This window comes from Phyllobates terribilis, unplaced genomic scaffold, assembly GCF_046119375.1.
Source record: "Phyllobates terribilis strain yellow unplaced genomic scaffold, ASM4611937v1 Scaffold_11__3_contigs__length_659146591, whole genome shotgun sequence".
In the NCBI taxonomy this organism is placed as follows: Eukaryota; Metazoa; Chordata; class Amphibia; order Anura; family Dendrobatidae; genus Phyllobates; species Phyllobates terribilis.
Window position 1 is genome coordinate 309,700,528 of NW_027362771.1, and position 66,502 is coordinate 309,767,029.

At 41.9% G+C, this 66,502-nt stretch overlaps 1 protein-coding gene across 11 annotated transcripts; it reads left to right on the top strand.

Annotated features, from left to right (window-relative positions):
• Positions 1-7,041: 7,041 nt before the first annotated feature.
• Positions 7,042-54,917, top strand: LOC141166143 (NACHT, LRR and PYD domains-containing protein 1 homolog). Of its 11 annotated transcripts, XM_073652530.1 has the most exons (13): positions 7,325-7,458; positions 9,253-9,390; positions 9,562-9,602; positions 15,758-15,807; positions 18,240-18,330; positions 20,213-20,291; positions 23,355-23,705; positions 25,955-26,113; positions 28,362-28,394; positions 43,019-44,561; positions 46,005-46,091; positions 46,383-46,550; positions 54,027-54,917. In XM_073652530.1, the coding sequence occupies exons 5-13, from the start codon at positions 18,262-18,264 to the stop codon at positions 54,340-54,342; spliced, it is 2,805 nt and encodes a 934-aa protein (XP_073508631.1). In that variant the 5' UTR covers positions 7,325-7,458; positions 9,253-9,390; positions 9,562-9,602; positions 15,758-15,807; positions 18,240-18,261; the 3' UTR covers positions 54,343-54,917. The 11 variants fall into 11 exon arrangements, with proteins under 11 accessions (XP_073508635.1, XP_073508638.1, XP_073508631.1 ...); XM_073652534.1 differs by lacking the exons at positions 7,325-7,458; positions 9,562-9,602 and adding an exon at positions 7,042-7,126; XM_073652537.1 differs by lacking the exons at positions 7,325-7,458; positions 9,562-9,602 and adding an exon at positions 7,044-7,126 and having other exon boundaries at positions 9,253-9,329.
• Positions 54,918-66,502: the final 11,585 nt, after the last annotated feature.

A 66,502-nucleotide genomic window follows, 5' to 3' on the forward strand; every position in this document is an offset into this window, starting at 1 on the left:
ATCATGTCTCGCTCCATCCACCAACGTCACACTGCACCACAGACTGTCCAGGAGTTGGCGGATGCTTTAGTCCAGGTCTGGGAGGAGATCCCACAGGAGACCATCCGCAACCTCATCAGGAGCATGCCCAGGCGTTGTAGGGAGGTCATACAGGCACGTGGAGGCCACACACAATACTGAGCCTCATTTTGACTTGTTTTAAGAACATTACATCAAAGTTGGATCAGCCTGTAGTGTGTTTTTCCACTTTAATTTTGGGGGTGACTCCAAATCCAGGCCTCTATTGGTTAATAAATTTGATTTCCATTGATGATTTTTGTGTGATTTTGTTGTCAGCACATTCAACTTTGTACAGAACAAAGTATTCAATGAGAATATTTCATTCATTCAGATCTAGGATGTGTTATTTGAGTATTCCCTTTATTTTTTTGAGCAGTGTATATATCTTACATAGTCTCCTTTATTATGTATATTCCCGCCCCTTATTACTCAGTGCTCTCTCTTGTTATGTACAGCACCGTCCCTTACATATCGGATAATATAGCATCCTGGTTTTTATTACATGCCATCCTCTCTTGTTAGATATATAATGTAATGACGGCTGATGGAGCATGTGAAAGTCTCTTTTCTGATGGAGGAGACTGATAGTCTGGTCTTCAGGTCACCGCCTGCTACATCAGCAGTCATTTTATATCTAACAAGAGATGACTATGTAATAAAAGAGGGCACTGTGACTGACAAAAATAACAAGAATATGCTATGTAAGGGACAACACTGCACATAACAGCAGAGGAAGCTATGCAATAAGAGGTGTCACCATATATAACTAGACAGGATGGTACATAATAAGAGAGGGTGTTATGCATAATAAAAGAGGAAACTATGTAACTAAGGATAGCGATGTACACTATATACTAAGGGACTGTTCTATACATAATAAGGCTACATTCCTGTATCCGTGTGCAGTGTCTGTGTGCTGTCTGCTTTTACAAACGCATTGAGCATTTTCTATTCTGATCCTCAAAATCGGATCAGGACAGAACATTCTCTGACCCTCATGGATCCCATTCTCAGATCTGTGATTTCCACGAATGTGTGAATGGACCTAGAAAACTATACGAGTCTGTGTGCCATTCGATAAAAGCATCTGCCAGCACACGGACATTTCACACAAATGTGAGAATGCAGCCTAAGGGATTTTACAGATAAAATTATCACTCCAAGTCACACAGTACAGATACAGAATAATATTTATATCCAGGCACTTACCGCTGACTTCTGATCTGATTAGAGTCGGTTTCTGCTGCTTCTTCGCCAGCTGGTCAGACCTTCATGTCGACATCTCCCTGCCACGACTCATATTGTCACGATGATCACCGCAGCCCTGAAAATTACAAGGTCACATATATTGTATACATACAGTACATGTGTCTCCCCTGCACTGCGCCCCTTAATAGATATGTACCCCACCATTAATATATTATTAGCCACTCACCAATCAAAATATATCCATCATTGTCCTCTACCCCACCTCTATCATTGTCCTCTCCCCCACCTCCATCATTGTTCTCTCCTTCACCTCCATCATTGTCCACTCCCCCACCTCCATCATGGTTCTCTCCCCCACCTCCATCATTGTCCTCTCCCCCACCTCCATCAATGTCATCTCCCCCACCTCCATCATTGTTTTCTCCCCCACCCCATCATTGTCCTCTCCCCCATCCACATCATTATTCTCCCCCACCTCCATCATTGTCATCTCCCCCACCTCCATCAGTCATCTCCCCCACCTCCATCATTGTCCTTTCTCCCACACGCATCATTGTCATCTCACCCACCTCCATCTTTGCTCTCCCCGTCACTGCCATCTCCCCCACCTCCATCATTGCTCTCCCCACCTCCATCATTGCCATCTCCCCCACCTCCATCATTGTCATCTCCCCCACCTCTATCATTGCTCTCCCCCACTTCTACTATTGTCATCTCCCCACCTCCATTATTACTCTCCCCATTCCCATCATTGTCATCTCCCCCACCTCCATCATTGTCATGTCCCCAAGATCGCAAGATGGCAGCGACGTGTGATCTGAGGTGGAGAAGTTCAGCCCATCGTGGGAGTGGATGGCACCCGAGGATGTGAAAAGGTGCTCCGCCCATTGGAGGTTTGTCCCAGAAGAGTGGATGTGCACAGTACTCCCACAGATATGGGCTGCAGAGTACACACAGAGGCTTTTTGGCACAGTTCTCCCACTGAGTCAAGTGCAGTGTACACACATTGAATTTGTGGCAGAGTGCTCTACCTAACACTGTCCCTCACTCCAGCTGCATCCTGTCCCTACACTAAGCAGAGCAGAATGGCGACAGCAGTTGTGATGCGGATTTATAGAGGCCGGGTCACATGGTGCGCCAGCTAATCACAGCCATGTCAATTCTTGGCATTGCGGTGAGGTCTGTGCTGCAGCCTTTTAACAAGCTTTAGTAGTCTGGTGAACCCGAACAGGAAACTGGACATACAGTAAAAAGTTTGTGTTCGGTATCGGACATTAGGCATCTGGTACAGACCCCGAACTTTGCTGTTCAGGGTCGCTCATCCTTAATTCTAATAGTGGTAACGCAGTTAATAAATGAATTAATGTGAAATATTTTGGATTCTGAACTTTTGATTATACTATTTTTTTTCCACAAATTTTCACCTTCCCTTTTGGCTACTGGAGGACTATACACTGTGTTCCAAATTATTATGCAAATAATATTTTCTCAGATTTTCCCAAATTACCTATATGAATTGCAGTCATTGTAATTTTCCAGTCAAATAACTATTAGAGTACAATTGAAAGGTTTTTGTACAAACTGCCTATGATAACAGTATATTTTTAAAAAAATAAAAAACTCAAACTGCACTCAAAATGCATGTTCCAAATTATTATGCACAGTAGAGTTTTAAACCTTTTCATTTTAATAAAGAACAAAAAAATTGTCATTTTTGAAATTATAACAGCTTTAGCAGGTTATTACAAACTGAAATCAAACAGTTTTCAACTCAAAACTTTATTCTAGGTGATGTTACATTTGCACATAGGACCCCTTGTTCGAAAGGAGCTTCTGAACTCTCTCGTCCATTGAATTTGTCAGGTTTTGGATGGTTTCTGCTTTAATTGTTTTGCATGAGGACAGAATACCCTCCCAGAGCTGTTGCTTAGATGTGAACTGCCTCCCACCATCATAGACACTCCTTTTGATGATGCTCCAGAGGTTCTCAATGGGGTTGAGGCCACGTATACCAGGATTGGGGGATTGAGGAAGCCACACATACCAGGATTGGGGGATTGAGGAGGTCACACATACCAGGATTGGGGGATTGAGGAGGCCACACATGCCAAAACAGTCATCAGAGTGTGCAAAACAGTCATCAAAGCAAAAGGTGGCTACTTTGAAGAACCTAGAATATAAGACATATTTTCAGTTGTTTCACACTTTTTTGCTAGGTATATAATTCCACATGTGTTAATTCATAGTTTTGATGCCATCAGTGTGAATGTACAATTTTCATAGTCATGAAAATACAGAAAAATCTTTAAATGAGAAGGTGTGTCCAAACTTTTGGTCTGTACTGTACACAGCAGGACCTGGTCAATGATCTGAAGAGAGCTGGGACCACAGTCTCAAACACTACCGTTAGTAACACACTATGCCGTCATGGATTAAAATCCTGCAGTGCACGCAAGATCCCCCAGCTCACACCAGCACATGTCCAGGCCTGTTTGAAGTTCATTAATGACCATTTGGATGATCCAGAGGAGGCCTGGGAGAAGGTCATATGTTCAGATGAGACCAAAATAGAACTTTTTGCAATCAACTCCAAGAAGGATGAGTACAACCCCAAGAACACTGTTCCTATTGTGAAACATGGTGGGAGAAGAGGGTGCCCCAGCAGCGGGGGGTTGCGGCGGTGGTCCCTCGCTCAGGAACCTTGCAGCGGCAAAAGCAGTGCGATGCTGCGGGCCTGGTACCAGCAGTCAGGCAGAGCTTTTCCGAAGGCCATTTTCCTGAAGCCATTGGCCGCATACGCAGACTGGAATGTCAGCCCAGCCGAGATCTCAACCACGCATGGCCTCAGGGAAATGGCAGCCGAAATTCCAGTCTGTGCATGCGCCGGCCCGGGCGGCCATTTCCCTGTAGACCACGGCTTCAGGAAGATGGCCGCCAGAAAAGCAATTCACTCCACTCTGCCTCACCACAGACACCGGCCCCACAGCATCACACTGCTTCTGCCACTGCCAGGTTCCTGAGTGAGGGACCACCGCCGCAACCCCCCTGCTTCCTGCAATCCCGCTCCATCACCACCGCAACTCCCCGGTAAGTTACATTCGGAGCATAAGTCGCATCCCCCATTTTCTTCCCAAATTTGGGGGACAAAATGTGCGTTTTATGGTCCGAAAAATATGGTACATAATTTTGGGCTGTGTCTTGTAGATAGAGGTACAGCTTATGAACAGGGAAATACGAGTTCAAGTCCTTGGGAGTCCTGATGTAGGAAATGTGAATAATATAATTTAATTTATGCATTGAACAGAGAGAAGCGGCCCCGCCCCAGAGGAGGAGGAGCTACAGAGTGATGAAGACATCGGAGAGAGGTGAGTATTTAGAAGTCGTGATAAAAGCTCTGACGTGCCGGGATAGTCCTGAATCTGGGACAGTTGGGAGCTATGCTTTCAACTGTATTTGCATCCTGGATGCAGATACAGTTTAAAGCAATGATGGAATGGGAGCCGTCAGCTCCCTCCTCCATCATTATTCATGTGTGCCTGAGCTCTGACGTCTCAGTGTAGCGGGCGTAATGAAATCACTACATTGCGCATGCTGTGCAGAGATTCAGGCCACATGCTGCGGGGGAACAGGGAGAGGTGAGTATTTTTTTTTTCAAATCAATGAGTACACTGTGGGGGGCCATTATACAGTTTAGAGGGCTATGTGGGTGCCATTATACTAAATCAGACAATTTTGCATACGCTCAATTAAACTCAGCCTAATAAACCAAATGCAGTTCTTATTTACTTCTGAAGATTATATACAAGCAATTCTTTTTAAATTCTTTTCTATAGCTAACCAATAAATCTGAATATTTGAGTACCTGTCATTTACCAGGTTCCATCTTTGCTAGATTAAAGGAAACCTGTCAAGCAATTCATATTACCCAAATGTGATATGCAGAAGTAGTGCTGTTGCTTCAAAAGCATCCAGCAACTATTAGAAATAACACAAGCACAGGAGACAGGAAGTGTTGTGCTTCAGAAGCATCCAGCAACTAGAGGGGTTAGCACAGTCACAGGGGGCAGGGAGTGTTTTAGCAGAGCCCCAGGGGGATTGTGGGGAAATTGTTATTGTTAGTCTGGCTGAAGCCAAAGAGAGAGGTGGTGTGTTATCTGTATCTGACAGGATTCAGATCAGGAGAGAAACTAAACACAGGTCAGATAAACTGCCTGTACTAACAATGCAGAGTATTATCGGGCAGGAAGATAATGACTGGAAGGAATTGTGTCACAGGGATCATCTCCCTCATCAAACCCTCCCCCCCTCCATCTCCATGCAGGATAAAGAATGCTGTGTACTATTGTGTCCTTGTTAAGGAAAAGCCTGTGGTTGTGTATGCATAGAAGTGTGCTGCTAAGAGATATAATCTATGCTGAATTATGCTATTGAAGAGACTGTAATACTGTGCCTTGTGAAGAAACTACTGTATTGTTACTGGAGCCGGTTGCTCAAGAAACTCAGACTGTACTGTAATGAAGATTGTTTCTGTAATATCCCTGAATTGCACTGGCCGTGCTTCAGATTAAATTCCACTTTTAAGCTGTTGAAAAAGACTCTTGTCAGATGTGTCTGGTCAGCAATTGAATCTATCGTGTGCCTGTGAGAAGCTGCAGCCTATGGTCGACCTGAGTAACAGTTCCCCCAGGATTCCAAGGAACTCATGAAACCCGTCTCGCCCTATCTCAACCTAGCGGCGTGCGTGTAACACAAACCACGGGCAACATAAATCGCAGCCAGGCTGCACGATTGCAGTTAGCTATTTTATACTCTGAAACACTCCTGCCTATACTTTGAAACTCCAGCCTGGGTCCATATCTGGGGAACAGACTAGTCCAGACTAGTCCAGCCAGCTCTTCCTAGCACCACAGCAACTATACGTGTGCGAGAGACCTGTCAATCAGCTCCTGTAGCCCTAATAAGAGCAGTTGGGGGCGGAGCCAGACTAGATACCAGTCTATGGTACCAGATGGATCTTCAAAGTATATATCATCCCTGTAATACCAGAGCGTTTCAGAGAATATATACCTGACTGCAATCGTGTAGCTAGAATGTGATTCAGGGTATGTGCCGAATCAGTATTTGCAGCATTTTGGACACAGCTCACTTGCGCTGAGTCCAAAACACTGAGTTGTACAGTAGAAGCAGAGTGGATGGGATTTATAGAAATCCCATACCCACTGTGCTTTTATTTAACGCCGCGTAAACTCACCGGCGGTGCGGCTTTACTAGCCGCAGTATGTCAATTTCTGTTGGTCTCCGCAACAGAAATTTCTCCAATAGAACGTATAGGGTGCAGTAACTCCGCATGTGTTCAATGACCACATGTGGATTTACCTGCGTGATTGGAAGCAGCGCTTTGGACGCAATGAAAATACGCAGCGTCCAAAGCATTGCTATAGACTGATCGTGGGGACGTAGCCTTATGCTTCATGAGATTGGGCAGCATGAATCGCCTGAAAGGTTCCTTTTAAAGGGAACCTGTCACGTCATTTCAGGAATCTAAACTGTCCCCAGTACGTTGTTAGTAATGCAATGTGCATCACTAACATGTTATTTTCATTAAAAACGGCGCTGTAATAATGTATAAAAACCACTTTATATAGTTATATGGTACCTGATCGTTTAGTCATAGGGGTGTGCTTCATTTTCATTCAGTCACGGACGTCACCTCACACTCAATTTGATTGACATCCCTGATTGCGCCAACGTCACTAGATTCTAGTGACGTCAGTACAACCAGGGAAGTCATTGAGTGGGCGGCGATGACTGTGACTGAACAGAAAATGAATCACACCCCCTATGACTAAATGAGCAGGTACGTTATAAGTATATAAAGTGCTTTTTATACATCATTACAACACCATTTTCAATTAAAATAATGTGTTAGTAATGCACATTGCATCACCAACAACGCACTGGGGACAGTTTAGATTTTAGCAATGAGGTGACAGGTTCCCTTAAGAATTTTATTGTACTACTGTCTATGCCTTTATCTGTGAAAGTGTTCAAGATCTCTCCTGACATCTAGTGGCTAAAGGAGGATTTACAATTTGTTTACTGCGTGAAAAGTGAACCTACTGTAGATTGTTCTCAAAATGAAACTAAAACAGTCAAAGGTAATACTCACGAAGTTGTGCAATGCTAGTGGTGAGTAATATCGTTATTAGTCTATAATTATATGCTTAGAAATAGCACAACACTATGGCGATGCTATGAGCGACATCCACTAGTGAGCTGTCCTGCAAAAAGTGAGGATAACGGAAGACATGTTTATGTGGTAGTTTATTTTCCATCGGCCGTGACTGTCGTCTCACCACCGCCCTCCCGTCTGCTCGGGGTTATGGTTGTATATGTGTGTGTCCTGTAAATCCTCCTCGGCAGTATTTAGTGTCAAATTGGCTAAAGTTAAGTTGTTAAGGGGGGATGCAGCCGTATGCTTGCCGCAGGGGTCTGCCAGATTGCCTGCTGCCTTCTATTACCTCACACTAACTGGTGGGCAATAAAATCTCACAATATTAGGAAAGTTGGCTACCCACCAGCTCATCCAGACGTGAATGATTTTCATCAGTGTTTTGGATACGATTTTCATGACAGTTTTTACCATCAGGGTATGTGCACACGGTGCGGATTTGCTGCGGTTTTGACGCTGCATTTCTATGCAGCATAAAAACCGCAGCGGCCAGATGTTACAGCTTAGTGGATGGGATTTGTAGAAACCCCATGCCCACTATGGGTTTTTGTGCACCCCCTTAAACTGACATGAGGCGCGTTTTTCCAGAACGCAGCATGTCAATTTCTCTCGGAAACGCATGCGGATTTTCCCATAGACTTGCATTAGATGAGGAAAATCCGCATGTGTGTTTCAATAGCGATTCCGCAGCGGAAACGCACACAAAAACGCTACATGATGATCAACAAAGTTTGTTTAAAAAAATAAACTATTCTCTGAAACTCTGCAAATTTCAATATGAAGACATGAAAAACGGATGCATCAAAAAACGCATACGGCAAAACCGCATGTAAAAACCGCACCAAAAACTGCAAGTAACCTAATTTGCATATTAGGTGCGGAAATGGTGCAGAAATTCTGCCTCGTCAAAACCGCAGCAAATCCGGATCATGTGCAACCCCTCCACTCCCCAAAAACTAGGTTTCTCAAGCTTTTTCTACCAGTCAGGAGAAAATAGACTGTACATGGATGGCACTCAAGTGCTGTTCAATTTTTTAAGGATTCATAGACTTGCATTGGCGAGTTTGATCCGGGTCTTGGATCACAATCGGATATGTCTCTGTATTAGGTGTGGACTGCTCAATCCACAAAATTGCACGGCCCGTGAAAAACCCCATAGACTAAAAAAGAGACGAGTTTTATCCGTGGAAAACACAGATAAAACTTTTGCCTGAAAAACTGACATCTGAATGAGACCTAAGAAGTTCTTACTACTATTTCTCAAGGCGTTTTCACACTTCCGTATATTTCCGGTACTGGAAAAGCGCCGGACACTTTTGCGGACCGTGCATCTTCAAAAAAACGGACATGTCAGCGTGTGGAGCACACAAACACACGGTCCGTGGAAACACACTGAGATGTGCACAGACCCATAGATTTGAATGGGTCTGCGTGTGTCAGTGTCTCCAGTACGTGTGGAAACTGTCACCACACGTACCGGACACACGGACGTGTGAAAGAGCCCTTAAAGGGTTGACAACATTGATTTTTTTGTCTGAGAATTTCTTAAAATCTCACAGTGACAAAATTTTGACCAAAATGAATGATGACGCTGATAAGTTCTACACGTCTATAGCTTTGTATACTATGTGAATACTTTAGCAGAAATTACTGTGACCAGAAAAATGGGAATTACAATTGTCATAATCTGTACAAGTGTTTATTTCTAGCTTCAAATACTTTAATATCTGCATCTGTTTTTTTTTTAATAGGGACATTGGAAAGAAGTCGCCTATTATACAGACTGTCCAGGAATTAGAGCACAGTCGGAAACCTGGCTGTTCCCCAAGTGATTGTGTTTTCACATATGTTTTGTTTAGCAACTGTGGGATTGAGAACGAGCAAAGCAGGTTGAGCCACATACAAAGCCATTCATGCAATCAAATTCTCTCTGTCCTTGAAATTTCTTCTGTCACCTGCATTGATCACATTACACATATCGTATGCAATTTTTTTTCCAACGAAGGATTCGTGCAATATTATGTTATTTTTTTGTGATGCCACAATGTATGTACTTTCAGAAAGAAGAATCCTATGTGAAAAGAAAGTAGTACAGAAAATTGTATGTAAAATCACAATGCAATATTATTCACAGGATTTTTCTGAAATGTGATATTGCATAAAATTGATCTTAACTTATTTTATGGTACAATCCCAAGCAAGATAATCTGCTGAGAAATCCTAGGTGATGTGCACACAATGGGCCTGATTCATCAATGCTGTCATGCCAATATTCTGGCGTAAAAGCTTTGAAAAGTCGAAAAGTTGCGCCTAAATTTTGCGACTATTGGCGTCTTCACACCAATTTCTCCCAGCTTCCCCGAAATTGGCGGAGCAGGATGGATCGTGGCCACCCCTGCTTATCAATTCCAGAGGCTTGAGTAGGATTTGTGATGAGGCGCACACAGAGGTGTATGCAGCTCATCTAATGTACCTAAATAACTGAAGAGTTGGGTGCCTCTTCATGAATCAGGAGTGTCTGACTCCAGCACGCCCCCTCATCAAGACCGTTGTGAACAATGCCGGTCTTGATGAATCGGGCCCAAGGTCTTTTTTATGAATGTAGGCTTTGTAACGTTTCTGAAAATGCACTAAAGAGATGCTTAGAAAAGGAGCATATGAAATCCAATGTAAAAATGTCTTTCTCTGCATATTATCAGTCTGTTCGAGCTTCCCCCACCGCTTCCCATTTGTAAAGACACAAAGTGGTTAAGAGAAGTGACCTGACCCTTCTTCAGACAGATTCAGTTTGGAAACCGCTCTCTATTTTATACATACAAGTAAAAAGAAAAAAAGCTACTGGCAGAGCTGCCGCAAACAGCAATAGATAAGGTCCCAAAAAACATGGTGGATACATCTATGCCCAAAAGCTGTCGAATGCACATACCCTAAGGATATGTTCAAACAGAATTTATTAATGTGAATATTGAAGCAGATCAAAAACTTCCATGTGAACATGCCATTAAGGTTTTAAAGTTGTTGTCTGACAGTGAAATTCATTTTTTAGTCATAGATGGTTTTAAATTAATAAATGGAGTCAAACTCAACTTTCAGCGTGCCTGGGAATCCCGCACAGCTGCTTCCACTCTATTCGGAAGTCACAGGAACACTGCAGCCTATGATTGGATGCAACGGTCAGGTGACTAGAAGAGTGCGTCATCGGAGGACATGCTCTCTTAGGCACTGGCTGCAGTGGTCCTGTGACTTCCAAATGGAGCAGACATTGCTTCTTCAGCTGTGCAGACCGCTGGATTGGCTGCGCTGAATCTGCAGTGGCACTAGAAGAGGAGTATGACTTTGGTTATTATTTTAAAACCATCCATACTAGTAAAAAAAAAATATTTCACCATTGTTCACCCCCTTTAGGCGTTTTGTCTGTAGCGATTTCATGAATACATTATGTTAGGGAATGACTGCAATTTAAATTGTAACTCCACTTTTAGGTGACTGTCATGGTGGTAAGGCCCAATGCCAAGCACACAATGTAGTCACTGCCCACTGGCCATACACATGTCACAAGCTACATCTTATCCTTTCCAGAGTTGGGAAGCACAGTAAAACTATTACAGTTTTAGGCTTTATTAAACAAAACCTACATTGCTTTATATAATAAAAAATAAGGAAATAATGGGCATACATAAAATGTGCAAAACAGTTATAAAAATGAGACATAAGCAGAAATGTCATATACCTAACAGACCTTTTGTAAGCAAAGTCCTTTTCTGCTTGCAGGGACGAGGACAGAAAATGTACACAAATCCATTTAGCTTGGGTCTCCAACTTGTATTCCTGTAAAGGGAATAGTCCAATGATTATACACAGTCCATTGTGGCTGGGTTGGAACATTCTCCTATTTCTTGGGTCTGCCCAGGAAAGGGTGCTTCATTACAAATGCACACCTTCCCTTACCGCCTTCAACCACCTAATATGAGATATTATACAGATGGACATCAACCATGTATGAAAGATGCTACAGTCACAGGTCGTAGCTCATCTGGGGTAATAGCTATATTCTTCCACTCCTCAAGAGCTTTGTCTTTGGATCCCGATGTCAGATACCTTCCTTATTGTTCACAGAGCAAGTTAAACTTTCTGCATGTTTTTTCAAATCCACGCAGAAAATTGCCCAGGTCTCTGTCTTTTTCCAGGACTGGGAACTTTTCCTGATGAAGTTTTGGTGAACTTATTTCCCTTGGAGGAGTTTGCTGTGGAGGAGGGTATCAGTATTCCTCTCAATGAGAACCATCTTCAGCTGGAACTCTCTATCAGCCTTTTGATGCTGCAGGATGAATTGCAGGCACTGGCTAGGGTCGCATGGGCCCACTAATTGTAAAGCCATTTGCAGGGTCAAGTCCATGCTCCTTTAAGGAATTTAACTGCTGGTGTTCTTAGGGCAGCGAACTTATGGACAAGGATTTAGCTTAGAACTGTTTTCAATAACACTGGCTCCACATGCCGATGTCATTGTAAAAAAGACAAAAAGCGCAATAGGGTCTCATCAGGGTAATAAGGTTAGAGATTTGTTGGAAAGCTGCTCACCTGTAGGGGTTGTGTGTGACACAACCTCTATCATAGCCTAATTGTCAGCTGCTGCAACGTCCACAGATTTGTGTATAATAAAAAGTTTGAGCAGGAGGACTTCGAGTGCGCTGCTGATTCAAGTACGAATCATAAAACAAGTAAGTAAAAGGTGGTTTATTTGTCAACCCGTTTCAAAGTCAAATCCGACTCCTTTCTCAGCACATGTGGTTGTCCTGGGGAAGGCGTTGACAAATTAACCATCTTTAATTTACTTGTTTTATGATTCGTACTTGAATCAGCAGCGCACTTGAAGTCCTTCTACTCTGTCTTTTCATTACATGCAGATGTCGTGGTACACTGCTCCATGTCTTGTCCTATCAAAGATGGATAATTAAATACCTGAGTTTGTCAGCCTTATCCATCTCTCTTTCCTCTCGAACGTGACCTGACCAAACAGCCCTTGCTCATCTTCCAATATGCTGAGGTCATCTCTGAGCTGGTTGCCAAATAAAAGATAGAAAGAAAAACAGGAAAGGAGAAAACTGCTTGCACATATGTCTTGAAGAAAAATAAGCACTGAGATTGCCTTATACAACTGGTATATGCCTTGAAAGGATGCAGTCTTTTAGTGCAGTGGTAATTTCTTTAGCCAGGCACTGATTCCCTAATTTAAAAAAAAACAATGATTATCCCACCCCTGCCACCAATTTATTAAAGACAGGGTCCTCGCTCGGCTTCCGTGATGCGGGTATGACTATGAGGGGTAAACATCACGCTTCAGTTCAATCTCGTACTTGACCCTGACTTAGGCTACAGATTGCACACAACATATACACCCAACCAGTCTACACACCAAAAGATGCACAATGCTGCCACCACTTAATGAAAGGGCGGTAAGTCCCAATGCCATGCACTCACTGTCCGCAGGCCATACACAGGTCACACATACAAGCTATCACTTAGTCTTTACGGTGACATTTAGGTTCTATAGGACACTTTTACATTGATGGCCTATCCTTAGGATAGACCATCAATATCTGATCAATGGTGGTGTGACACCTGCCACCCCTGTTGATCTGCTGCTCCCGGTTCAAATCAATAGGGGTTGTTTGTGCAGTACCCGACTGTGGCCACTTTACCGTTGACGGAGGTATACTCTGCAACTGAGCATATCTGACCTCCACCAGCGCGGGAACAGCTGATAGGTTGGCAAGCCAAGTGCCACAGAACAGATATTAATGACCTATCATAAGAATAGGCCATCAATGTAAAAGTCCAAAAAAAAACTTAAGCAGTCATTTGTAGGCAAAGTCCTTTTCTGCTCTCAGGAACATGAAGAGAAAAGTGTACACAAATCTGATTGACTTGGGTCCCCAACTTTTATCACTTTAAGAGGAATAGTTCAATGATTATATACAGTGCGGTATTGGGGCTGGGTAGAAACATAATTGTTCTCCTTCCTGGGTCCATCCAGGGGAAGGGTGCTTCCCTGCACATTCACTCTGCCCACTAACACCTTCAACCGTACAATATGGGATATTATACAGATAGGCATCAAACATATGAAAGATGTTACAGTCACTGGATGTAGCTTATTTGGGTTAGCAGCCATATTCTTCCACTAGACTGAATTCTGAATTACCATATTAAAGGTGATGTGTAAGGTGTCAGAGGTGGAAGTCATGTGCTAATGGTGTTACCAAAAGTCAGGATGAGGGAGACATTTACTTTGTACACACTTCATTAGACATTCGGAGTTCGTGGAAGATATGGGGATTTAAACATCATTAATATGGGGATTTAAACATTATTAATATTTCTATACAGAACAATACACATGAATTGCAGCCGCCTATCTTCACTTATTTTACTGCAGCGCTGGAGTTGTGACACTAATGTAAGGCCCCTGTACTTAGTCTTATACTTGCCATCCGCCACCTTCTGCTGTTATCCACGCCACTCTTGTCAGTCCCCAGCAGTTTGTGACCTGCCAGATCACTCTAGTTTTTGCTGGATGAGCCAGAGGTCACTCTTCAATTCAAGTAAATAAGAGCCTCTTTCTGGCTCTTATAGACATACATTGAGCGCTTGTGATTGTTACCTCTGACTTCCAGTCAGTCACAAGTTGCTGTCACAACGTGGCGGCGCTAGATCAGAGTGGCACTGGGAAGAGGTGAAGACGGCGCGTGGTAAGTATAATAGTAGGTTCAGGGATCTTACTTTACTAGCAGCACTCCAGCTCTGCAATAAAAAAAACACTTGAGTAGTGCTTTAAGAAAAACACAATACATTGAGAATAGAACTGTGTCTGGCTATTAAATGACTATTATTTAGCATTTTAGCAGTTTCCACCTTACACTAGAAGCCTTACAGTTTCTCATTGTGCTTGTCTACCTCCAGCGACTTTCCTTTCCCCTCTCCATAGACTTTTTTAAGCAAAAGATATAATTTTTCTTTAATAAGAACTATTTAAAAGTTTCTTAACTTCACTTGCACTTTTGATTTATGAAAATAATAAAAAAAAATATTATTTAGAGAAGCACCCTCAAATATTTTTTGCTAAACCTGTCTAAATACATGTTTTGTATAGTTTAAGTGCAATAAAATTCTTACCGATCGTCATCTTACCCAGTTTCAAGCACCGCTCCAGTCCTCTTCTCATTCACATTACTTAAACTCTGAGTTGCCAGGTCACACAAGGGTTATTGTGTGAACTAAAGTTGCTTTTACATTGTAAGTTTATGGAACATTAGAAGAAGGGTCCATAGGCTTACATTGTCCATAAACCTCAGTGTGAACCATCAAGAATTTAAGTTATGTGAGTGAGAAGAAGACCGGAGCAGTGCTAGAAACCAGGGAAAATGGCGATCGTTGAGTATTTTATTGTACTTACATTACACAGCACACATATTTACAGAGGATTAGCAAATAAAAACTTTCTTTTTCTTGGAAGTGCTTCTATAAGTGATTGAAACACATTCAACTTAAAAGGGTATTCCACTTTCAAAACAGTGTCTCTAAAGGATTGAAAACTTGCGGAAAAAACCCAAACACAGAAAAAACCCTTCCCCTGGGCAGTACTGACTCCGTTACTACTCCTATTTTTTTGTTTTGTAATGTCATGACTACAGTGAACATCACCTCTGCTCTCAGTCACTGAGTACAGAGGCTTGCGCCATCTACATCAGCAGAGCTGCTAAGGTCAGTGATTGGCTGCAGTGGTGATGTGCATAGTCGTGACGTTCCCACGAAAGCCAAATCACAGAGATGGGACCAGTAGTATAAAGCCACGGCTGAAATGGCGGAGGGCGAGTACTGTCTGAATTTGTTTTTTTTAAAGGTATCTCATCATTTGGGAACCTCTATTTTTAAACTGGAAAGCTTCTTTATAAAAAAAATATCTATATTGTATGCAAAAATCTAATGCATGTAAATGTCCCTTTATCATACATGTTTACCAATCAGCTGGCTACCTGGATAGTTTATCAAAAATTGTGGAGCAGTTCACCATAACCAATCAGGGTATGGCTTCCATTTTGAAAAGTAAAATAGATTTCTAAATGGTTATTGGCAACGCTTCCACATTTTTGCTGTATTAGTTTTGATAAATCCCTCTTTTAGCTTTAACCGATGCCTTTATATTTGTGGTTCTGTTTATTGCAGGATATATCTCATGCCTGTTGTTTCACACTTTAGGTATTTTTTAAGAGGCAGATCAAGACCTTCATTGTGTTTAAGAATGAATGGTAAGTGGTTTCAGATGGCTTTGACAAAAATGTATTTTTTAAAAAGTTCATTTTTTTTTTTTACATTTAGAAAATGTAACAAGAATGAAGATTTTTTTATTTTGTGTCTAGTTTAAGCCATAACAGGATGGATACTGTAAAGGAAACTTATCATATGGCTTATTTAGACAGACCGATCCAGGCAGTTAACGGACCACCGATCAGCTATACACATGCCGATGGGCGGTTGTTTACTGGACTGTTTACACAGATGTTATCGGCAGCATATCTTTTTTGGGTGATTGTCAGCCTGTTTAGATAGGATGATAATCCATTTGCTAACTATTAACTAGTCTAAATCGGCCAAGACCCCATAATCAATTGGGTCTTATGGGGCACTGTTCCTGCCTATCATGTGAAGGAGTTGACTCTTCCATCATTTTTGTTGTTCTGCTTCTAGGATGGAGCAGAGCAACGTAAATAAGGAATGCAGATGTAAACCGAGCCTAAGAACGTAGCAAAAAAACATATTTATTGACTGTATGTGTAATTTTTGCTGTGTTACAAAAAGTGGTTTGAAGTCACCAACTTCACAAATGTGATACTCTCATTTTCCCTTCAAACCACTGACTCTCAAACTAATTTCTTAATCTAGAATCTAAGACTGCTCTCAGTGGCATTACTAGAGTTCTATGGGCCCCGATACAAAATTTGAAAATGGGCCGCAACCAGATGTACAGGCCCCTGTAGCATTCTATATCTTATAAAGACATATGTTTTTGCTTTCCCTCCCTGCACCCTCTCCCCAGAAAAAAAAAGAAGACTGAAGATAAAAAATGTAAATCTCATTGAAAACACAGTAAAAAGATAATTTTCTAAGTAATACTTCTAAATAGTAATGATACAGTTACTAAATGACAAATATCACCATATAGGTGAGGTACTGAACAAGTGTACTATACCAAAACTAATATCAATAATAAACCACATAATTGGGATAAATACCGCTACACAAAGACCATATATTATTACGACATAGTGTTAAGCATGTCAGGTGAGGAGACTTTTAAACCGCAATGGTCCTCTGGGAAATATGCAAATTGTCTCTTCAGAGAGGAAGAGGACTAGAACTCTAGTGCCACCTATAGGAAGTAGCAATCCTAAAAGTCAATATCGACCCTTTAACGAGCTGTGACTTAGGATAAAAGCCAGAACCAGAGTCTCAATTAGCAGACACTGTGTGTTGGGGTACTGCCCCTCGTCAGTGCTAGATGGCTTTAGAGTTCTAGTCCTATTCCTATCTGAAGAGACAATTTGCATATTTCTCAGAGGAGCATTGGGGCTTCAAAGTCTCCTCACCTTGACATGCTTAACATGTCACTCTCTGCAAGGAGAAGCGTTACCCTTTGATACCGGTCTGACGCCTCTCACCCAGCCAAACCAGATATTACACTTTGCACAAATGGAGGGCAGTACCCGAAATACAGTGTCTGCAAATTGAGATTCTGGTTCTGGCTTTTATCCTAAGTCATGTGACAAGGCTCGTTAAAGGGTCGATATTAACTTTTAGGATTGCTACTTCCTATACGTGGCTAGAGTTCTAGTCCTCTTCCTCTCTGAAGAGACAATTTGCATATTTTCCAGAGAACCATTGCAGCTTAAAAGTCTCCTCACCTTGACATTCTTAACATGTCACTCTCCGCAAGGAGAAACGTTACCTCTTGGATGACAAATGTATTATGTATGTTTTAAAACTATGTTGGAAAATTTCAATAAAAATACTTTGTTTCCTTTTTTTTTTAAAATAAACCAGTTTAAAGACCTTTAGTAACTACTTATATTCCCAGAATAGACAGTACTAGACAGTACTCACGCACCCTGAGTATCATATTGATCTGTACTGTGAGAGTTATTAAATATTTTGTATATTAAACACTATGTAACAGATCTGATAATGAGGGCTCGTTCACATGACCATATTTTCGGTCCAAGTGTTGAATGTTATTCAATGGGGCAGTGCAGATGAGTCACTTGTTTTCACTGATTGAATCTGTGTATGAAAAGAATCACAACATGCACTAGTTTTTTTCCGTAAATCGGATGAGACTCACTCATTCAATTCTATGGGCGCGCAAAAAAAATCTGACGGGGCCATAGTAAAGCATACGATTTTTACAGATACATTGCAGTTCAGTAACATAGGAAATTGTAAATGGTCTTCTAAATTATTAATAACTGCTGCAGTAAAAAAAACTAATTGTATACGGATGACAAGTGAAAAAAAAATGTTTTCTTTATAAAACTCTTATATTATATTATATTTCTTATACGCACGTGTGAACCTGGCCTTGTGGTGATAATACTAGTATAGCTGTAATAACTTCACCATTGTAAATTCTTAAATGAATGTATCATATACAGCTATTAAACTGTGTATTTTACTTTTTTCTTAGAAATCTTTTTTCTATCTTAATCATGGATTCACAGAGTGCCAGTGAGAGACTAGCTACAACAAAACTTGCATCAAAAGTGAGCAGATATGAGGTACTGTGAAATGATGCCATTAGTGCAGGAATGTAAAACTCAAATACAGTGGGCCAAAATTAAAAAACTTGGACAAAGTAGCGGGCCAACCTTGATATTTATAATATTAATTGAGAATGAAAAAAATGAAGGATGAAGGGGGGGGAAAGGGGTTGGGGGAATTTGCCTAGGGTAGGGAGAACCCCAATACTGCAGGATAAGTTAGGATTGTGGGGATGGTAGATAGCAGTATAAAGGGGAATGCAAAGGGTGTGGTGACTCTCAAATAGGAAATATAGGGAAGTATATAACATCAGACGTACATAAACCGCACTGAGAAAATTAATATTCACAGAGTCAAGATGGTAGAGAGTGAACAAAAAGGGTAAGAGCTCAATACGTAGGGAAAGGATAACAACATACAAAATAAAAAATAGAGAATACATGACCAAATAGAGCAATAAGATAAATCATGCCATGAGTGCATCGGCTCAATAGCATACCTGTGCCCAGCTTGTGGAGGAGATAGAGGGTAGTAGGAGCTATGCGCACTGAGATGTATGGGGGAGCTCAAGAGGAGTGCGCTCTAATGTAGGGAGAAGAGAACTTCCAGCTCAGGTGAATGCCGGAAGTGCGTCATAGCTTGGGAGCACATTACTTCAGGGCAAGTTGAAAACAGCCTTGTAATCAGGGAGCGTGGCAGACCAGAAATGCAGGATTGGTAGTATTATCGGTGTGTGCGCTGTCTACCTGTGGGCCAGGTCTAATAGACATTTGATATTTTCCCGGAAGCCAAATATATTTACACTGCGGGCCTGAGTTTGGGCCAGAGCCTGAGTTCACATTAAGGCATAAATGCCATAGAGTGGTGTCCACAGCTTGGGATTCTATTAGGTAGAAAGAAGAACCGATACAAAGTGCAAAACTCCCTCTGGAGAATCTATCTCATCTCCACATGGATGGCCCATTGCATTCAATTGGCAACTTGGAATACAGCATTTCTCATGGAGAGACTATGATATATGGGAGGGTACGTTCCACTTAATTTTAGGGTACCTGTCAAGTGAAAAGTTAACAACATGTTTTGGTAGTTTATCCTTGTAAATCATTGAGATTTGTTCTTTTGAGTATGAATTGCGATACAATTACAGTTAGCAATTTACTTCATTGTTCAAACGTGCCCAGTCTTCATTATGGGAGCTTCACTTTCACATTAATCTCAACACAAAATGGGGAAAATGTCCCTTCCTGTGTCCTAACATTCCCAGAGGTGGAGATGCCGGTAATGTATATGAGAAGGCACAATTATATAACATTTCATACCAAGTAAAACATGTTCTTTGAACTACTGGGCAACGCTATGGATAATAATTATATACACAACTTTAGGTTCTGTGTATTTATTTCAGTTGTTGGGCCCTTTGGGATTGGTTACCCTATAAAGGGAGGGTGGTATTAGATTTTGGCCAGATTTACACATCCATGTTTCACTGTTCAAATATGGACCATGACATATGGGCTGGAGGTGGGTTTCCTGACCCATACGTGACAGCCCCTTCTATGCCTATGAGACTATTGATTTCAGCAAGGGAGACCCGACACCAGTCTGTGAGTCACTAACCATGGCACACAGGTGTGTGAATACAGTCTTACAGAAGGCTTGTTCCTTAGCAAAATTACTGTATGAGCACACATGGAATTCAGTTCATGCAAAAACTGCTGTCTACCTATACCATGATTGAGGCTTTAGTTTTGAACTTCTCTATGTGAATAATAAGTGCCTGTGAATACTTGCCAATCATTCATTTGTATACACCAACAATATAAATACACTTTTATACATGTATACAATACTTACATAGGAATTGTATTAACATTTGTTTTATATTTACATTTTCAACAGACTATCAGAAGGAACCAGAACTCGCTTAATCTTAAAAATCTATTTATCAAGTTCATTGGTTCTATTATCTTCTTGCCTGGTAAGTGGGGTTGTTGTTTTTTGTTACTGTTATTAACACACTATTTCGGATACAAAGAGTCATAATAAAACAACAAAACATAAAACAGCATAGAGTCTCATTAACTATAACAAAAAAAAACAGGCATAGTTAACCAATTAAATGCCTTTCAATATGTGTCTCCAATCCAATGACAAAGGAATTCATTTTGCATATTTATTACCTTTCACGGATCCTGTGTTTTTTAACCAATTATCGTAACTTCTTCTCGTAAAATGATGTAACTTTATGTCCACATTGAAGTTGATTTCCCACAATCCGATGCACAGTTGCATCAGAGGGATGGCATGGACTGTCATGGCATCTACAGCAGGAGCTGTCAGTCACAGTTAGGCTCTTGCTATATGTGCAGGAACTGGATTTAGCTTTATCCCAGCACTTTATCACCTCAGATGCTACTGTCAGCAGCGAAGATCACACCCTTAGTCAACCCATCAGCACCCCTGCAGCGTGGTCGTGGGGTTGCCGCTGGTTGCTGTGGCAAAACGGAGGCCTAACAATGACCTCTGTGTCTGCCATATTCCTCAGCCATTCACATGCCTCTAGGTTCGGGCTCTGATAGGCTGCCAGTCAAACACTGACAGGTTAGATAAAGCACTGTATTACAGAATGTTAAGTGTAAAAATACATATAAATAAATAGAAAAAACTGCAAATCCCAGTTTTAATAATAAAATCATGGTCTAATTTGTAAAAAAAAACCTCTCCTAAACACCGCAAAAACACAAATTTGATATAGCTGCATTTGTAACATCTAGTACTCTAAACCATCTTATCATTTAGCCTATGTTACCACAATGAGATTTTGGCAAGTTTTAGATGTTGCAGATTTTCTGTGCGATTTCTGCGCCTATTAGTAAATTAAGTTACTTACATTTTTTCATTGCGTTTTTGAGTGCATTAGAGGCACGTACCTATATGTCCAAGGTCGTAAAGGAGTTAATAGTGTTTTTTCTGGTGACCGGTTCCCTCTAAATGGAAGGCTATGTGGGGCCCATTATACTATATGGAAGGCTATTTGGGGCCCATTATATTAATTGGACAGTTATGTAGAGCCCATTTATAATTTATGGAGGGCTATGTGGGGGCTATTATACAGTTTGGAAGGTTGTATGAGGGGCATTATGCTGTTTGCAGGGCTGTGTGGAGGCCATTATTTTGTTTGGAGGGCTAGTTTGGACCATTATACTGTGTGAAGGGGTGTGTGGGGGCCATTATACTGTTTGAAGGGCTAGTGTGGGCATTATACTGTGTAGAGGGTTGTGTTGAGGCCATCATACTGTGTCGAGGGTTGTTTTGGGGCCTTTATACTCTGTGGAGGGGTGTAGGGCTATTATACTGTATGGAGGGCTTTGTCGGGGCCATTATATTGTGTGGAGGGCAGTGTTGGGGTCACAGTTGCGGCATCATACTGTGTTGGGGTCACCATACTTTACTGTGTGGGTACAGTAGGGTCATCATACTGTGCGTGTAGAGGGTACTATGGAGGAATTCACTTTGGGGTATCATACTGTGTTTGGAGGGCACTTTTGTTGTTGTAACATTGCTTGGGGGCGGTAGCTGTGGGTGAAGTACTTGTCTCCTATGGCACGGCATGTTACATGAAAGTGGGGATCCTGGCTGGGTATGTGGACTTGTGCCGTGAAGACGCTACGCCCGTGCAGGCCGCATGTAACCGATGTTGCTGGCTTTCCAGGACCAGATGTTTGACAGTTCAATGAGGGAGACCACTATCCAGAAATAAACTTTTTACTGAACGGGAACTTGGTAGTGAATATACTGTATACAAGGAACAGCGGGTACAAAGTCTTATGAACATTTCCTTTACAACTCAAAGCATTTTTCCACACAGTTTCCTTCCTTCGTTTTCTCTAGTGTTTTCTGTCCACTGTTTCCCACTACTTCACCACAGCCCAGCTTTAACACTACAGTCCTGCTTGGCAGGAGTGGTTTACTTATCCTGTGGTTCTGCATCCTCTTTTTCCCTTAAAGATGCCAGTATGGCATGTAATGCTAACGCTCTGGAACTCCTTCCTGGGACACTTTACTCGTCCCACAAACTCAATCCTGTTTAGGCACATTACCTTCAAGCATTATAGGCTCACAGCCTTGTGGCTAAGCATCCTCTCACAGGTCCCGTCGTTTCCGGAAGGTCACTCTGTCTCTTAGTCACTTCTGCTCTGGGTCTTGCTATCCCTTTTCCCCTGTCTCCTCTCGCTTAGGGTCACCCCAGAATGTGGCACTGATCACACTGGACCTTTAGGACCTTTAGGTCTACTTACTATGCACTCCAGGTCCTATCTTACTCTCTGACAGGAAATTGTCACTTTCCCTGCAACTCATCCCTCCCACTCTGGGCTGGTACCAAACATTAACTCTAACTGTCCCTATTGTCAAACTACACACACTATCAATATTACTAACATCTTTAACGCATGTAAGAATCCACATTATATAGCATAAAATATCACATCACACAACACTAAAACTTTCTTCAAGTGGGAAACATGGGCAGCATGTCCATATTTTTACATTGGCATCAAACTTTATGGGGACAATGAAAGAAGAATCTAGGGGGTTCAATAGGAGGAAAAAATTGTGAGGTATGCTTTTCTGTGTGCCCACCCACCAAATATATATATATTTTTTGGAGGGAGATGATTAGAACTTCTGCTGTGGGACCCCATGATTTCTGTGTACACCCCTGACCATGTGTGTAACCCTCATTTGAGTGGAGACAATTCAAATTTGTAAATGGAAATCAGCTAGCTTGTGTGGCACTGATAAATTAATGAGTTATAGACTAGCCAAACTGACACATTGTTCTCCATCTACACCAGTCTGGTACTTAGTAAGCCTATGTATGCTATACTTGTTTTTATCGATTATACATTATGTTTTTAAACCCTTCTGTATCTGGTATGGCGCCCTGAATGTTAACAATATAAAACAATATTTATAATTGATATAATATCTCTTTATAATTTCCTCAAGTGTTCTAAATATGTTTCTTATCTTTTGCCAGTTTGCCACTTTGCATCCTTAGATGTTAAAGGACAACTACATGAAGATGTTCTCCTGCCATGTGCCGTCATCTACAAGGATGAATTTGATTACAATTTGCTTGTAGTTCACTGGCAGCGACTAGAGAACGATGTTGTGGTCCATACCTTCTATTATGGCTCAAGTCAACCTGAATATCAATCAGTTCAATATCGAGGTAGAACAGAGATGTTTTATGACTTGTTGCCTTCTGGTAATCTGTCATTGCTTCTCAGGAACCTCTCTGAATCAGATGCTGGAATTTACACTTGTCACAGTGTACTACAAGAGACATCAGGGATCACTATTCAATATGTGAACCTTAGAATTGAAGGTAATACTTGGTTAGCTATCCTTACAAAAAATAGTAGATTATATAGTTTTTTTAGTCATAGATGGCTGTTTGGACAACATAGTGTCCCTCTTGTCAGGTTGAATTTGATGAACATAAATCTGTTTTTAACTATACTAATTTTTTTATTTGCCATGTTCACAATACTTTAAAACTGAGCGGGCAATATGATTCTCCAGGTCAGTACGAGTAAGCAGATACCAAACATGACATTTTTTTTTTTATTTAAGTGATGAAAAAAATTCGAAAAAAAACTTTGCTTGTATCGCCATTTTTCACAACCCATAACCCTTTACATTTTTGGGATATAGTGCTGTGTGAGTGCTTATTTTTTGTGCCCTGAGCTGATGTTCTTACTGGTACCATTTTGGGGTAGATACAATGTTTTGATCGCCTGTTATTGCACTTTATTGCAATGTTGCGACAGCAAAAAAACCCATAATTCTGGGGTTTTGATTTTTTTTCTCATTACACCCTTTACAGATTGTATTAGTTTACTTTATATTTTTATAGATTGTTTTATTTTAATCGTGTGGGGATTTGAACTTTTTATATATTTTTTTATTTTTTTTCATATTTGTAAAAACATTTTATTTTACTTTTCACTGTATTTCCAACCACTGGCAAAAATTATGGAATCACCGGGCTCGGAGGATGTTCATTCAGTTGTTTAATGTTGTTGAAAAAAAGCAGATCACAGACATGGCACAAAACTAAAGTAATTTCAAATGGCAACTTTAGGGCTTTAAGAAACACTAAAAGAAATCAAGATTAAAAATGTGGTACTCAGTAAGGGTGATTTTTTTCAGACCAAGCAGAGGGAAAAAATTATGGAATCACTAAATTCTGAGGAAAAAATTTGCCATTTGAAATTACTTTAGTTTTGTGCCATGTCTGTGATCTGCTTTTTTTCAACAACATTAAACAACTGAATGAACCACCTCCGAGCCCGGTGATTCCATAATTTTTTTACCAGGGGTTGTAATAGTCCCCTAAGGGGACTTTAATCTGCGATCGTCTGATAGCTTGAACTATACACAACAGTGCATCAGCATTGCTGGGTATAGTGAAAATCACAATCTCCTATGAACGCCAGCTACAGGCTGGCTTCCACAGGAGAATCGTCATGACATGCACGGTGGACTTCAGCAGACCTTTGGCTGTCATGACAATCCATTGGCGCCCCTTGATCACGACACGGGCATGCTGATAGGCGCATAGAATGACGCACCATAGTGTGTTAAATGCCACTGTCAGAGATTGACAACGGCATTTAACTGCTCCGCTCCACCCATTGCTTTTAAAGGCAGATGATGGCTAATTAAATCAGCCATTATCTGCTGGGAAAGATGCTTACTCGGCATGCCAGTCCACATCAAAGTCAGGGACATGACATATGACGTAAAAATACATATGCACTGGTAATCACACAGCCTCAGTGCGCACGCGCCGGACCAGCGGCCAGACGTGTGCAAATGCGCATGCGCCCCACAAACATAGCGCTTGCCAGGAGCAGTATTCAAATGTCATGGGCGGCACCAGCAGTGACTGAATGCGGCGCCTGCCCATGACTGAATGAGAGAATCACTCCCCTATGACTGAATACGAGCAGGTAGGACAAAGTATATCAAAAGTTATAAAATCAATATACTACCACCGACTTTCATGAAAACAGCTTGTTAGTGATGCTCATTGCATCACTAACAAACCAATGGGGGTGGTGATGATAGTACCTAGGACGTGACAGGCTCCCTTTAAAGAGGCATTTCCATCTCCAAGATCCTATCCCAATATGTAGTAGGTGTAATAATAATAATATTAGCAAATACCTCCAATTAGAGATGTAGTATAGTTCTTCTGATTCGCTACAATGCTTACCCCAAGTGTAGGCATTGCAGTAGGTTAGGTATCCATGGTTACAACCACTAGCAACTAACTGTCACTTAATGAGTGCTCATATCCATGGATGTATTTGTAAACTTTTTTTATGTTGCTTTTTTAAATTAATCAGTAAACATTTTTAACTACAGTGAAAATACATTCTAAGTTCATAGTAAAAACCTATATAGAAGTAAAATATAGCAATCTTTTGTTACATATTGAAATATGACTGTATGTTAAACGGCAATGATTGTGGTTTATTAATCTAGATAAATAGTAATGCTTTGTATGTCAATTTTCAGCCCTGAAATTGTCATTTAATATATTTTATATCTACATCTGCCTTAAAGGGAGAAATGAGGACCAAATTCAAACACCTGGAGATGTATTCCCAAGACCTATTTTCATGAGGTTCATCATCATCATCATCACCATTCTTGTTTTCATTTTGGCCTTTTCTGTCCTTTATTTTCCAAGTAAACTAAATAGAATTGGAAAAAATGATGAAGGTAGGTGGAGTAATTGAGATCAAACTTTCTTCATAAATAAAAGCTGCTGCATAGTTGTTCATTTTCGTTAAGAGTTAAGTTGTGTATCTTTTTATCTGGTTTATATTTCATATACTTTTATTTTGGGCTAAAAACTGCCATTATGTTGATGATCATGACAAAAAAAAACATTAACAAGTTTGTCATCGTGTTAGGAAGGGATTCTGAAAAATGTAGAATTCAGATAGCATTTTGTACATCTGTCTTTTTGTGTTTGGAGAGGAGTTGTAACCACATTATGGTAAACCCATCACAAGAGGAAACACTGCCTCCCTGAATCCTCCATCAACCAGTACCTGCTCTGCACCCATGAGGTGTAAAGGGGCAAGAGTATGTGTGTGTGGGGTGGAAGGCGAGAGTACAGTTGCTATATTTATTGTTTCATGACCGATCAGATGTCTGACCACAGTAATGAAGATGGGAGAACCTGGGAAGTCAGCCAGGACACTGATCACACTCCTCTACAGCTTCATAAGATAGTGGGCTGGGGGTTAAGGTGCAAGGCTTCAGCTTTTAAAACCTGACAGACATGGATCTAAAGGGTAAAACTGCTAAAAATAATGTTATAGATAACTCTGTTGTCTTGTAGTATATACTGTTATTTCTCATACACACACATTGAATCTCTCCCCTTGTAAATTCATAACATATTTCTGGGATAATGTTCCCACCAGGCCTTACAATAAGGTCTCATTCAGACATCCGTTTATTGCATACAAGTGCTATCCGTGTTTTTTATGGATAGCATTTGTACCTATAATAATGAATGGGGCCGTTCAAATGTCCATGATTTTTCAAGAATCGAGCAGTCCGTGCAAAATTGTCATATTGACATGTCCAATATTGATCTGAGTGTTGAATTAAAGTTGGCAATGCAAGTCCATGGAACCATGAAAAATTATGTCATCCGAGTGCGGACTGATTTTTAATTAAACTTTTTTTTCACCTACGAGAAAAACTGATGAGTATCAGACCAAACTCTGATGAAACTTGGACCAAACTCTGACGAAAATCATTGATAAAACTCAGTCTGTTCTTCTCATACATGAAAATGACTGAGATCTGAATGAGGTCTAAGGGAGCACAGTGCTAGTTAAGCTCTGTATTCCCTCCATTGCTTTCTTCAAATAGAAATTCATCCTCAGGGTAGGTGCACATGATTGTTTTTTTTCCATCCGAGAAAAACAGTCCGATTATGCTAATTGAACTCTGATCAGAGTTTGATCAGAGTGGGATGCATTTTTCTTGAAGATGGAGAGAAGCAAAAAATGGTTCTCCACCTTCTCCATTTAGTTAGTCTGTGAAAATTGGACCACACTTGGATGTCATCGTTGTGCGGTTTGATATTTTCTATAGACCCGTAGACCTGCATTGCCGATTTTGATCCGACACTCAGGACAAAATCGGACATGTCACCTATTGGACATGTGCACAGCCCCATAGAATAACATGGGTACGAGTGCTATCCATCAAAACCATGGCTAGCACTCGTCCAATTTTAATGGTCATGTGCACAAGCCCTTAAGGTCATAAGTGGCCAGTTTTTGCTCTAATTTTATTTCTGCCACTCCCTTGAGTATTGTATATTTTATTTCAATTATAAATCTGTCATACGATTCCAGAGATATGGCTCTTTTTAGTTAATGCAAATTTTTATGGTTTTTAAAAAGTGGGTGCGGCTCACTATATACTAAGCACTAAATAAAAAGGACCTTATCTCTGGAAGCGTAGGGTGAGGGTGAATTTATAAAAAAGCAAAAAAAACCTGAATATTCAGTGGGAATAAAATAGGAGCAAAAAGTGAGCACTGTTGACCTGGTGACAGGTCCTCTTTAAGAGAATGGGCCTTGCTGCAGTTCGCTGCACAGTCAGGTGGTCAGGACCAATATGCTGTCATTTCAAGGTGGAATAACCCTTACAGCTGTAATTCTTCAAGTGTCTCACACAGTAAGCATAAATTTTGTACTAAGTCAGTTAAGTTCTCTGTATGGTTTTGGCATTTGGGAAAATAACAAAGTACCCGCAGTTTTAATGATAAAAAAAACGAACGCATTCTACAGGCAAATGTTAATGATAATGAGAAGTACACTGTAAGTTGGGAAATGTATGAAAATGAAGACATTTTTTGTCTGAAGAGTAATGCGATATTCTAATGTTACACAAAATAGATCATTATCAGTAACAATATGTACTTATCTGTTCCTTGCAGAAAATAAGGCCCTCATTGATGCAAAGCCACAAGGTATCTAACTGTATGTTGCAAATATTTAAATTTTTGGAAGTATATTTAACCTCTTCCCGACATCTGACGTACATGTACGGCGCGGGTTGCGTGCAGGTGTATGGAGTGGGCTCACAGGCTGATCTGGCACTATAAGCGAGATATAATGGCTACATGTCACTGCCCGGATCTGCGTCTAACAGCTGCGGGTGGCGCAGTCTCTGATATCAGAAGCACTCCCATCAAAGTTTATTTTAGAAAATACATATATTCATTGTAAAATAATAATTTTGCATTATCTCTTAGATCTCTGCATTTTCTAATCCTCTGGAATTCCTCCTAGAAATATATGAATAAATTAAAGAAGTTGTCCACTACTGTGATAATCCCTTCTCACGGTAGCAGTTCCCCAAGAAACTGATCTACTGTGCTCAACTTTTTGATAATTTGTACATTATTTGCTCCATAACTTTCATGTAACAAAATAATGGTTATGTGATGCTTAGAGAAAGAGGTGAACTGAATACAACACTTCAGCTCTATAATCCCTTTTGCCCCAACCTTGATCTCTGTTTTAATATTCTGCTGGGCCCCGAACTTTAATGATTGGAGGTTATTGTGTAATTAGGTTTTGTTGTTACATTGATGGAAATAAGCCTGATGAAAAATGAAAATAATGTAGTTCCAAAGCACTACAGCAGAACATATGCTTTTCAAAGCTGTAATGCAAATTGTCTATTCAGAGAGGACAAGTACTTGAACTTCAGTGCCACCTATTGGAAGTAGAAATCCTAAAAGTCAATATCGACCCGTTAACAGCCTTGACACATGACAGGGTAAAAGCCAAATTCTGGTTTGCCTTTTATCCTAAAGTCATGTGGCAAGGCTCATTAAAGGATCAATATTGACTTTTAGGTTTGCTACTTCCAAGGCATATTTAATTTCCCAGTGGAGCATAGCATGGCCTATAAGCCTCCTTACCTTGGCATGTCAGTCATGTCAGCCTCCATAAGGAGAAACGTTACCTTTTGGACCTCAAAGCAGTCATATAATGCCACTAATCTCAGGATATGTTGCTCTGTATCTTGAAGCCTTAGTCGGAAACAATAAGTATACAGTACAAAGGGATGCATACTAAAAAATTATAGGGGTATTCCCATCTTAAATATTTATGATCTCTTCACAGGGTATGTCATGAATCTCTGATTATTGGGATACACACCTAAAGTCCCTTAGAACAAATTGAGAGAATACACGTGCTGCCACCTCTCCATTGACTCTCTGCTAAATGCTGTGAACCCCAGTCCGAACGTAGAGGCAAGTTGAATGTGGGATCCCCCTTAGGATATACCATACATGTCTAAAATTTGAATATCCCCATGAGTTAAACTAGCCAAGATGAAAAAGAATATAAGTCAAACAATTTGGTCAAAAATAAAATAAATGCTGAGCAGGTCTAACTAGTATGCTAGAAAGGTACAGGGTATTATCTACTCTATCTGACTCCTAAAAAAGGGCTAAGAAAGATTTAAAGGGAATCTGTCAGTAATCAATCCTTCCTAAGCCGGCTATATGGACATGTAGGTCATAAGAAGCTGAATAAAATGATACCTTGTTTTCTATGATCAGATGCCTTATTCCAGAGAGATCAGTTTTCTTATATGTACTGTAAATGAGCAGCTAAAGCAGGCTTGCACAATATATTGCTGCCAAAGGGTGTTGTGTGGCCCGCAGACAACCAGGAGACTCCAGTTCTCATCTTCCCATATTCAACTGTATTCGCGTCTTTCAGATGTGAATACAGTTGAGTACTTTGGTGCTGGGACAGGGGCAGAGCAGCGCTTGTCATCCCCTGCCCCGACGTGCAATGACGTGATGACGTCATCTTGCTGCTGACCTCATCACTATGCGGCTTTCGCCAGCGCGCAGCGTAGAGATGTCGAGGATGCAGCTGAAAACAGTAAGTGCTCTATGATGGAGGACATTGGACATAATTTCAAAAAACATCACAGTAAAAGACAATGCCTTACCAACACCAGGTCAGATTACCAATGCATTGCAGGATGCAGCAAGCCTCCATGATAAAGGCGGGGGGAGCACATGTGCAAAATACTGATGCAGGCAGCCACTCACTAACCTACCAATTCATGGAGGGGGTGGCTGTGTAATATTATACATGCACACTGATGGAGTCTGCATAGGGCGCCAGTCACACAGATATATGTGATGCACAGTGTCTGGGTTGCAGTCTATTGATGACGCCTATACTATTAGATCAGGCGGGTTGCCCAGCACTATATACGTGCACCCCCACAGGACAGACACCCCAATTCACCCAGCCAACACCAAAGAAGCCTGGCCGCATCCTGCAAAAAAATGTGAAAAAAATATGAAAAATGATGTATAAGATAAATACACCACATGAAGTATTGGTTGATATTTTGGCCAAAATACTCAAACTCGCAACCCAAACGTCAAGGGTCCTCATACTTGTGAGTCCTAACACTAAACAATAACACTAAACATTAAAAATGGTGAACATTGGACATAATTTAAAAAAACATCACAGTAAAAGACAATGCCTTACCAACACCAGGTCAGATTACCAATGCATTGCCGGATGCTGCAAGCCTCCATGATAAAGGCGGGGACAGCACGTGTGCAAAATACTGATGCAGACAGCCACTCACTAACCTACCAATTCATGGAGGGAGTGGCTGTGTAGTATTATACATGCACACTGATGGAGTCTGCATAGGGCGCCAGTCACACAGATATATGTGATGCACAGTGTCTGGGTTGCAACCTATTGATGACGCCTATACTATTAGATCAGGCGGGTTGCCCAGCACTATATACAGTACAGACCAAAAGTTTGGACACACCTTCTCATTTAAAGATTTTTCTGTATTTTTATGACTATGAAAATTGTACATTCACACTGAAGGCATCAAAACTATGAATTAACACATGTGGAATTATATACTTAACAAAAAAGTGTGAAACAACGGAAAATATGTCTTATATTCTAGGTTCTTCAAAGTAGCCACCTTTTGCTTTGATGACTGCTTTGCACACTCTTGGCATTCTCTTGATGAGCTTCAAGAGGTAGTCACTGGAAATGGTTTTCATTTCACAGGTGTGCCCTGTCAGGTTTAATAAGTGGGATTTCTTGCCTTATAAATGGGGTTGGGACCATCAGTTGTGTTGTGCAGAAGTCTGGTGGATACACAGCTGATAGTCCTACTGAATAGACTGTTAGAATTTGTATTATGGCAAGAAAAAAGCAGCTAAGTAAAGAAAAACGAGTGGCCATCATTACTTTAAGAAATGAAGGTCAGTCAGTGCGAAAAATTGGGAAAACTTTGAAAGTGTCCCCAAGTGCAGTTGCAAAAACCATCAAGCGCTACAAAGAAACTGGCTCACATGAGGACCGCCCCAGAAAAGGAAGACCAAGAGTCACCTCTGCTTCTGAGGATAAGTTTATCCGAGTCACCAGCCTCAGAAATCGCAGGTTAACAGCAGCTCAGATTAGAGACCAGGTCATTGCCACACAGAGTTCTAGCAGCAGACACATCTCTTCAACAACTGTTAAGAGGAGACTTTGTGCAGCAGGCCTTCATGGTAAAATAGCTGCTAGGAAACCACTGCTAAGGACAGGCAACAAGCAGAAGAGACTTGTTTGGGCTAAAGAACACAAGGAATGGACATTAGACCAGTGGAAATCTGTGCTTTGGTCTGATGAGTCAAAATTTGAGATCTTTGGTTCCAACCACCGTGTCTTTGTGCGACGCAGAAAAGGTGAATGGATGGACTCTACATGCCTGGTTCCCACCGTGAAGCACGGAGGAGGAGGTGTGATGGTGTGGGGGTGCTTTGCTGGTGACATTGTTGGGGATTTATTCAAAACTTAAGGTATACTTGTAACGGGTCCGGGAGGCGGAACCTCTGAGCTACTATACAAGGGGGCGGCCCTTGTAAGGGAGCGGGTGGCAGTCTCTGGATGAACGGACAGGGAGATACGGCAAGTGATCAGGGCAGTCTCTGGGTGAACGGACAGGGAGATACGGCAAGTGATCAGGGCAGTCTCTGGGTAAGGGGTAGGTACGACCTGTGATGGCAGAGCCTCCGGGTAGGCTAGCAGGCAGATGGTAGATGGGTGCTCCCAGGTGAGCAGGCGAGAGTCTCTGGAATAGCAGGTGGTCACGGCACGTGACGGCGGAGCCTCCGGGCTGGCAGGCAGGCAGGTAACGGAGAAGCGCTCCCAGGTGAGCGGGCAAGAGTCTCTGGAATAGCTGGTGGTCACCGCAAGTGACAACGGGACCTCCGGGCTGGCAAGCAGGCAGGTAACGGAGATGCGCTCCCAGGTGAGCGGGCAAGAGTCTCTGAGATAGCTGGTGGTCACAGCACGTGACAACGGAGCCTCCGGACTGGCAAGCAGGCAGGTAACGGAGATGCGCTCCCAGGTGAGCGGGCAAGAGTCTCTGAGATAGCTGGTGGTCACAGCACGTGACAACGGAGCCTCCGGGCTGGCAAGCAGGCAGGTAACGGAGAAGCGCTCCCAGGTGAGCGGGCAAGCTGGTCCATAGACAGACTGACCGGAGTAGTAAGGCAGACCGTCGGACCTCAGGCAAGCAGGCAGGTAACTGATATGCGCTCCCAGGTGAGCGGGCAGGCTGGTCCTTAGACAGACTGACAGGAGTAGTAAGGCAGACCGTCGGACCTCAGACTGGCAGACAGGTAACAAGTATTCAGGCAGGAATCAGGCAGGTAACTGGCAGGTAACTGGCAGGTAAACGGCAACGGGACCTGAGGGCTGAAGCACAGGTGAGACACAGGTGCAAACAACATTGCTCGGGCACCTCCATTTTGGAGGAGGTGCCTTATATATGATGAAGTCCTCCGGCCATTGGCCGGGGACTCTTTAGGGCGGCGCGCGCGGCCCCTTTAAGAGGAGGGAAGCGCGCGCGCGCGCGCCCTAAGCACAGGGGCCGGGAAGGAGCGCGCGCTGAGAGCAGAGCAGGAGGAGGACGCCGGGACGGAGCGCGCGCTGACAGCAGAGCAGGAGGGGGACGCCGGGACGGAGCGCGCGCTGACAGCAGAGCGGGGAGAGGACGCCGGGACGGAGCGCGCGCTGACAGCAGAGCGGTGAGGGGAGCAGCGTCCCTGCCTAGCAGAGGGCAGGGACGCCAGCGCTACAGTACCCCCCCCTTTAGGCCCCCCCTTTTTTAGGCCAGACAGAAATTTAGCTAGGATGAGAGGGGCATGGATATTCTCCCGGGGCTCCCACGTTCTCTCCTCAGGACCAAACCCCCTCCAATCTACCAAGAAAAAGGTCTTTCCTCTTACCCTTTTGGTGGCAAGAATGTTCTCTACCTCAAACTCGTCCTCAGCAGAAACCGGAGCAAGAGGCGTACCTGTAGACTTAGAAAAAGAGTTAAGTACCACAGGTTTGAGGAGAGATACATGGAAGGAGTTAGGGATCCGTAAGTTGGCCGGGAGTTTCAATTTATAGGCCACCGGGTTGATCTGACTGATAACCTCCAGTGGGCCGATGAACCGAGGCCCCAACTTATAGGAAGGGATCTTGAGCCGGACATATTTGGACGAGAGCCAGACTTTATCCCCAGGACGGAATTGAGGAGGATCCAGACGTCCTTTGTCAGCGTGCCTTTTCATACGCTCGGATGACAGAAGGAGTGCGGACCGGGTACTCTCCCATATGGAGGAAGACTCGCTCTTGTGATTGTTGTACGAGAATTCGGCCCTTGGCAGGAGATCCACCCAGTCAGAATGGTGAGCATTAACGAAGTGCCGGAGGTAACTGGTCAGGTTCTGATTGATCCGCTCCACTTGACCATTAGACTGTGGGTGGTAAGCGGAGGAGAAGTCCAGAGTGACGTCTAGCAATTTACAAGTGGCTCTCCAGAAACGAGAAGTGAACTGTACTCCTCGATCCGACACGATGTGACGGGGCAGGCCATGAAGACGGAAGATGTGGCGGATAAAGACTCTGGCCAGCTCGGGTGCAGACGGAAGACCTGGCAGGGGAATGAAGTGAGCCATCTTGGAAAAGCGGTCAGCGACCACCCAAATGACCGTACAACCGGCAGAGACGGGCAGATCAGTTACGAAGTCCATCGCTATATGCTGCCAGGGGGCAGCAGGTGCTGGCAGAGGAAGAAGGCGGCCGGCCGACAAGTGTCTCGGAACCTTGTTGCGGGCACAGGACACACAGGCAGAAACAAAGTCCATAACATCCTTGTGCAGGTTAGGCCACCAGTAGTGCCGGGTAATAAGCTGGAGGGTCTTTTTCTGATCGGCGTGGCCAGCTAGTTTAGACGAATGACCCCAGTGTAGGATCCTCTCCCGAACAGGTACCGATACGAACGTCTTACCAGGAGGGAGACAATTTAGACTCACGGAGGCCACCTGCATTACTCTGGCGGGATCGATGGGGCAGTCACATGGTCTACGAGGTGGTAATGTCTCTGCCTCCTCCATATCAAAGACATCAGCACAAGACCAATAAGGAATCGGAAGTCCAGGTAGATTAGCTGGGATAGGAGAGGGACGGACGGAATGGACGGGAACCAGACAGGTTTTATGACAGTCTTGTCCCCAGCGAAGGACTTCTCCGGTTTGCCAGTCAAGCACGGGTGCATGTCTCTGGAGCCAAGGCAGACCTAGCAAGAGGGCGTGAGAGAGTCCAGGCAGAACGTGAAGGGAGATACTCTCTGAATGCAGCATACCCACTTGCAGAGTAATGGATTCGGTGATGAATTGGATGGGGCGAGATAAGAGGCCCCCATCCACGGCAACAACAGACAAGGGTACAGCCAGAGGTTTGGTGGGGATGCGGTATTTCTCCACCAGGGACAGTGAAATAAGATTTCCGGCTGCTCCAGAGTCAAGTTGGGCTAGTTCGGAATAACGATTCTCCCCGCAGATGATTGAGACAGACAGCAGCAGGGATGGAGAGGATTTATTTTTGTCTAGATCAAGTCCTCTGAGCGAACCTAGACACAGGCGTTCTCCCGACCTCTCCGGGCAGGCACGGATCCGATGCTCCTTACTGCCACAGTAGAAGCAGCTCCCCTCGGCACGGCGAAAGTCCTGACGGGATTTGACCATCTTGGTCTGGTCGACCTGCATAGGCTCAGGAGAGTGTACCTGGGGAGAAACGGAAGGAGTGACGGGTTTCAGAAAAGTAGGACCCAGACGTGGAAGCCCCTTTTCACGGGTGACCTCTTTGGCACGTTCCTGGAATCGTAGGTCAATCCGGGTGGCAAGAGTTATTAGGTCATCGAGAGTGGTAGGAATGTCCCGACCAGCAAGTTCATCTTTAATACGGCTGGACAGACCCTCCCAGAAGACGGATACCAGAGCTTCGTTATCCCAGGCCAGCTCCGAGGCAAGGGTGCGGAACCGTATGGCATATTGACCCACGGTGAGGCTTCCCTGACGGAGGCGTAGCAGAGATGATGCGGATGAGGTCCTCCGTCCGGGTTCGTCGAAGGCTTTCCGGAAAGCCGTGAGAAAGGCAGGCAAGTCGGACACCAGGGGGTCTCCTCTCTCCCACAGAGGATTTAGCCAGGCCAGAGCCTCCCCGGTGAGATGGGACATGATGAATGCAATTTTTGCTCGGTCGGAGTTAAACTGGTGGGACAATAGTTCAAAATGCAGGGTGCACTGATTTATGAAGCCCCGAGCCAGGACGGAGTCGCCTCCGAAGCGAGGAGGTGCAGAGAGCCGGGGTCCGGAAAAGGATACCATGGTACTGGCCGTAGTTGCAGGATCAGACAGGGTGTTCAGGCGAGTATTAACATTCCGCAGATGACCCAGGATGGCCTCCTGTTGGGACTTCAGACGGGACAGTTCAAGACAGAGGTCCGAGAGCGAGGGAGCTTGGGTGCCACCGGGTTCCATGGCCCGAGCAAACTGTAACGGGTCCGGGAGGCGGAACCTCTGAGCTACTATACAAGGGGGCGGCCCTTGTAAGGGAGCGGGTGGCAGTCTCTGGATGAACGGACAGGGAGATACGGCAAGTGATCAGGGCGGTCTCTGGGTGAACGGACAGGGAGATACGGCAAGTGATCAGGGCAGTCTCTGGGTAAGGGGTAGGTACGACCTGTGATGGCAGAGCCTCCGGGTAGGCTAGCAGGCAGATGGTAGATGGGTGCTCCCAGGTGAGCAGGCGAGAGTCTCTGGAATAGCAGGTGGTCACGGCACGTGACGGCGGAGCCTCCGGGCTGGCAGGCAGGCAGGTAACGGAGAAGCGCTCCCAGGTGAGCGGGCAAGAGTCTCTGGAATAGCTGGTGGTCACCGCAAGTGACAACGGGACCTCCGGGCTGGCAAGCAGGCAGGTAACGGAGATGCGCTCCCAGGTGAGCGGGCAAGAGTCTCTGAGATAGCTGGAGGTCACAGCACGTGACAACGGAGCCTCCGGACTGGCAAGCAGGCAGGTAACGGAGATGCGCTCCCAGGTGAGCGGGCAAGAGTCTCTGAGATAGCTGGTGGTCACAGCACGTGACAACGGAGCCTCCGGGCTGGCAAGCAGGCAGGTAACGGAGAAGCGCTCCCAGGTGAGCGGGCAAGCTGGTCCATAGACAGACTGACCGGAGTAGTAAGGCAGACCGTCGGACCTCAGGCAAGCAGGCAGGTAACTGATATGCGCTCCCAGGTGAGCGGGCAGGCTGGTCCTTAGACAGACTGACAGGAGTAGTAAGGCAGACCGTCGGACCTCAGACTGGCAGACAGGTAACAAGTATTCAGGCAGGAATCAGGCAGGTAACTGGCAGGTAACTGGCAGGTAAACGGCAACGGGACCTGAGGGCTGAAGCACAGGTGAGACACAGGTGCAAACAACATTGCTCGGGCACCTCCATTTTGGAGGAGGTGCCTTATATATGATGAAGTCCTCCGGCCATTGGCCGGGGACTCTTTAGGGCGGCGCGCGCGGCCCCTTTAAGAGGAGGGAAGCGCGCGCGCGCGCGCCCTAAGCACAGGGGCCGGGAAGGAGCGCGCGCTGAGAGCAGAGCAGGAGGAGGACGCCGGGACGGAGCGCGCGCTGACAGCAGAGCAGGAGGGGGACGCCGGGACGGAGCGCGCGCTGACAGCAGAGCGGGGAGAGGACGCCGGGACGGAGCGCGCGCTGACAGCAGAGCGGTGAGGGGAGCAGCGTCCCTGCCTAGCAGAGGGCAGGGACGCCAGCGCTACAATACTGAACCAGCATGGCTACCACAGCATCTTGCAGCGGCATGCTATTCCATCCAGTTTGCGTTTAGTTGGACCATCATTTATGTTTCAACAGGACAATGACCCCAAACACACCTCTAGGCTGTGTAAGGGCTATTTGACCAAGAAAGAGAGTGATGGAGTTCTCTGGGAACTCCTTCAAGATTGTTGGAAGACCATTTCCGGTGACTACCTCTTGAAGCTCATCAAGAGAATGCCAAGAGTGTGCAAAGCAGTCATCAAAGCAAAAGGTGGCTACTTTGAAGAACCTAGAATATAAGACATATTTTCAGTTGTTTCACACTTTTTTGTTAAGTATATAATTCCACATGTGTTAATTCATAGTTTTGATGCCTTCAGTGTGAATGTACAATTTTCATAGTCATGAAAATACAGAAAAATCTTTAAATGAGAAGGTGTGTCCAAACTTTTGGTCTGTACTGTACGTACATCCCCACAGGACACAGGTAGGTTAGTGAGTGGCTGTCTGCATCAGTATTTTGCACACGTGCTGTCCCCGCCTTTATCATGGAGGCTTGCAGCATCCGGCAATGCATTGGTAATCTGACCTGGTGTTGGTAAGACATTGTCTTTTACTGTGATGCTCCATGATGGAGGCAAAGATTTAATATCCTGACTATTTTGGGAGGGGTGGGGTGTTTTGGTGTTACTGTGAGGGCACATTGTGGGGCAATGGGGTGGGGGGGGAATTGTGAAAGGATATAAACAGCAAATAGGTGGGAATACAGAATCCACTCAAAATTCACAAATCAGATATGTGTGTTCAGCAAAGTAAGGTATAAAACATAACTTTTAATATATTTCTAAAACAAGTGCTGCCTTAAAAAAGAAAAAGGCTTAAACCTCAGTAGGTATATCAGAGGTATATATAAAGCCTAGTTCTTTGAATAAAATAATTTGATACACCCTAATATGTCTTCTAACTATAGAGCTAACCAAATATATACTGGATACAAAAAACACCCGTGGTGACAGCACTATTTAGCTACCAAAGCGTCTACGTATAATACAGCTTATAGACAATCCAATTCTGCAGTTGCACAGTCACTGGACTAACCACACCTGTCTACTATACCAAAATTAATAGACATAATTAAATAGAGCAATCACATCTATCAGGTATTTTTGAAGAAGCACTGACAGAAGAGAATCAAAAACAAAAAGGCCCAATATCGCGGGCTATAGTTTTTCATATGGTAGACAGATGCAAAGAAATACAAGATAAAATGGGTGAGGAAGCCTCCACACCTCATAAGACATATTATAAAGGAGAATTAAATGGAGCGATCTCACCCATTAGAAGAAATTAGTCAGGTCCTGGGAGTATATCAATCCTAATAAGTCCATCCATCCAGGAAGATAGGGGAAGAGGTGTAGCTCTATAGATTCCTATTCGGGCTAACACATACTATTTCCCCAAACTTCCACCCTGACAAGGGCAGTCTACATCTAGCCCTGTTAAGGAGGCCCAGCACTATCTCTTTGTGCGTCCCAATGCGTTTCATCAATTCAGAATCCTCAGGGGACTAAAGCACATGTAGGGTTTTTCATAATGGTGCAGAGTGGAATGGGCAATTCCTAAACTCTTTCTGTTATGGCAGAGAGCATGTGGTTAAGGCTAAGTACTTATATGTTGGTCCATATGCTGGATTGTTATATGCTGTATTATACATAGACTCTTTGATAGCTAAATAGTGCTGTCACTACTAGTGTTCGTTATATCCAGTATATGTTCGGTTACCTCTACAGTTAGAAGACCTATCTGATTATTTTATTCAAAGAACTAGGCTTTATATATACCTCTGATATACCTACTGAGGTTTAAGCTTTTTTCTTTTTTAAGGCAGCACTTGTTTTAGAAATATATAAAAGTTATGTTTTATACGTCACTTCTTTGAAGAACATAGAAATTGTGAAGGGCCACAGTAGGCAGAGGAGCAATGTGGGGGATATTTTGGAGAGGGGCAGTGTGAGGGGAACGCTATGGAGAGGAGCAGTGTGGAGGGGTATATTATGGAGAGGTGTAGTTTTGGGGGGTATATTATGCAGATGGGTTGTGTAGGGGGTATATTATGAAGAAGGGCGGTGTGGTGAGATATTAGAGAGAGGGCAGTGTGGGGAGATATTATAGAGAGGGGCACTGTTGGGGATATTTTGTGCAAGAAGCACAGTGAGGGCCAATTATTTATTCAGTGGCACAGCATGGTAGATATTTTATCCATGGGGCATTATAATGATATTTTTTATTTTTAAGTGCTGCAGAAGGCCGGAGAAAAGGGAAGTCTGGAAAGATGAGCTCTGGGTGTGAAATATAATCATGTTGTCCGTACTATGACAAAAAGGTTGGAGACAAAAGAAATGGGAACAACTTAAATCAGAGAAGATGTCACCTATAAGGTACATGAATGCAAATATTTATTTGTGATACTGACTACGTCTCATCAGTACTGTGGTTCCTGTATGGTCCACAGTCTGATAATGGCTGATAACAACAACTACCAGTATCTCCTTACCATTGTTAAGGACATACTGGAAGTGTCACGCAAGGAAACACAGAGGGTAGAGGGAAAGGGAGCCCAGACACAAGGGAAAGGGGGGAGTGGAGACCTCCTAGTCTGGTCTGGTGTCACCCTGTCTCAACTACCGTCCAAATAATGGCTCTTCACCAATCGCCGCACGCAATTCCTCGCCCTGACTTTCCCTGATTTATGGCTAAGGCTAGGGAAGGAAGGAGATGAGCACTAGTCGATCTCCACTAAACTCTATAGACAACAAGGGTAGACAAACAAGGGGGGAATAGCTTAGCTTTAGACGACTCCAAACAAATACGTACACTGCCTCTAGCTCCAGAGAGGACGAAGTACTGCTCTTGCTAAGCCTCACAAGTAATAATGAATATCGCCGACACCTCCCTCTCAGACACACCAGGTATTTGTACACCCAGGCCAGGGAGATAATTAGCCAGAGGGAGGTAGCCACTGGGTCCTAGAGACAGACAGCCTCTAGGAAGATGTTTGTAATGCCAAACATAGAGATCTCCTGCAACCAACTGCAGGGCGACTGTCTGTCACCTCTGAAACACCCGTGACAGTAAGTTGCAGGTTCACATGATGCAAGTGTATATGAGGCTGACCTGAAATTGCAATTGGTACTATGCTTGCTGATGTATTCATGTACTGACAGTGGTTCTGGTGATATAATCATGTACTAACGGTGGTCGTAGTGATGTATTCATGTACTGATGGTGGTTCTGGTGATTGTATTCATGTACTGACGATGGTTCTGGTGATGTATTCATGTACTGACCGTGGTCCTTGTGATGTATTCATGTACTGATGGTAGTTCTAGTGCTGTATTCGTGCACTGATGGTGGTTCTGGCACTACAGACATGCACTCACGTTGATTCTGATCATGTTACAATCCATAATGTGCTTCATGATAAAAATGAAAAATCATCAAAACTTGTTTTTGAAATTATGAGGAGGATTTGCTTGAGTTTCTGCTTAGTTCCTGCTCCAAAAACTCTGTGTATTTTTGGGTGTGTTCACACTGATTATTTTGGAGCAGAAACTCTCCAAATCCTTCTCAAATTTTCAAAACTTGGTTCTCATGATGTATTAATGTACTGATGGTGGTTTGGGTGATGTATTCATGTAAGCATCCCTTTAAACAGAACAGTAGAACTGAACTTTGTGTTTGTTCAAAAACATCTATTGCAGCTCTCACAGCTCTCTTGTATTACAACAATACTGTAACCCTACCAACTTCAGGAGCATGAGTAATCCAAAAATGTCATCACCAAAGGCAACACCAAAACTATAATTACTCCCAAAATGAGACAATAGGTGCTTATCGCCAATAAAAATACATTTTTATGAAATATTGCAAAAATGTAAAAAAGTTGAGTATGCCCCCTGATGAAGCAAGGGTGAAACGTGCGTTGGGGCACTTAGGACTCTATCCCACATTTATTCACTTGGACATGTGTAAATATCTGAGTTTGTGGGTTTTTAATAATCACCTAGGCAGGTTAACGATACAATAATATTTTATTCCTTACATCCAAGGTAATACAGCAATTCCAGGTAAATGTCCAAAATACGATCATCTCAGTCCACAATCCTCCATATGACAGCTAAAACGATGGAAGCACAGGTTTAAATCCCAACGACATATCTCCCAACTGTAGCACGTTTTCCAGTCCAGTTGGCCCTGATCTCCATATCCCATCGATACATCTCCTTCGATGTCCTTCCACACAACTCCTAAAACTAAAACATGTGGCTTTTCTTTCTCCTACACTGGGATCAGCCCCCTGAATGAGCAGAAGAGCTCACCCCTCCCTCCCCCAGCTAAGTGTGCCTTAGTAGATATTTTCCTATCACCAGGGTCTGCATGTGAGACTCCCTGTGGTGATGGCTGCACTGTGTTTACTGTCCCCATCCACACAATGGGGCTAGTGGCTGGGACTCTGGGAGACAATGGAATGATTGCTTTCATTGATTACCAATTTTGGGTCTGGCCTTTATGTATGCTTACTGTCAGAAGCATTGATACCTGAAGCTGAACTGTTGAGCAAACAAATCACTAATGTGATTAATGGAATGCTGGACACTTTACAAGTGAAATTAGTGCACATACTGACGAGCAAGCAGAACTATATAAAACCTAACAATTAAATCACTAATAAAACATAATTAATAATAATATCGACAAAACCGGTGCTCCGTGATGGAAAAGTCTCATAGTCTTTAGTACAGGGCTGTGGAGTCGAAGTCGTGGAGTCGGAGCCCATTTTGGTAGAGTCGGAATCGGTATAAAATGGACCAACTCCGACTCCTAAAATATATAACAAATTGGGTAAAGTAGTTCAATGCAGTTTGTGGGGAATATTTTTTCATAAGAATTTGGGAAAGTTATGAAATGTCCTATAAATGTCTGTCCTATTCCTGATCTAAGGGTCTAGACTTTTAGCTGAGATGAATCTGTGCTACAGTAAATTTATCACTTAAACATGAGCCATGTATGAGGGAGTTGGAGTCAGTGGCATGGAAATTGAGGAGTCGGAGTCTTACCGACTCCACAGCCCTGCTTTAGTAGGTGGGCAGCTCCTCACAACATGTATATTCTACTTCGCCTCCATTTTGGATGTTTCTTTATACATAGAAGATTCCTTATAGAGCTTCATAGTTTGTCTAGCGAGTTGCACTAAATTCTAGTAAACCAATTTGATAAATTTGGCATCATTTTTTCACTAACGTATAAATGATATTCATACTGTGACTTGATTGAGCAATCTCTCCACTTCTCGTACTGTGTATATGTGCGAAAAGTGCCTCATTTTAAGCATGATGATTTTCTAAACATTTTCTTTGTCATTTTATAGAATCTGTAATACAACTTTATAAAAAACATATGACCTCCATTATACAACATGAAGCTTATTCTCTTTCACAAAGACAGTTACTTGTGAAAAAATGTAGTTTTCTTGAGTCTTTTGGAAAAATGAAAACATATACAGAGGACATGTCTGAGACTATAAATGCAGATGAACTTTTTACACCAGAAAAGCAGCAGCTTATATCCAGAAGAATGTTTCTACTGGGGGATGCCGGGAGTGGAAAAAGCTATTTCTGTAAATGGCTACGAACTAAATGGATACAAGAAAAAATTACAATGTATAGATGTATTTTATACCTATCCAGCAAAAAATTAAAAAATAACTTGAGCCTGGAGGCTGTATGTGATGAAATATATTCTAACCTTTCTTCAGTTCTCAGCATGGATAATATCCTTCTTATTTTTGATGGAATTGATGACCTTGTGTGTGAAAATAGAAACTCAGACTCAACTCATGGAAGTGAAATTAATTGCTCTTTAAGTGTATACACCTTGTTGGAAAAAATAATGAAAAAACTACTTGTCCCTGACGTCGATGTTTTAATTGTATGTCGAAATGACTCTTTAATTGACTTACAGAAGGAATGCAACTCTGCATTTATTCTTCTAGATTTTACTGAACAAGAGACTGAAAATGTCTATAATACAATTACTGCAAAAGACCAAAAATCAGACAAAAGACGTGAAACAATATATTATATCACACACATGCCTGCTTTTGTCGTAATGATGAGTCATTTTAGCAATAACCACCATCTGGAAATTATCAGAGATTCTAGTCCATATAAGATTCTTACTGATACTTTGTTGAAGTGGACTACAAAGGTCATAGGAGAAAGAATAAAGCAGAACATTTTTATAAATATGGCAAGTCAATCATATGAAAATCTTATTAAAGGTAAACCAAACAGCACAGAGACCATGGAGTCCTGGGATAAATTTCTGATTTTATATAATTGCGAAGTACAATGCAAGTACCAGTGCAATCTTCTGAGAGACATTTTGGCAGCTGCACATTGTGTATGGGAAATACACCGTACAGGAGGCTTAAAAGAGTGCCTGGATTTCTGGGTGTTTGGAAGCAGTATACACAGAAATACCGTGTTGCTAAAATCTGTTGAAGACCAGCACAATGCAAAATATTATCACTTCATAAGATTCTTCATGAGACTTCTGGCTTATCCAGATTGTGAGAGTCTGTATAATAACACGCCCATGAAGAACAGTCGTATGCAAGACTTACTTTCAGACTGGTTCAAGGAAAACATTTGCAGATGTAGACCTTCTGAAAAGCTGAAACTCATCCACTGCATTTTTGAACTACATGATGAGATAGTGACAGAAGAAGTTCTGTCTAATTTGAAAAAGTTAGAGCTCTTTAACACCCCTCTGAACTTTAGAGACATCCAGGCCTTGGATTACTGTTTCAAAGGCATTGAATTGGAAGAACTGGACTTGAGGCTTTGTGCTCTTGAGGACAAAAGTGTTAAACGACTCAGAAGTGTGATTAAGAACACCAAAATTGTTATGTAAGCTGATATGTCTGTCTGTTACAATACAATTTTAAAGTAAAACCAGTAATTGGTATTAATGCAATGCACAGATCATATTATCTTTATTTGCCATAGATTGGGTGACACTACGGACAGGGTCTCCATTGCGGTACGTCCACACATTGAATAATTGCAGCTGATTTTTCTGCACAAAAAAAAAACAGTGATGGCAGGAAAAATGCTGCGCAAAATACACATTTTTTTACACATTTTTATAAACGGTTTAATGTGTTATAACTTACGTTTTTTCCCAATTCATGACAAAATGCTACGTAAACCCTGAAAGTATCGACATGCTGCAGATTTGAAAAAACTTTTTGATGGTTCAAGTCCGCAAGGAAAAATAAGCAGCATGTTAGTGAGATTTTAGAAATCTCATTCACTTTGCTGGCACTGTAAAGTGCGGCATTTTATACCCTTCAAAAATACATGTAAAAAAAACGTGGCAAAAATGCAGCCCAAGCACCCATGGGCAACATTCATCAACCCCTTATCTAACAATTATTGCATGTAAGTTATAAGGTTTCCATTATAAAGTTAGAGTGACTTTTTGAGAGGGAAATGAGGTGCAAAACTTTTATCCAACATAGTGCATTTCCATTAATATTAATTTAAATGCATGTTCAAAAAGAGATAGTATTCACATAATATTCAATTCTGGGGCTTGACCATTTGCCCTCTTGGAGGCCAGAAAGTTCTAATGATAGCACTGACAACTGATTGCAGCACTGTTGCCATTTATTTAAACATAACCAGGATAAAATAGTGTACATGTATGAACAAATTGGATCCTAACGATAAAATATAGGCTCATCCAAATTTGTATTGACATAAACAAACTAGATAAAATTAAAATTGGGATTTATTGAAACTGGAAATGTTTTTGGGCATCAAGCTTCATATAATGGCACAACTCTCGAGAACATCAAAGAAAATATAATTCCAAAAGCATAGAAGTTTGTGAATATAGATACAATTCATTGGCTATTGATACCCATTTATCACTTAGGGTATGTCCCCACGATCCAGAGCCGCTGCGGCCCCGACGCTGTGGAATAGCCGCTCAGCTTCTACCCTCATTGTGCAAATGAGCGGTGTGTTTTTTTTTTCACATGCGACTTTCCTCATAGATGTTAGTCTATGGGGAAAGTCCACATGCGGACCCGCAAGAGAAATTGACATGCTGCGGGTCTGAAAGACGTGTCGCATGTCAGTTTCCACGGGTGATCAACAGTTGTACAGTACAGTAGTGGACATTGGATTTCTAGAAATCCCATCCACTATGCTGTAACATCTGGACGCTTCGAGTTTGACGGCTCCTGACCGTGGGCACATACCCTTACTGAACATAAATAGCTATATTACATAAAATATTTATTTCTGTGATCTTCAAATATGGATTGATGTTACTTGTTTCAGGCTGTCTTCTAACCACTTGACCAAAGAAACTGGAAAACTTCTAGGGGAAATTCTAGGAGAGCCTGGCTGTATTATTGAAAAGCTTTCGTAAGTATAGAAGTCTGCATATTTTATACATGATCACATTTAAATCAATATATTTTTGATCCAGGTATATATTTATTACAAAGAACACCAGCTACCCTATTGAAAGAAATCATCAAATTAGTTACTTCTTTGTAGATCTAGATCTAAGCTGGACACAAAGTTGTACAATTTAAGCACCTGTCCATACCCCATGAGCTGGACACAGAAACACAATTTGTACCTTAGACTATGTACTCAATAAAAAAAAGTTTTCAACTATTGCATACTATGAGTAAAATGTTATTTTTGCAGGTTGGGAACCAATCAGTTGGGTAATCATGGTGCTCAAGAACTTTGGAAAGCTGTAAAACATAATAAGACTCTAACTGGTCTATATGTGTATGATAACAAAATCACAGATGAAGGAACACATGGGATGGTCGAACACCTGCAGGAAAATCTGTCACTTCAGGAACTACAGTATGCCAGTTTATTATGTTTTTATTTTGCTTTTAGCCATACTTCTGCTCTTTTCTTTTGACATATAATGTACATATATATAACACCAATTATTTCATAACAAAGGCACCTGTTGGGTGTTGAATTATACAGATTTTTTTAATTAAACAGTTCTTGAATTAAACATATTGGAAGAAGGAAAAGTAGGCAAGTGTATGATTCTGGAGCAACTTTGACAAGGCACAAAAAATAAGCCCTTACAGAGCCCCATTGAGCAAAAATTGAAAACGTTACGGGTCTCGAAACACAAGCATTTTTTTTTAATACACATTTCCAAATTTTTTTTGCCACTTAAAAAAATAAAACTATACATGTTTGGTATCTACGTAATATGACTGACATGGATAATCATATTGTTTGGTCATTTTTACCATATACTGAACATGATAAATAAAAAAAAGCAAAAAACAGATGTGGAATATTTTCGCAATATCGCTGCACTTGGAATTTTTTTCCCACTTTCTAGTATATCACATGATAAAGTGAATGGTGTCATTCAAAAGTACAACTCGTCCCACAGAAAACAAGTCCTCACATGGCTATTTTGATGGAAAAATAAAAAAAGGTTATGGTTCTTGGAATAAGTGGAGGAAAAAACGAAAGCGCAAAAACAGCAAGTAGCACCGTTAAAGTAAAAGTGTTTTAAAGTATGATATAGGGATAAATGTGATATCCGTGCAAAGAATTCTCATGTTATCCAATACAAAGTATTAACGTTCTGTTCATATTAAGCTCATGACCATAAAATTATCTTTTTAATGTGTTTTAATTCATATTGAAATAGATTAGGACAGATCTCATATATAAGGGGACAGTCATATTTCTGTTCATCTAACACACTACTCTTTTCTGACCTTCTAACGGAAATGAAAAACTTTCTATGTATGAAAATATATATTAAGTGTGCAGTGAGGGACTTTATTTTATCTACATTTCTGACATTTGCTTTTTCTTTTGTAGGTTGTACTTCTATTTTCCTACTTATAGATATATATTTTTCCTTTTCCTATTTATTAACTCTTCTTGTCTCTTAAAGGGGTTCTCCGAGAAATGTAATAAAATAAATTAGTAAAATAAGTAATACACATTTAAATATTAAACATTTTTCTAAATACTTTTATTTAGCAAAAAGGTATGCTTTATATAGTGCACTCTGTTACGATTTCAAAGATGGCAACTGCCCTGTATTATTGCGCAGCCCATCCTAGACTTCAGAAGACATATAGTAGGATGAGCTGCATGAAGCAGGAAACAGACACACTACAACTTGTCAGGCTGACTGAGATGGATGATCAGTCTCAGTCAGTCAAAGAAAGGTGTTTATATTTTCCTTTAGTCCAGCTCCACTCAGTGTCCTGTCAGGTTGAGTGAACAGAGGAATGTACTTTCACGATGCCTGACCGGACCTGACTCTGTCTCAAGCAGATGTTCTTAATGGTTGTGATTGATGGTAGTTGCCATCTTGGAATTCTGAGTGCAGTACATAAAGCACACCTTTTTTCTAAATGAAAGTATTTAGAAAAATGTCTAATATTTAAATGTGACCAGTTTGGACGATAACACGATATCAGGCTGCTCTGCTGTAATAAAGAATCCTTAGGACCAAGATGAGTTGAACGGTTTTTACTTCCACAATGCATTTCAATGCTGGACTAGCATCTTTTTCAAGTGAAAAAAACAATTTGATCCAATTGTTTTTTCCACTTGAAAAAGATGCTAATCCAGTGTGGAAACGCATTGTGGAAATTAAAACCGTTCAACTCATCTTGGTCGTAAGGATTCTTCATTATAGCAGCGCAGCCTGATATCGTGTTATCATCCAAACTGGTCAGCTATGCTGGAGGAGATCCTCTCCCAGTCATGATGCAGCAGCAGCTGATATCTTCAGGTCTTCATAAGAGATGTGGCTGCACCAAACCTGCTCAGGTGAGCATTTTCCTTTGCAGCTAAAAGGGTGTCACCCAATGGTCTTGTGCGCTTTTGTTCCCCTACAGCTTTTATACTAATATTTAAATGTGTATTATTTATTTTATTTATTTATTTTAGCACTCGGAGAACCCCCTTTAAAGTAGATTATTGCATCTCCTTGTTAAATTTTGTAATAAAATTGTAAAACATACATAGTTTATTCAAAATTTGTGCCATAATGTAATTATGTGATTTTCTTTTAATTATTTTACCTCCCTTGCGTTAATCAATTAGTTACATTAATCCGTTATGTTAATCATTTAGTTGCGTTAATCAATTTGTTCATTTTTGTACTAATATACACATACAAATACTATATACAATACTATACATACTAAATACATAATTTGATAGGAATGTATTTTCCACAAAAATATAACTAATACTGTACAGCGTACAGTTATATATAAAAATAATATAAAAAATAATAAAATACAGGTGCTTCTCACAAATTAGAATATCATCAAAAAGTTAATTTATTTCAGTTCTTCAATACAAAAAGTGAAACTCCTATATTATATAGAGTCATTACACACAGAGTGATCTATTCCAAGTGTTTATTTCTATTAATGTTGATGATTATGGCTTATAGCCAATGAAAACACAAAAGTCATTATCTCAGTAAATTAGAATAATTAACAAAAATGACTCTATAAAATATATGAGTTTCACTTTTTGTATCGAAGAACTGAAATAAATTAACTTTTTGATGATATTCTAATTTGGTGAGAAGCACCTGTAGCATGTCCGTTTTATACTGCCGAGGAAGCGTATGCCCTTTTATATTCTGACAGTGAAAAAAGTGTAATGTCACATGGCAATGATGTCAAGGGTTTTAGTTTCAGTAAGAGTGATAACTCAGAAATGAGCAGTCATTCTTGTCCATCCTCAAAAATGACAAGGACCAGTACAAGAGAGATAAATAGAGCTACTGGAGAAACGTCTCCAAATCAGGGAACATTGCCCAGTACACTTGTTGTCCCTAGTGCTAGTGAATTGGCGCATGCCAATGTACAAGCAGGTTTGCCACTTGATGTAGCATTTCCCAGATGGGAGGCTTCAGATTTGGCTGCTCCATTCAATTCCAATTTTAATGCCATTCCTGGCATCAATGTGGAGGTGGAAGATTTTGGACCAGTTATTTTTTTTAATTTGTTTATGACAGATAGCTTGCTAGAGCATATTGCCCTCCAAATTTATGTGCTTCCCAATTTATCAGTCAGAATCCACGATCCTATTATGCTAGATCAAATTTATGGACGCAAACTAATGTTCCTGAAATGAAAAAAAATTTAAGGACTTACATTTGCCATGGGATTTGTTAAAAAAAAACAACGTGCATTCGGTTTTACTAGTCCAACCGTCCTGTTCAAGCCACGCCTATGTTTTCTGTCGTTCTTCCTAGGACCCGTTATGAAATGCTTATGAGATTTTGGCATTTTAACGACAATAGTCAGTGCCTGCCCAGAAATGCTCCAGAACATGACAGACTATATAAACTTAGACCCTTCATCGAAGAGTTGACAGACATGTTCTTAAGGCTCTACAACCCAACACAAAACATTTTTATTGATTAGTTCCTTGTAAAATTCAAAGGAAGACTGCACCTCAAGCAATTTATGCCATCTAAGTGGGCAAAGTTTGGAATAAAACTGTATAAAATGTGCGAGAGTTCAACGGGATACATATCAGCTTTTCGCATTTATGAGGGGAAAGAAAGCCAACTAAACCCACCAGGATGCCCTACTTCTTTGGGTACATCTGGAAAAGCGTTTGGGACCTGATAAGTCTATTTTTACAAAAAGGCTTTAACCTGTATGTAGACAATTACTACACCAGCATACCCCTATTTAAAAGTCTGGTTAAATTCAACATAGGTGCTTGTGGGACCATTCGTAAAAACCGTCAAGGGTTTCCACAATCATTGGTCGTCAAAAAGTTTCAAAAGAGACAGTTATGGGTTGTACGCAATGTAGAGTTGCTTGCCCTCAAGTATAAGGATAAGAAAGATATTTTTATCCTTGGCTCAATCCACAGAGATGCTACAAGGGCTATTGTAGTGCAAGGATCCACTATTCCAAAGCAAAAACCTGTGTTAGTCATTGATAACAATAAATACATGGGGGGTGTGGACCTTGCAGACCAGGTTCTATAGCCAATCCAGGTATCAAGAAAATCATATACCTGGTATAAAAAGTTAGTCATTTACTTGTTTCAGGTGGCTACGTATAATTTTTTGTGTTATACAAAAAAACAGGAAATTCAGATACTTTCCTTGATTATCAGGAAATAGTCATTGAAAATTTTGTTTTGTAAGTGTTGGCCCCGCTCATCCATTAGAATCTAAAAATGTCAAAAGACTCTGAGTGACATTTTATTGCACTCATTCCAGAAACAAGAAAGAACTCCCAGAGAAGATGTCGTGTATGTACCAAGAGAGGAATGAGGCATGATACCCACTATTATTGCCCACGTTGCCTATCATTACCAGCCTTGTGCCTTACTGACTGCTTTAAAATTTTCCACAGGGAACCACATTTTTAAACTGTATTAATTTATCCCATTTTGTCTTTCAAGCATACTTTTTATTTAATGAATGAAACATTCAAGTAAAACTCGCTTAACAATTTTCGGGGTGGATGTCTCCAGTGGCACAAGCTGGGCTCAAGATATTGGGCACTACAATGGTACATTTGCAATTTTTGCACTGCGTGCTTGTTTGTGGAAATCATCCATGGAGTGAAAATCGTCACTACATCCATAGATGAATTCCCAGAGGAGTATCTTTTCCAAAATGGGGCCACTTTAACGGGATTCTGCTGTTCTGGCACTTAACGGGTCTGCAAATGGAGTCCACAAACTATTCTAGGAAAATCTGTGCTCCAATAGTCAAATAGCGCTCCTTCCTTCTTAAGTCCTTGAGTGTTACCAAACAGTACTGCACTGACAAATATGGGGTATTGCAAAAATTGTGAGAGAAATTAAAGGGACATTTTTACCTATTTTCCCATGCCGAATCTGGGGCTAAAACATTTTAGTGGTAACAATGTAATTATTTTTTCTTCACCGCTGAAATGTATAAAATTCTATGAAACAGCTGTGGTGTTAGTATGCTCATTGCACCATTAGATTAATTCATTCAGGGGAGTAGGTTGTAAAATGGGGTCACTTATGGCAGGGTTCTGCTGTTCTGGCACCTCAGGGATTCTGCCAATGTGACATGGTCACCCACAAACCATTCCAGCAAAATCTGCTCTCCAATATTCCTTCGCTTCTGAGCTTTGCACTGTGTCTAAAATGTAGTTTCCGACCACATATGGGGCATTGGCATACTCAGGAGAAATTGTACGATTATTTTCTCCTTTTACCCTTGTGAAAATGAGAAATTTGAGGCTAACTCAACTTGTTTCTGAAAAAAACTGAATATTTAATTTTCACATCCCAATATTTTAAAATTCTGTGATGCACCTGTGGTATCTATTTGGGGCTAAAACAACATTTTTGTGGGAAAATGTGATTTTTTGTATTTTCACAGCTCAATGTTATAAAATTTTGTGAAGCACCTGCGGTTCAAGGTGCTCACCACACATGTAGATAAATTCCTTGACGGGTGTAGTTTCCAAAATGGGATCACTTTGTGGGGGGTTTCCACTGTTTAGGCACATGAGGGGCTCTGCAAACATGACATGGAATTTGCTATTGATTCCAGCCAATTTTGCATTCCAAAAGTCAAATGGTGCTCCTTCCCTTCTGAGCTCTGCCGTTTACCCAAACAGTAGTTTTCCGCCACATATGGGGTATCCGCATACTCAGGAGTAATTGCACAAGAAATTTTGGGGTCCATTTTCTCCTGTTACCTTTGTGAAAATAAAAAATTCAGGCTAAAGCAATATTTTTGTGGAGAAAATGTGATTTTTTTATTTTCACGGCTTAACGTTATAACATTATATTAAGCACCTGGGGGTTCAAGGTGCTTAGCACACATCTAGATAAATTCCTTGAGGGGTGTAGTTTCAAAAATGGGGTCAGTTGTGTGGGGTTTCAACTGTTTAGGGACATCAGGGGCTTTGCAAACACGATATGGCGTCCGCTCTTGATTTCAGACAATTTTGTATTCCAAAAGTCACATGGTGATCCTTCCCTTCCGAGCCCTGCCATGTGCCCAAACAGTAGTTTTCCACCACATGTGGGGCTTCAGTGTACTCTGGAGAAATTACACAACAAATTTTGGGGTCCGTTTTCTCCTATTACCCTTGTGAAAATAAAGAATTTGGAGCTAAATTAACATTTTTGTAGGAAAAAGTAAAATTTCCATTTTTTCCTATCAAATTTCTTTAATTCCTGTGAAGCACCTAAAGGGTTAATAAATGTATTGAATGCGTTTTTGAGCACTTTGAGGGGTGCAGTTTTTAAAATGGTGTCACTTTTGGGTATTTTCTGTCATATAGTCTCTTTTAGTCACTTCAAATGTGATGTGGTCCCTAAAAAATTGATTTTGTAAATTTTGTTGGAAAAATGAGAAATTACTGATCAACTTTTAACCCTTCTAACTTCCTAAAAAAAATTATGTTTCAAAAATTATGCTGATGCAAAGTAGACATGTGGGAAATGTTATTTATTAACTATTTTGTGTGATATAATTATCTGTTTAATGGCATAAAAATTCAAAGTTTGAAAGTTGCAAAATTTTCAACTTTTTTGTAAAATGTTCAATATTTTGATAAATAACCGCAAATCATATTGAACAAAATTTACCACTAATATGAAGTAAAACATGTCATGAAAAAACATTCTCAGAATCGTTGGGATGTGTTGAAGCGTTACAGAATTATTATCTCATAAAGTGACACTGGTCAGAATTGTAAAATTTGGCCTGGTCAGGAAGGTGAAAACAGGCTCGGGGATGAAGGGGTTAAACACTCCATATCACAATACTAACTTATGAGATATCTCACAATACATATCAAAACTTTGGTTCTTATTAACAAAGTTTCTACATTTCCCTAAGTCTTTTCTCTTCTTCAAAAATGACCTATAGTTACCATCCTCTTCTTTCTCTGGATCACATTTCCGAGACTTCTCATTTGATGCCCTGTTCTCATAATGACACCATTTTCTTGCTGTGATGCCCCTGTTCTTATGGTGCCATAACTCTCTTCTCCTGTGATGCCCTTTTATCACAGTGACATCACTCTCTTCTGCTGTGATGCCCCTGTTCTCATAATGATATCACTATAAAATACTTTTTCTTTACAAAAGTTAAAACCATTTTAAAACAAATTATGTAGGTGCCCATAGGCAACAGAAGTGTGTGGCGTCTTGTCCAGTCATTTATTTTACCCTTGTCATCCAAAGTCACATTCAGTAGAGAGAAGCCTGATGATGACACAAAGTTTTATATCACTTAATCATCTCTTGCCAACTTAATACTGAAACTACTAATATATGCCTATATTAATATCTTTTCAGTCTTTGTGGAAATACTTTTGGTGATGATGGTCTCACAAACATACTAAAGCTTAAAGACACCAAGAAAGAACTAAATGTTGTTCTGCGGATTGCAGAGAATTTGGAGCTTTTTGAGTATGTGGAGAACAAAATTAGGAGCCTGAACCAAACATGGAAGAGCTATGATCAAGAGTATCTTGACAAATTGCTTGTTGCTGTTCTAAAGGATTTGGAGAAACGAGACTGCAATAAAGACCGCCAAATCTCCTGGGAGAGAGTGGACAACCTGGTTCAAGAGATTAAAAAAGTACAAAAAGAAGAGAAAAGAAAGCATTAAATTCTGGAACTGTGGAGATTTAACAGCTCTTAGCAGCCTGTAGAGATACTTTTGTAGAGTTGGTTGTTGATTGTCATGTCAAGAAATTAAACAGCATAGTTTTGTTGATAGTGGTAGTAGCTTGTTTATGCTCAAAATGTGCCTGTCTTTATACGTAAAAAATGTATTCCCGAATGACTTCTTTAAACACCAAATGCTGCATTCTTGATATTAAAGCAGTTTTAAGATGATAACGCTTTTGTAAATGTAGACCATATATGATATGAAAATTGATGTGATGTATCTGGTGGCTATAATCAGCTGTCTGAGACTATTGAAATGTTCACTTTCGGGAAGTACATAAATCTATTTGGCATGTTTAATCACCTTTATATTAACCTTATTACATTACCACATGTTTATTTTAAGATCAAACTCAACTTGCTTTGAATTTTAATTTTTGGAAAGATTTTTTATAGATAAAATATTTAATTTGGGTAAAATTAAAATCTTTTAAATCTTTTAATGTTTTTGGTCATCTAGAAGAAAGATTGATTTCTTTTTCTCTGCACAAATAAAGCTCTTTGTGACAAATATTTGTGACTTCATCTTATTGCCTTCGCCTTTTTCTTCCATGTTATTGACACAGTTACAATATACAGTATTGTTTTTTTAGACAATCTCTGTCTCTGAGACTCTTTCGAACAGCCAGACATTTTTGACTACTTTTTAATTTACATTTTAGCCCATACTGCGTGCATATGTCAGACACACGCTAGCATCTTAATTCAGTTTATTATATCCTGGAGTCTTTGTGTGTATGACCCAAGTGCACATGCTTTATAAAAATTGTATTGAATTCTTATAGCCTGTATATGACACAAACACTAATATTTTGAACAGCATGTATTTTCACATATTTTATGCACACTTATTTATTTTTACATTTCATACAGATAAGAGGCATGAGCATATCTAGCAGGGTTGTGGTATAGCTCCTGCAGTTGGGCAAATAGTGAAATTCAGGTGACTGAGAGTAGGAAAAGACACTGAGTGGAGTAATAGGCATGACATCATAATCGTTCCCTTCTTTCAAGCTTAAATTTGGTTTGTTATTTCTTCTCCCATCCCCTGATATGCTAGTTGCAAACAAAGAATATTGATTAGCTCCTTGTGGTGACCACATATCTTGTGGTAGCAACAGCAAAATAGTGTTTAAAGAGCAGTGGCATTCCACTGATTTTTCTTCCTGGGAGCATGCTTTAATGGCAAAATGCAGGGAATAATAGCAAATCTGTCTAAATACAGTCCTCCTGCATTTCATTATGGGAATTATGGGTTCATAGTTTTGGACATACATAGGGTGGAACACTGCAGATAAATACTTGCGATCTTTTGTGCTAAAGTTAGCAGGATTACTGCTACAATTCATAGACATTGCCTTCATACCTACAGTCACATAAAAATTTACAGAATTATGCTATGATGACTACAATCAGGGGTGGGTTGGGCCAAGGAAAAGAGGGGCATATACCCCCAGGCTGATCCATCAGCAGCAGTTCAAGGTAGCCCAGCCACCCACTGCTTTAAAAGCCTGTCTGGCACTGTGTCTATTAATGTGCTGGTGCCAGCTTGGGCAGCATCACAAAATAGCAGATTCTAGCATCACTTTGTACACAGCAACGTCTGCTGAATCACATTACGCAGTGCACTTGCCGCTGTCTGTACCTGTGAGAGAGGATTTCCAAGCAACAGGGCCGTGAGGGAGAGGAACTGCAAAGCAATAGGTGAGTTCTGTGCTGCTGACTATAGGGGCATCAAACAGTATGTGCTTTGGGGGCATTACACTGTGTAGGCAAGGCTGTGTGGCACACAATGTATATAGGGGACCATCGAGAAATCATAATGTGTATAGGAAGCTTATAAGGCCATCATCCTGGGTGGGAGAAAATGGGTGCAATATATTACATACATGGGGGGCTATGGGGCATCATACTGCATTTGGGGAGGCTATGGGGCCAGGATACTGTGTATGAGGGACTCTGAAGCCATCATACTGTGTATAGGGAGCTGTAAGGGCTATTGTGCTATATAAGTAGATGTGGCAGCTAGTGATGAGCGAGCATGCTCGTTTAACCGAGCATGCTTGGGTGCTTACCGAGTACCTTTGGCGTGCTCATATATTATGTTTGAGTATCTGTGTCTGCATGATTTGCGGCTGTTAGACAGCCTCAACACATGCAGGGATTGCTCGCTTGTTAGGGAATCCTCACATGTGTTGAGGCTGTCTTACAGCCATAAATCATCTAGACGCAGGGACTCGAACATAATATACGAGCACGCCAAAGCTACTCTGTAAGCACCCAAGCATGCTTGGTTAAAGGGTTAAATGAGCACGCTCGCTCATCACTAGTGGTAGCATTATACTATACATAGGGAGCTGTGAGGCCATCATACTATCTATAAAGAGGCTGTGGTATCATCATGCTGTATCTAGGGAGCTGTAAGCCATCACACTGTGTATAAGGGGGCTACATGGCATCATACTGTGTCTAGGGGGCTTTGAAACCATTATAATGTATAAATGGTGCTATGGCACCATTGTACTGTGAAAATGGTGCTATGTGGTGTCATCATGTATAGCGGATCTGTGGGGCCATTTTACTGTGTATAGGGGGCTGTAGTGGGATCATTCGATGTATAAATAGGGAGCTGTGTGGCCATCACACCATATATATCAAGCTATGGGACCATCATAATGTGTATAGAGGAGCTGTGGGGCTATCATACTGCATATAAGATGTGGGGGTCCATCATACTGTATATATAATAGCTGTGGGGGTATCATGCTGTATATAGGGGGCACTGAAGCCATCATACTGTATATAGAGGAGTTGTGAGGCCATCATACAGTAACAAGGAAGCTGTGGAGCCATGATACAGTATATAGAGTAACTGAGGGACCATCGTACTGTATACATGAGGCTGTGGGGCCATCATTCTGTACATAGTGGAGCTGTGAGTTCTGTGCTGCTGACTATAGGGGCATCAAACAGTATGGGCTTTGGGGGCATCACACTGTGTAGGCGAGGCTGTGTGGCACACATAATGTATATAGGGGGCCATCGAGAAATCATAATGTGTATAGGAAGCTATAAGACCATCATCCTAGGTGGGAGAAAATGGGGGCAAGATACTACATACATGGGGGGTATGGGGCATCATACTGCATTTGGGGAGGCTATGGGACCAGGATACTGTGTATGAGGGATTTTGAGGCCATCAAACTGTGTATAGGGAGCTGTAAGGGCTATTGTGCTATATAAGTAGATGTGGCTGCTAGTGATGAGCGAGCATGCTCGTTTAACCGAGCATGCTCGGGTGCTTACCGAGTACCTTCGGCGTGCTCGTATATTATGTTTGAGTCTCTACGTCTGCATGATTTGCAGCTGTTAGACAGCCTCAACACATACAGAGATTGCTTGTTTGTTAGGGAATCCTCACATGAGTTGAGGCTGTCTTACAGCCATAAATCATCTAGACACAGGGACTCGAACATAATATACGAGCATGCCAAAGCTACTCTGTAAGCACGTAAGTATGCTCAGTTAATGGGTTAAATTTAATGGGTTAAATGAGCACGCTCGCTTGTCACTAGTGGTAGCATCATACTATACATAGGGAGCTGTGAGGCCATCATACTATCTATAAAGAGGCTGTGGTACCATCATGCTGTATCTAGGGAGCTGTAAGCCATCAAACTGTATATAAGGGGGCTACATGGCATCATACTGTGTCTAGTGGGCTTTGAAACCATTATAATGTATAAATGGTGCTATGGGACCATTGTACTGTGAAAATGGTGCTATGTGATGTGATATCATGTATAGGGGATCTGTGGGACCATTTTACTGTGTATAGGGGGCTGTGGTGGGATCATACGATGTATAAATAGGGAGCTGTGTGGCCATCACGCCATATATATCAAGCTATGGGGCCATCATAATGTGTATAGAGAAGTTGTGGGGCTATCATACTGCATATAAGATGTGGGGGTCCATCATACTGTATATATAAGAGCTGTGGGGGTATCATACTGCATATAGGGGACTCTGAAGACATCATACTGTATATAGAGGAGTTGTGAGGTCATCATACAGTAACAAGGAATCTGTGGAGCCATACTACGGTATATAGAGTAACTGAGGGGCCATCTTACTGTATACATGAGGCTGTGGGGCCATCATTCTGTACATAGTGGAGCTGTGGGGTTATCATACTGTGTAAAGGGGGGTCCTTGAGCCATCATACTATGTATAGGGAGACTATGGGTCATCATAGTATATATACTGTAGGGGGCAGTGGGACATCATACTGTATATTGAGATGTGAGGGAATCATACTGTGTATAGGGAGTTGTAGGGGCAAACATATTGTATATAGGGGGCTGTAGGGCCATCTGATTGACTGTAAGGAGCTGTTGGGCCATCATATTGTACATAGAGGAGCTGTGGAACCATAATAATATATACAGGAGGCTGTGGGGTTTTGACTCTGTATATAGAGATGTTGTAAGGCCATCAAAATGTGTATACAGGGGCTGTTGGACGATAATACAGTATACGGGGGGCTATGGAGCATTATACTTTATATCGGGAGCTGTGTGACATGATAATGTATATAATGGAGCTGTGGGGGCATCATACTGTAAATAGAGGAGTTGTGGGGGACATAATACTGTGCAAAGGGAGTTTTGGAACATCATCCTGTATACAGGGTTTTATGGGGCCATCATACTGTGTATAGGAAGCTGTGGGTGCCAATTTACTGTATATAAGGAGCTGTTGGGCCATCATATTGAACGTAGAGGAGATGTGGAACCATAATACTATACACAGGGAGCTGTGAGGCCATCATACTATGTATACAGGGACTGTTGGACCATCATACTGTGTATAGGGTCTATGGGGGCATCATACTTTATATAGGGAGCTGTATGAAATGATACTGTATATAGTGGAGCTTTGGGGGCATCATACTGTATATAGAGGAGCTGCGGGCGGACATCATGCTGTGCATTGGGAGTTATGGAGCATACTGTATACAGGGTTTTGTGGGGTCCATCATACTATGTATAGGAAGCTGTAGGTGCCAACATACTGTATATAAGGAGCTGTAGGGCCATCATATTGTACGTAGAGGAGCTGTGGAACCGTAATACTATACACAGGGAGCTGTGAGGCCATCATACTGTGTATACGGGGGCTGTTGGACCATCATACTGTGTATAGGGTCTATGAGGGCATCATACGTTATATAGGGAGCTGTCTGAAATGATACTGTATATAATGGAACTGTGGGGGCATCATATTGTATATAGAGGAGCAGTGGGAGGACATCATACTGTGTATTGGGATTTATGAAACGTCATACTGTATACAGGGTTTTGTGGGGTCCATCATACTGTGTATAGGAAGCTGTGGGTGCCAACATACAGTATATTGGGGCTGTGTGGTCATCATACTATATATAGAAGACCTGTGGGGAGCTATCATGCTGTATATGGGAGCTTTGGGACAACATACTGTAAATAGTAAGCTCTGGGGCCATCATATTATATATAGGGGCTGTGGGACATCATATTGTGTAACATCCCTGGCGGCGTGCTGGCATGGTTTACCACCTCCCACCATGCAAGACCGCCATCTTACCTATCAATCCAGGCTGCACACTTTGCTCCAGTACCTGCTGTGTGCATGTCTCTTGTCTAATTGCTTAGGGCGGCGGCGCGGTTACTGCCTGTTTCTTATAGTTACTGTGTGCACAGTCCTAATGCGTCCCCAGCCTATTGCTGTGAGTCACTGGATACTTAAACCCCTTCCACCCAGTAGGAGGTGCCTGAGCAACACTTTCTTTCAGTGTGTTCTCTGCAACTGAGTTGCCAGGTCATGTCCTGTATCTTCTCTGTTTCCGCCACCCTGGGGGCTGTATACCCAGGCCTGTTACCTGTATCTGTGACTTCTAGTCTGTTTCCGCCACCCTGGGGGCTAAGTTCCCAGGTTCCTTCCTGTATCTTGTTCCTGGTTCAGTTCCTGTCTGAACAGTGTCCTAGCCCGTTACTTGTTTGTCTCTATGTTCGTATCTTCCCTTTTCCTGCAGTGTCTGAACCTGCACCTAACTCCAACTCGTTGTCTCTGTACTTCTGTTTGTGAGTTTAGTGTCCACTCGCTACTTCATTGTAAGTACCTTGTGTGTATCTGCTCTGATTGTCTACCGCACCTGCGGTTTTGCTCTGCCCTGCTTGTCTACCGCATCTGCGGGTTTTGCTCTGCTCTGCTTGTCCTGTATCCCAGACTGTACTGGTATCTATCCTGCCTGCGTTCCTACCTGCCAGTACCCACCTGTCTGCATACCAGCCGTGCCTGCCAGTACCCACCTGTCTGCATACCAGCCGTGCCTGCCAGTACCCACCTGTCTGCATGCCAGCCGTGCCTGCCAGTGTCCACCTGTCTGCATACCAGCCGTGCCTGCCAATACCCACCTGTCTGCATAGCAGCCGTGCCTGCCAGTACCCACCTGTCTGTATGCCAGCCTAACCTGCCTGTTCCTGCATTCCCCGGTGTGGGTCAACACCTGTGACCGGGGTCTGACCTGGAGTAGCACCTGGTTTCTCTGCTCGGTTCCTCCCTGGTTCACGGAGTCGACTAAACCGCCGTGCGACCTTGGTCGGACCGAGTTGATACTTAGTCACGCCCCTCCAGGCACTCCTCGGTTCATGGTCCAGTGGGATCACTAACCACGCTCACGCCAGTCAGTCCGGGCATGTGCGTAACATATTGTAGATAGGAACCCGTGGGGCGATCATACTGTATATAAGCAGCTGTGGGGGCATCATACTGTATATAGAGGAGCTATGGGACCATCATCATATTGTATATAGGGAGTTATGGGGAGCCATGATACTGTAGATAGAAGAGCTGTGGGGGGCCATCTTAATGTGTATTAAGGCGCTTCTAGGCCATCATACATGTCCTGTGGGGCCATCATACTTTATATAGGGAGCACAGTGTTGAGCTGTTACTATATAAACACTTGAGAGCCAGTTCCCACTGCCAGTCAATGTTTGTGCTACCTGACTTTACCTGTCTGACGTGCATCTGGTGTTTCTTCCTGATTTATCCTGTTCCCTGACTTTGACTAGTTCATTGATATTTCTCGTGCCTGATGATTTTGTACCTCCCATACCTCCTGGATCTGAACTGGCTACCTGACTATTCTTCTTATCAGCTTGTGTCACCGGACAGCAGCTAACTCAGTGGCCCTAGGCCAGGGACCCCTGTGTAAGAGCAGATCCCTCTACAGGGGTTAAAGGGTAAAGGCCTAGTTATGTTGGGATACCCATGGGTTCTGGGAAATGGAGTAGCTTGTGCCAAGCCTGTTCGTGGCAGCCATTTTGGAGCTGCCAGGTGACTACGAAAAGTGCTCATGTGACAATTATATTGTGTTTGTGGGGGGGGTGTGGAGCCTTCATTCTGTTTATAAGGATCTGTGGGACAATAATACTGTGCATAAGCAGTTATGAAGCCATCATACTCTGAAAAGGGGATTGTGGGGTCATCATACCGTGTGTAGGGAGCTGTGAGACCACCATACTCCTTATAGGGGGGCTAGGGAGCGGTGGGGCCATCATACTATGTGTAGGTAGCTGTGAGGCCATCATACTGTGTATAGGGAGCTGTGGGGCCATCATACTGTTTAAAGGGAGACTACGAGAATATGGGGCCATCATACTGTATATAGGGGGGTTGTGGGGCCATCAAACTGTGGGGTCATTATTAGAGATGAGCGTTGTTCTACTCGAACTGTTCGCCAATCTCAAATTCGAGCTGTTTTGGGCGGTGTTCGAGCCGTTCGGCGAACACGAACAATTTGAGAAAAATTCGGCTGTTCGAGGTTATGTTCGATAACTGTTCGTGCACCAAAATCATAACTGGATTTTTTCTCAGTAATGATGAAAATTAATGTTAATACGCAGTTTGAGTGTACAGCAGGGTGGGGGGAGGGGCAGGGGATGGATCTCTGCAGGAACAATGAAGATCTCCATTTTTTTTTCTCTTTCCCGCATTTGCAGTGGGGAGGTGCAATCTGTCAGCCTATCAGCAGCGCACACACGGAGCGAAGTGCTTTTTTTCACACAAGCAAGGGCATGTGTCATTGGCAGTGTATGTCACATGTCCTTGCCCTATAAGACCAAGCCATTTTCCCCGTCGCCACCATTTTCTCACTGCTGCAGCTGCGTGTTAGACGGCACCTCTGTTGCTGTGTGCGCTATACCTTGTTAATTTCAAGCCAATTTTCGCACAAATATACAGATAGCTTGGGAGTAGGGAATAGTTGTGATTGCAGTCCTTTTAAGGACTAGGTTACAGCATTTCCTACGACTTTTATCAGGGAGGTCTGTGCTCTTAAATAGATAGATTGTGGGAGTAAAGACTAATTGTAATTGGAGTCCTTTTCAGGACTAGGTTACATCAGTTCCTATCAGTTTTTGCCAGGCAGGTCTGTGCCAGTGCTGTGCAAGTTTTTTTCACAGCATTTGGCTGAATCTAGCAAAGCTAATCCTTTTTGGCCTATTGCAGAGTGTGTTAGTCAGTGGAGTAGCCTATCTGTGTTGCAAGATATACCACCTGTGTATAGAATACCAATTTTTTTACTGCACCTAGTGAAGTAAAATCTTTTGGGCATAGCATCATTCTATTAGTCCATCTATACTGACCTCCATCAGGTTGCAAACTGAATATAATTTTTTTCTGCATCTAGCTCTGAAAAAATATTTGGCCTTCTAGCAGTGTGTCGGACTTTCTCTATTAGTCCATCTATACTGACCTCCATCAGGTTGCAAATTAAAAATAATTTTTATCTGCATCTACAGTACCTCTGAAAAAATATTTGGGCTTCTAGCTGTGTGTGGGACTTGTTGTATTAGTCCATCTATACTGACCTCCATCAGGTTGCAAACTGAATATATTTTTTTCTGCATCTACCTCTGAAAAAATATTGGGCTTCTAGCTGTGTGTGGGACTTGTTGTATTAGTCCATCTATACTGACCTCCATCAGGTTGCAAACTGAATATATTTTTTTCTGCATCTACCTCTGAAAAAATATTGGGCTTCTAGCTGTGTGTGGGACTTGTTGTATTAGTCCATCTATACTGACCTCCATCAGGTTGCAAACTGAATATATTTTTTTCTGCATCTACCTCTGAAAAAATATTGGGCTTCTAGCTGTGTGTGGGTCTTGTTCTATTAATCCATCTATACAGACCTCCATCAGGTTGCAAACTGAATATAATTTTTTTCTGCATCTAGCTCTGAAAAAATATTTGGCCTTCTAGCAGTGTGTCGGACTTTCTCTATTAGTCCATCTATACTGACCTCCATCAGGTTGCAAATTAAAAATAATTTTTATCTGCATCTACAGTACCTCTGAAAAAATATTTGGGCTTCTAGCTGTGTGTGGGACTTGTTGTATTAGTCCATCTATACTGACCTCCATCAGGTTGCAAACTGAATATATTTTTTTCTGCATCTACCTCTGAAAAAATATTGGGCTTCTAGCTGTGTGTGGGTCTTGTTCTATTAATCCATCTATACAGACCTCCATCAGGTTGCAAACTGAATATAATTTTTTTCTGCATCTAGCTCTGAAAAAATATTTGGCCTTCTAGCAGTGTGTGGGACTTTCTCTGTTAGTCCATCTATACTGACCTCCATCAGGTTGCAAACTGAATATAATTTTTTTCTGCATCTAGCTCTGAAAAAATATTTGGCCTTCTAGCAGTGTGTGGGACTTTCTCTGTTAGTCCATCTATACTGACCTCCATCAGGTTGCAAATTAAAAATAATTTTTATCTGCATCTACAGTACCTCTGAAAAAATATTTGGGCTTCTAGCTGTGTGTGGGACTTGTTGTATTAGTCCATCTATACTGACCTCCATCAGGTTGCAAACTGAATATATTTTTTTCTGCATCTACCTCTGAAAAAATATTGGGCTTCTAGCTGTGTGTGGGTCTTGTTCTATTAATCCATCTATACAGACCTCCATCAGGTTGCAAACTGAATATAATTTTTTTCTGCATCTAGCTCTGAAAAAATATTTGGCCTTCTAGCAGTGTGTGGGACTTTCTCTGTTAGTCCATCTATACTGACCTCCATCAGGTTGCAAACTGAATATAATTTTTTTCTGCATCTAGCTCTGAAAAAATATTTGGCCTTCTAGCAGTGTGTGGGACTTTCTCTGTTAGTCCATCTATACTGACCTCCATCAGGTTGCAAACTGAATATAATTTTTTTCTGCATCTAGCTCTGAAAAAATATTTGGCCTTCTAGCAGTGTGTCGGACTTTCTCTATTAGTCCATCTATACTGACCTCCATCAGGTTGCAAATTAAAAATAATTTTTATCTGCATCTACAGTACCTCTGAAAAAATATTTGGGCTTCTAGCTGTGTGTGGGACTTGTTGTATTAGTCCATCTATACTGACCTCCATCAGGTTGCAAACTGAATATATTTTTTTCTGCATCTACCTCTGAAAAAATATTGGGCTTCTAGCTGTGTGTGGGACTTGTTGTATTAGTCCATCTATACTGACCTCCATCAGGTTGCAAACTGAATATATTTTTTTCTGCATCTACCTCTGAAAAAATATTGGGCTTCTAGCTGTGTGTGGGACTTGTTCTATTAATCCATCTATACAGACCTCCATCAGGTTGCAAACTGAATATAATTTTTTTCTGCATCTAGCTCTGAAAAAATATTTGGCCTTCTAGCAGTGTGTGGGACTTTCTCTGTTAGTCCATCTATACTGACCTCCATCAGGTTGCAAACTGAATATAATTTTTTTCTGCATCTAGCTCTGAAAAAATATTTGGCCTTCTAGCAGTGTGTCGGACTTTCTCTATTAGTCCATCTATACTGACCTCCATCAGGTTGCAAATTAAAAATAATTTTTATCTGCATCTACAGTACCTCTGAAAAAATATTTGGGCTTCTAGCTGTGTGTGGGACTTGTTGTATTAGTCCATCTATACTGACCTCCATCAGGTTGCAAACTGAATATATTTTTTTCTGCATCTACCTCTGAAAAAATATTGGGCTTCTAGCTGTGTGTGGGACTTGTTGTATTAGTCCATCTATACTGACCTCCATCAGGTTGCAAATTGAATATAATTTTTTTCTGCATCTAACCCAGCCAATAGTTTTGGCCTAATACCACAGTTTGGCCACTCAGCTCTGCTCAGTTACCATCCATTGTTTTTTTGTGCAAACAACTCCAGAGTTGTGAATTAGTTAACCACCAAAATGAGTGGAAAAAGGCCTGCTGCTGGTGGAAAGGGGAATAGGCGTGTTGGGAAGGGGAAAAAAGGTTGTGTCCGTGGGGTAGGTGTTAAAGCAACAGTAACATCTGCAGAAGAAAGACCATCTTCCAGCCAAACTAAAATGTCTACTTCTTTTAGCGGACAATGTGATAAGATCCCTTTCTTACGGCCACGCCAATCGCTACAAATTCCAGATGAGGCACAAAAACAGCAGGTGCTTCAACGGATATCAAGTGCTCCTTTAAGTGGGCTCTCCTCCACATCAACTTCAACATCACAAATACTCCAGTCCTCAAAGGTGTCACCCCAATCGCACTTGCTTCCTCACAGCTCCCAAATCTCCAGCTGCCCGTCTGAGTATGAGGTAGAACAGATGGTTGAGTCTGCAGAGCTGTTTACTCATACTATAGCCTGGGAATCAGAGGTCGACTCCAGCGCTTCTGTGAATCCAGACGAGGAAATGATCTGCACTGATGCCCAGAATCTTTATGAGTCAGATCCAGGACCAGACGCAGAAGGTTCTGACCATAATGTAGACCCTCATTCCCAAACTGTAACTCCTGTTGGTGGAGACAATGAGGAAGACGATGATAAGACTCAAATACCTGATTGGAGCGACAACTTTAGTTTTTTGTCAGGGCAGGAACAGGTTGGCTCTGAGGACGACGGGTGTGATAACGCACAGGGTGATGATGATGAGGTTGGAGATCCCACTTACTGTCAACCCACAGTCAGCCAAGAGATGAGGTCAGCAGAGGAGGTGGAGGAAGATGCTAGTGACGACGAGGTCAGGTTGCGCC

Coding starts and splice junctions, on each gene's coding strand:
- LOC141166143 (XM_073652534.1), top strand. CDS start 18,262: ATGGATTCACAGAGTGCCAGTGAGAGACTAGCTACAACAAAACTTGCA. Junction 20,292..23,354: donor TTCTATTATCTTCTTGCCTG/GTAAGTGGGGTT, acceptor ATCTTTTGCCAG/TTTGCCACTTTGCATCCTTA. Junction 46,092..46,382: donor TGTATTATTGAAAAGCTTTC/GTAAGTATAGAA, acceptor TTATTTTTGCAG/GTTGGGAACCAATCAGTTGG.